The 67714-nt window shown below is 45.8% G+C and overlaps 1 protein-coding gene across 1 annotated transcript; it reads right to left on the bottom strand.

The window, feature by feature from the left end:
• Positions 1-32320: 32320 nt before the first annotated feature.
• Pfdn2 (prefoldin 2) lies at positions 32321-45978 on the bottom strand. The gene is made up of 3 exons (XM_037422656.2): positions 45793-45978; positions 44204-44327; positions 32321-32732 (listed from the first exon to the last, which is right to left on the bottom strand). The coding sequence occupies exons 1-3, from the start codon at positions 45951-45953 to the stop codon at positions 32538-32540; spliced, it is 480 nt and encodes a 159-aa protein (XP_037278553.2). The 5' UTR covers positions 45954-45978; the 3' UTR covers positions 32321-32537.
• Positions 45979-67714: the final 21736 nt, after the last annotated feature.

Genomic DNA, 67714 nt, shown 5'->3' on the forward strand with positions numbered 1-67714 from the left:
ACATTCAGAAACCCATTTGAGGTCGAAATTGCAGCGTTGGCCATCAGATAAGAGGTGGCAAGGGGGAGGGGTCGAGTTAGTACGTCGTTCCGCGAGCCGCAAGTTGCCGCCGTCTGGTACAGGCCACAGGCGTGCTCTGGATTCGCCATTACGGGAGGCCAAGTTTTATGGCAGCACCCCCCTCCACCCCTCACGTTTAGGTTGGTCGAGTTCGATAAAAAACAAGCTTTCCATTTAATGTAATCTAGTAAGGAACATGACGACGTTCTTTTCACAACGGCTTGCCATTAGTACACCTGCTTTCAGGAGGTTAAGGTGATAAGTAATTAAGCAGTTCTTGACCGAACGACGTATTATGGAAGCCAAGCTCTGTCAGCTGGATTCACGGCCGCTTACAGAAGAGAAGATCCTGGGACCTTGGCCGACGGCTTCCCATACGCGCAAAGCCACGAAAGCCCTCTTGTACTTTTTAAGGAACACCAAACTTCACGACCGCTGGTAAAAGAACTGTGCGAGGCCGTGCTGTGTAGTCTCGAGCTGACTATTTATGCTTCTCTTTCTTACTCCTCTTCTTTTCTGTCTCTTTCCGTTCTATTATTCTCCTTTTCCCCCACCCCAAGTGTAGGGTAGCCAACCGAGCCAAGCTTGGTTAACCTCCCTGCCTTTTCTCTCTATTTATCTCTCTCTCTCTCTCTTGAATGCAATAGGCAAAGTTCCTCGGGCATCACTATTGTCAAAAGCCTGCGTTGTATGGCAGGGCAATTCTAAGTGAGTAAAGGTGTAGGCCAACCTTAGTGCCCCCTTTTGATTATTATTATTATTATTATTATTATTATTATTATTATTATTATTATTATTATTATTATTATTATTATTATTATTATTATTATTATTATTATTATTATTATTATTATTATTATTATTATTATTATTATTACGAAGGGTTGTCCTCTTCGTGTGCACGCCAATGGCATAGACAAAGAACAGGGCGCCATGGATCCCTCCAGAGCGGCACAGAGCACACTGGCGATCGAGCCAACTACTATTGATGCACGTCTGTACAGTCGCGCTCAATGTGACTATGAACACGGGAGCACGCGTTCTAACGAGTTCAAAGATTGCGCATGGCTTCAACAAGCCTTTATTTGCGTTAGTGAACGCGTTTCTCTCACTTGGGGATGATCCCAAATGAGCAAATAATATCTACCTATTGAAATGAAAACAACCCGAAGCCATGCGCAGACTTCGAACTAGCGAGGCCAAGCGCTCCTATGTTGCAAGTGATATGGAGCGCACGTGTATACGTTTCTTTTTCGTCACTGCTATAGGGTCTGTTGTCGACCGCCAAAACCGAGTCGAGTCCCCAGACGTTAAATTCTATATACTGCCAGCGAAAACGTCTCTCTGGCAGCCTCGTGATCAAGGCACGGAGCCGTAATTGCTTGTGATAATGGACGGGGAAAGCCAAACGTTTTCCGTCGAGTGAAGGGCCTTGGATAGACGCCAACGCAGAGCGCCAGCCTCTTGCAAGTGAAAGCTCGCACTTGACCGCGGCGACACTCACGTTGCCGTATTTCACGTGACTCGTGCGAGAAGCTCGAAACAACGTCGGCAAGCTAATCTAGCAGTAGTAGCAGTAGTCAAAACGCCGTTAATGACACGCTTCCCACGCTTGCCTTCACGAATTGCGCATGATAGAGTGCATGCGGAGTTTTGTTGGCCCTGCAATAAACGAAAACGGCTGCCGATACGGTACGGATGCAGACAGGGAGAACTTCATTAATAGCATCCTGAGTAGCGCCACACGGGCCGTTCCCACGTGGAGGCGGTTAGGCCAACCTTAACGGCCAAAATCGCACGCTCTCAGGATAGCTCGAAGCTGATAAGGTTTGTTATCATGCTAGTCTTCATTATGGGTTCCCCCACAGTCGTCGCACTACATGGAACCGTACTGTGTAAAACAGGCTTTTTTTTCACGCTACTGGATATTTATGTTTACAACAACAACAACAACGACGACGACGACGACGACAACAACAACAACAACAACAACAACAACAACAACAACACTAATGGAGTCTGATGTGGAACGCTATTACAGCGCTAAAAGCGCTTTTTACATGTGCACACAATTAGCGATAGCACACGAGAACATGGGATTGGCTAAATTCGCAGCTATAGTCAACAAGAAATTAAAAAAAAAGTATTACGTGACAAATTGACGAAAAGAATATTTCGTTAAGCAAATAAGAGAAATCGACAAGAATAAATAAATTAGGGAGGTCCTGATCGCATGGGTAAATATGCCAGGTGGCACTACAATTAAGATCGAGTTTTCTGTTTGTCTATTTACGGGTGATGTTATATAAAATAAAGTACGTTTTCAAGTATAGCTTATAGTCTCTTTTCAAGACTTCATCTTGTTTTACAGCGATTCATACGTTTGATACACAGACATGTTTTCTCAAAGACACTACATTTTTAAAAACACTTTCGGAAGTGCACTTACACAAGCGTTTTCTCAAAGTGTAGTTTTTTTTAATGCTAATCCTCTCTTTAGTAATGTCTGTTTGTTTTCGTTTTATGTCTTCTTCACCACTTCCGCACTCTAACCACCAAAGAAAGAGTGCTATCGTGTGCCCGAATCCTCAACATCAGACGACTAAGAAAAAAAAATGAGTTCGTAAATTAGCTGTAGTTAAAAAAAAAGGCACAATGACACCGCATCAGGGCTAGATTGTTCTGATTAGAACTGCATTAGCACACGAAATCCTCTCCCACGATCATCTCGGGGCCTTCAACGCGATTACTTCCATCAGGAGAAATAAAGCAATGGCATGCTTCCATTCTCCTGCTTGAGAGTGCAACAAGCCCCACCGCGGTGGTCTAGTGGCTAAGGTACTCGGCTGCTGACCCGCAGGTCACGGGATCGAATCCCGGCTGCGGCGGCCGCATTTCCGATGGAGGCGGAAATGTTGTAGGCCCGTGTGCTCAGATTTGGGTGCACGTTAAAGAACCCCAGGCGGTCGAAATTTCCGGAGCCCTCCACAACGGCGTCTCTCGTAATCATATGGTGGTTTTGAGACGTTAAACCCCACATATCAATCAAATCAATCGATTAATCGCGAGTACAACAAAAACTCCATGTCCGACAGTGTACGAAAATTGTCTACTGTGGTTCTCCAAGTGTTCCACCGTGCACTCAGCGAACCACCGAGGACGATACGCAGTACCACACCTCGTTAAAGTATATGGGATTAGAAATAAAATAATAAAAACATGGCCATACACACACGATGGCGTACCACTCTGTTACAGACAGGCCAGTAGATCGCAGTGCAGCTACGTGAGCGTTTTTATACGGCCTTCTTCTACGACGTTAAGTCTGGACGACGGCGTAGGATTCTTTACTCTGACAGAGGTTGGGCGACTTCCTTGTTGACAGCATAACGAGGAGGTCTACTATGAGTGCTGTACTCCATGCGGTCATGCCAAACATCTCCAATCATTTCTTCACCGCCGCAGTGCTCACAGGCGTCCACATCGGCCATCGCAACGCGGAAAGCATACGCTTGGATAAACGCAACGCTAATCCGTAATCTTCACAGAACGGCAGTGTCAGCTCGGCGGAGTCTCGATGGAAGCCGAAGGCTTAACTTGATATCGATGGAGTGTAATCGCGCCTGCGTGAAACAAAAAAAAGAAATGTCGTAGGTTTATTGTGTGTTGCTTAGTGCGCTATTAGAGAAAACGCTACGGCTTCATATATCACCGTTCGAACTTTGCTTACAACTCGTTGAGAACGTGGCACGCTTGGGCGCGACATTGCGTACTGACCAGTACAGCATCTGACAAGCGTCGCGCACGTACACATAAACAAAGAGATTATCTTCCGATGGCGTATACGTGTGTTTGTTTCACTACACCGGGCCGCCCCATCGTTCCTTGCCAGGAGAGATCACTGAAATGGAACGAGAAAATGACGGCTGCTTGAAGGCAACGTCGCAGTATATCGAGGCAGTCGAGCGCGCAAACCGAATGAAACCTGCGCTGCACGCTTGTTCACGGGGAAGAATTGTCCGCGCGGACGCGAAGAAAGCTGCAGTTTCCTTTTTTTTTCCCTCGCTGCGTCCTTTCATGCACACGCAAGGATGCACGCAAGGTCACGCTGTGCCCGACTCATTTCTATGCAGCAAGGCAAAGGCTGAAGATGTAGTTTCCGAAATGGGTACTACCATCATATAAACGCTTTTCGAATTACGCTTAGCAGAGACGCAAGATAACAACTGAAGCCCGGGGCGCCATCCACGCTCGCCCGAAATCGGCGGAACTCGGAATCTTGCCGAGCTCTGGCACCACCCCCTTTTGAATGAGCCAACAAAGCGATCAGGGAAGTGCGATGGGGGCTAACTTCTGACTGGGAAGAGAGGTGTAACGATTGCGCAACGACCGTGAACAGGAAAGTTAACCAAGAGTGTGCCAGTTTAACTTTCGCGCTCAGTTAAGCAGCACGTCTCTCTTGACATTTATTATGTTCCATACCGTGAAGGTCACAAAGTGAGCACTAACTTATTTCGTGGAAACTTTTTTTTGAGGTTAAGAAAAAAACTATTGTCGCGCTATGTGAATGCCACTAGGCTTTTGTGATGATTGCAAGCGGCCACGCGAGAAGGTTCAGTCACACGATCACTACAAGGTAAACAAGATTAGTTAACCGGTTCACTTCAGTCGGCCCTTTCGAACATAAGCAGTTTCGGCTGCATTCAAAAATCTCTACAAAAGAAAGAGAGAGTCAACGCAAAAAGAGAGACAAGAAGTGAAGGAAAAATATTTATGTGCCAATTTTGTTATTGTATGGACGAGCTAACTCGGCTGATTATTTTGTTTCAATTAATAATATTTTGGAAGATACCACGCCATGTCTGAATCGGTTTCATGCGAAAAATCGGCAAGTAATTATTTGTGATGATTTTTTTTTGCTTTGAACCAAGCGCTACGAAGTAGATCGACGCGTTTTTTTACAAGTGTAGTAGTTCTGAGCACATCGCGAGCTTAGCAGGAACATCGATTACACTGGCGTTTAAAGGGTAACATATTGTTTGGCGTAGAGACAGTACTCGCGTTAGAGCACAGACGTCAGTATTATCAAAACGAAGTGCACTTTGCGGTGGAATGATGTGAATATCACACGTAACTACTGTTAGTGTATTACTCTGGAGCCGAGCAACGCTTGAATAGAAGTTGTTAAACCAAAAAAAATTTAATTTTAGTAAGCTACTGTAAAAGCGGAACCTACACTGGCCCCACAATTGATTTTATACGACACGACACCTGCATTATAGGAGTACATATGTAATGGTTATTGCTTTGTTATAACATTAAATGGCCAGCACTTCAACCACAAGTGAAGCTGCACCAAAAATTACGCCTTCACAAGGCCATTTTTGATTGATTGATTGATTGATATGTGGGGTTTAACGTCCCAAAACCACTATATGATTATGAGAGACGCCGTAGTGGAGGGCTCCGGAAATTTAGACCACCTGGGGTTCTTTAACGTGCACCCAAATCTGAGCACACGGGAGGCCATTTTTCAAAGCAGTTTCGGAACCTGAAGTGAATCTGTGGTAGAATGCCTCACTGCTGCCACGCAGAACGCTTGGGTTCAATTCCCGCTGACATCCTGATTTTTTTTGTTATATGCATTTGTCAGGTCAATGCTGGTGATATATGGTTTTGTTAACGTTCTCGCATTTGAATTCCCAGTTTTAGATGCGGAAGCATCTTATACTCGCGCCTTGTAGTGCGCCGTCCGCGCCGTCCGCGCCGTCCGCACCGCCTTAGTTGAGCTAATTCATTACGTCTGATACAATAATCACTCGTTCTCTGCTACTGCAATATTCACGCGTTCATCAAGTATAAGGTTATTTGTTGCACTTCAAAAGCATACATGTGTCCGAGTTAAAACGGTCAAAGTTTCACATTAAATGCACCAGGAAGGTAAAGTATTGGTACGGAAACCAGTAACACAAACATGAGCTTGTACGGTAAAGTTAGCTATTTAAAACCTACACGAGCGTCGGTGCACACTGAACCATGCCTGTGTATTCAGGCATGTGTCTAACTCTGTTACCAGCCACTAAACTGTTTTAGCGGGACGGCTCAGTGCTCTCCCATAGTTGAGTACGAAGTACTCAAAATCGTTCAACATATAGGATGCGGAAGCATCTTATACTCGCGCCTTGTAGTGCGCCGTCCGCACCGCTTCTCGAACATTCGACAGCTGACGCGCGCGCATGCGCCGTCGCGCCGTCGCCCACCATCTGTGCCGCGCGCGCTTCTCCTTCGAGAACATTCGACAGCTGACAGCGCATGCGCCGTCGCGCCGTCGCCATCTGTGCCGCGCGCGCGCTTCTCCTTCGAGAACATTCGACAGCTGACAGCGCATGCACCGTCGCGCTGTATATATACTCAAGGTCGGCGCTCGCTCGCTCAGTTGCCGCTCGTCCGTTGGTTCGTCGCAATAAATAAAACACCGCCCTTTCGCATACGTGCCGTACGTGTTCACTCATTTAACACCCCATTTCACAACCACGTTAACCAATTTAGCCATCGACCCAAGTAAGTCGCAATTTAACACCCGTTAACCAATTACATGCTTCCGCATCCTCCTCAGTGTTCCCCCGAGGGAAGCTGCGGGCAATTTTTCTTTGCTCTCGCAGCCTCCTGGATAGATACAAACTGTCAAGCACCTGTGACGCATACCTGCATGCAGTGGCCCTCGATGTACGGGAATGTGCCACACGTTTCTTACAAGAAAATGGTTTGATGACGTACGCGACGTCATTTGTTTCATGCCTTTCAGCGGTAATGGTGGGAAGAAGACAGCTATTGCAATGCAATGTCACGGGCCTTGGGCCCCGTTATGATCAATAACTTGATCAATAACTTAAGTGCCCAGAACCTTGCTCCTTAAAAATTGACCGGTACAGGTCTGACCCAGTAAACTTATGTGACAGATTTAGATTTTGCGCCCCCCCCCCCCCGAAGTAATTAATGAAGGCGCCCCCCTTGGCCAGCCTTCCCCCGACTCCATGCGCCCGCTTATGTTGAAGTGCTGCCCCGCCGCGGTGGTCTAAGGTACTCGGCTGCTGACCCACAGTTCGCGGGATCGAATCCCGGCTGCGGCGGCTGCACTTCCGATGGAGGCGGAAATGCTTTAAGCCCATGTGCTCAGATTTGGGTGCACGTTAAAGAACCCCAGGTGGTCGAAATTTCCGGAGCCCTCCGCTACGGCGTCTCTCATAATCACATGTTGGTTTTGAGACGTTAAACCCCTCACATCAATCAATCATCAATCAATATGTTGATGTGCAGCTGTTTGATATACATGTGAGAGAGAGAGATGGATATATTTCAATGAAGAGCTGGACATGTCTGCCTGCTTATATTCGCCGGACATGCTACTCCCGACACTGGGTGACGATTTGGATACATACGATGAGCACTTAGCACCCACAGCCACACGTATACTGCACTATATATTTACAAAGTTTCGTTCAGGCTCGTGGCCCGCAAGAAAGTCAACAGCGATTTCATGATGCGTAACACGCACGTGTTGCTTTTCCATGAGCCTAGAATATGCCGGTACTCCAAGTGGGGCTTTTTGCGTGAGCCTACTCAACCTCCTATCTGTCTTTCTAAGCGTGTCTCCATGGACACGGAGGTCACCTGCGAGTGGCCACCACGCCAAGCCAGAAAATGTTTAGGGCTCCTTTAATCCAGTGCCTAGTGGTTTGCTGCTTTTATACTCTGTGACGTTTAAAAATGGATTCTAGACGAAACTGTTTTCTGCCAACATACGAATAAATTTGGAATATATATAGGAATATATTGCACAATGTGAAACGCCTTCCTGTACCTTTCCTATTATAGTGGTTGAGATACTTTGAAAAATGCAATCTCATCTGTAAAAGACCATAACTCAGTTAAATATATGTGTACACGTTGGGCGCATCTCATAGAACCATGAATGTTGCATCCTGGTATTCGCGACTGACGAGCTTTAGTTTTGTCCAACTCGCCATTTCTTGATAGTAGGGCCGTTGGATCAGAATACGCTTAGTTCGGCCACTTACTATCTAAAGGTACAGCGGAGACGACGGTTGCAGCCGAGCAGGTGAAACCGAACAGACGCATATCGCCTCGCGAATTGCACGGCCACACCACGACGAGCAGTCACGGCCTGTTGCGCGTTCATACCACAACAGAACGCCCCATATTGCGAAAGGAAGCCGGCCGTAATAGGCGCGCGTCACGTCACCGGCGTTCCACGAAGCCGCCATCATAAAGCGGTCGTGGCGCAAGCGGCGTCGTACAGCTCGGACACGGCGCAGGCAGCGACAAACGTGATGCGAATAATTGCCGAGCCCCGTCGTATATCTATAGCAGATGTACTGCACAACGCAGTGCCCTGCATGCGGATCCTTGCTCCGAGCAGTGCACGGCGGAAAAGAACGCAGTGGGACGCCCGTGAAGTCGGCGCCATACTCAGATGATGCGTTTTCTTTCTGAGCCAGTCACGTCGATGCTTTCCGGCTTCTACGGCGAATAAGAAAAAGCAGCGGTAGATGGATTTGTTGTTCCCTTAGGAGAGAGTTAGGGCAGTTTCTCACTAGAGGTACCTCGCCTGACGGTAGTGCAGAGTGATTGTTTCTATTTTCTTCCTTTTTTTCCCTTTTATTTTCCTCTCTTCCTGTTTCGCGCTTGCTCCCTCTTCTTCAGTTTTATTACGTTATTTTCTCTGCGTTACGCAAAGTAAAGACAGCGAAAGCCATCACCAAGGCACTCGAAGAACAAGAGGAAGAACACTTCTTTACGGTGTGAACGCGCGCCCAACATGCAATATATGGCTACACTATACGTGGCTTGCCAGCGTTAGGTTACGTTCTGCCCGCTTTAAGTGACGACAACTGCATGCTATATCACAGCAAAGACCGCGCATGACAGGTGCCCCGGACTTGAAAGCCCACTCCACGGTTTCTTATGCAGCCGCCTGAGGCCACATATAGACTAGAGGATTATTCTTCACTTTTTTCTTCTTAATGTACAAATGCCCCCCTCCATCTCCCCTGCCGGAGCTTTCTGTACTTCACCATGGTCTTGCACTGCCTCCGTGACAGGCCCATTTGACAAGCCGAGAAGTCACGTGACGATGTCAGCGTGTGGCGTTACTTTACGTGACGTCGCAGTAACGTCTCAAATTATGACGATCTTTGACGACGTGGTGATGTCACATGGTAACGTTCTCACGTGATGATTTTTCGCACCACTCGTGTTGACGCTACTGATGCCGACGGTCTCTTTTCTCATGTGATGAGACTTAATTAAGGCTTCCGCCTTGAAAAACAATGAAACAGGCAACGTATTGGGTGTGGGTATGCGTATATTTTAAAGCTTTCAATTAAGAATCCAGTAGCATTCTGTTTGATTCGGTACTCGAATCGGGTGCGTAGCCAAAAATGTTTTTCCGGGAGCACCTTCTTGACTTTGGGAGGAGCACCCCCTTGAAATGGTCATCTTTTGCTCAATGCCAAGCCGAAAAAAATTTCGGTGGGGGTGGTGTGCCACCACCTGGCTATGCTCCTGGTGATGACGATGTGTGGGGTTTAACGACCCAAAACCACCATACGGTTATGAAAGACGCCGTGGTGGAGCGCTGCGGAAATTTCGACCAATTGGGGTTCTTTATCGTGCACCCAAATCTGAGCACACAGGCCTACATCATTTCCGCCTCCATCGAAAATCCAGCCGCCGCAGCCGGGATTGGATCCCGCCACCTGCGGGTTAGCAGCCGAGTACCTTAGCCACTCGACCACCACGGCGGGGTCTGGCTACACCACTGACTCGAATCAAATAGTGCTTATTAGAAATACCTAATATTTTACAAACTTTCGATTAATGAGACCCGACGGGTAAAAAAATGCTAAAGCAACGAAACATTCGAACAGCAAAGGATAATTTTTCCTGTTTTATTTATAGAATGACCAAGCCACGAGCAGTTCAAGCTTTCATATAAGACTTGCTGTCGCTACACGTATCACCGAACGAAGGCGTTTTTGCTCAAAACTCTAGTTTCGCCGAAGTTATTTTGTCCTCAAACTACCTGTCATCATCATGGGATTCATCGTAACGTTGATTCGTGAGACAGAGTTCAAATTTCTCCGTTTTCTATAAAAGCCGGTGACAGTGTACCGCCTTCGATAATGTAACTGCCAGATATCCACTGTTGTATAAAAGCGTGTATACAAGCTCCTTCGTTGTTTTTAAACGATGTGAATATATTTGTTTCAATTTAAAAGCTGTAAAATGGGGCCGTTTCGAACTTCGTTGTCTTGACGTTTGAAAATTATTCGAATAGTAGGCGATTCGGTTCTAAAATTCACTCGTAGCACACCTATAGCATTGGCAAAGGAATGAGGGAAGTTTGAAGCATTTCAGCATGTGTGTGCGTAAATGTGAGCACAACGGCGGGCATGAATGACATAGTGGTATGAAGTGCCGATTTTCAGCCCAACGTCACAAGTTCCATTCCCAGCATCCCACCTGATATGAAAGTTGAGAGCTCTCCTGGAACTCACAGTTGAGTGCACCTTAAAGTATACGCCAGGCAGTCCAACTTCTTCCAGAGTCCTCCGCTACTGCTGCTCGTATCGTTTCCTTATAACATTCCTTAAATATGCTAAAGCTACATCAGTGATTTTTGCAAAGGTAAGCGCATCTTTAAAGAAAAAGCACAAACCTTCACCCAGAATTCAAAATTGGCAGCACCAACACAACGGAGCCCGTGACACTTGAGTGCCCTGCATACCGTGATCGGAGGCAATCGTTTCAGCAAGAAACTAACAAACGGACATGATTTTTACGATCTTCAGACGTTGCCCAGCAGATGAGGTCCGCTGCTCTGCCCCTAAAAAATAGCGATGATTTGCAGAGTAACTATTTCATTATAAATGTCAAAAATTGACCTAATTGAAAAGCTTCGATGATGCACTATTTGATACAGGAAAGAATATTAATATTGCCTGACATCCTGGTTGCAAATATCAGTATCAGGTGCACTTGCGCGTAACATATTTGTTTATATACTTGTTGTTTCTTTTCTTATTATTTTCTTCCTTCTCCTGGAATATTTCAGTCCCATCCCAATACGGAGTAGCGTACTGTGTCACATTCTGCCGCCGGCATAAACTATATACGCAGACAGGAGGGACACGAGCAAGACGACATGGGCGACATGTCGCCACGCCAGTGCCATGGTTATATACACTCCAGCAATAAAAAACATCTTTCTCTATAAAAAAAAGCACCTTTCTCCCTGTCGCATGAATTATAGGCAAAGTTAAGAATTAATAAACGCATGCAACAAGCAAATATCCATGTGAGCGGAAAAGAAAGCACTGCTTAGCCAAACGACAACAACAAAAAGAAGCTCTCGCTTAGCTCGTCCTTTTGTCAATACTCTTCAAGCTGCCACGAAAGTGGTGCCTCCCATTTGTGCGTACACAGCTGAGCGCACGGCGACAAAACAAATAGCATGCCTAGCGCGCCAAGCAAAGCCTCGGAAAAAGCGAGCGCACAGCGAAGGACGGCCAATCAATGAATCTCTCTGTGCCACAGCGAGTGAAAAGGGGGGGGGGGGGCTCTCTCGGAAACGGCCGGAACGCACGCAAATCGGAAGATTCGCGAGACTGCTGCGAAAGACAAAACACAAAAGAACCAAATCATTGTTAACAGCACTGTCGCCAGACCATAGAAAATGGCGTACAAAAGGTTGCGTCGAAGTTGGTTGGTGGCGGCGGCATTAGAATGACAATAAAGGTATGTAGAAAGATGGGAGAAAATGAACAATTGAAAGCGCCTTCGCGAGCTTCCGACCGTTGGAACGGGACGGAAAAGAGTGGAGGTCTAATAGTTCGTGCTTGTATGTATGCATTTGTGTCGCAGATAAAAGAAGAATCAGGCTGCACTTGAGGCTACCGTTTCCGGGCGCCAGGTCTCGGTTCTGCGGCTGCCTCATAGTTCGACCTTGCTGAATAAATCGTTATGCACATGCTTCGTCGCAATGGACGTTTGTGGATTGCCGCATGGCAAATGACTGTGCCGGCTTTTCGACGAGCCATGGCGGATTGAAGAGTTGGAAAGAATTGCCCAATCTTTCCTTTTATCGTCTCGTTAGAGACCATGCAACGCCATGAATACCGGTTTTAGAGGAGCTATACGGTGTCCTGATGGGCGGGTCTGTCTGGCTAATACATAGTGCTTGAAATTCTGCCTGAAGAAATGTAGGAGTTCATAGGAGTAGAAGAAATGAGTTAATAGTAGGGGCGTGGAGGGCGTTGGACAAATAAGCAAGAAACAAAAGCGGTTTAGGTTGTGTTAACACGTACTTTAAGTCGTGCTAATACGGGAGTGGTGGAGGTGCTTATAGAACATCCGTCGTAAGTGTAAAGTTGGGTTTATCGTGGAGGTCACTGAGAGGATAAAGACGAGACAAACGAAATTTTCCAGGTACTGCGTGTGTAGAAACATGCAGTCACTAAATACGGAAGAAGGCCCTGTCCATGCGCGAATGGGATCGTGTCCACCAACCCCCTGACAGTGCACCTACATTAACACGAATAGAAGAGCAATAAAGCAGCTGTATCAATAAGTACAAGTTACATGAGCGTGAGAACAAAAGAACGCACACATCACCCAGGAAAATGCTGACTGGTCAGCCGATGCCATATCCAAACAAGATTGATAGATTGATTGATATGTGGGGTTTAACGTCCCAAAACCACTATATGATTATGAGAGACGCCGTAGTGGAGGGCTCCGGAAATTTAGACCACCTGGGGTTCTTTAACGTGCACCCAAATCTGAGCACACGGGCCTACAACATTTCCGCCTCCATCGGAAATGCAGCCGCCGCAGCCGGGATTCGAACCCGCGCCCTGCGGGTCAGCAGCCGAGTACCTTAGCCACTAGACCACCGCGGCGGGGCGTATCCAAACAAGATGTGTTGTGGAATGGGAAAATAGTGTATGTGACTAGGAAGAAGAGTGGCAGCAGGGACACTGAATCTAACTTGTCAGTTTCTACACAGCCCATATTCTGGACAAGAAAAGAAGTACCAAGAAAGAAAAAAAAATGAAAGAATATGTTTCCTTTTTTTTCCCAAAGGACTTGTTCCTTTCCTAGACACAACCGGATCCAACAGACGATTAGCCCAAAGAAGACCCAATGCATTATTTGTTGTTTTAACAATAGTGCTTTTATTATGACTTAAATCGAAAGTAAGCTAAGCTGTCGAAAAAGCACCCATTCCATCGGTGAAGTCCGAACCCACAATTTTCGAATTACGCGCCCGATGCTTTAAATATTACCCATTTTCTGTTTGTTAAAATAAAGAGTTAATTTAGCGTAAACTTGTCGTAGCTTAACGAACACGAGAACTTTAACGTTAAATTAGTTAGCTGTTTACCTTACTTCGGATAACATTATAATTCCCTGCTATCACGTTGACTGCTCCACCCTTGCCACAAAACTGTGTTTTTTTTTCCAGTGTTATAACCATCAAAGTGATTGATTCAATTCGATTCACGACCGTGAATTCACTTCTGTAGATCGATTTCAACGGCGTCGTTTTTTTTTTTATCAACTGTACATAAGCACGAAGACAAGCGTTTTTTTTTTTTTTACAAATAACGCTCGAGCTCTGAGCCGGAAAGTACATGCCATAGCAACGTGGTGAGTTCAGAGTATCAGTGGCGCTATGCAATGTACGAATCAATAAACACGTACAAAACCATACGCACATGAATAAATTTAATTACTCACGCAAATGCGACACAAGCGTTTAAATTAAGATGTTCGCTGTAGATGTATACTGTACATTGACCGCTACGTTTCTGTAAACTGTGTTTTCTCTATCTCTTCAATCTCTTATTGTGTCCCCTCTTTCTTTCGTATAAAGCAAACATCTTCGCTCCACTTCGTCATACGCACGACAGACCGATTCATATCGCTAGCGAGTAGCAGTCCCGCAATAAGCAGGCAAATAATAATTCACAGTGGCCGCCTTTCTCTTCACTCCGCCTTCGACTTTCCCGTCCTGCCTCGCTTCGTATCAGCTACTTCGTCAACGGAGAGGCACAGTGGGTACGCCGCTGTTCGAAGCGAGGCTATGGTACTTTGCGTTGATGGATAGCGCTGCGTTTGTAGGTCGCAGCACGCTCGGTCGGTTTGTGTCGCAAACAAAAGACACACTCGACTGCGACGTGTGGGGTGATGTATGGACTGCCGTCGCAGCACCGTTTCCATCAACCTTCGACGAGGTCTATAGCTGGCGCCGAACGGAAGGCCGCGACAAGGGATTTCGGTACATTCGCCCACTCGGCCACCGGCGAAGCAAATGGAAGCGAGTCCGGCCGCTGTACGGCGCAACGGTCGCGTCCACTCGCGCGTGTTTTGTCTGAAGTCGATCGTATAAGAGCCCTCTCCTCCCTCGAAATTCGGCAGACACACCGCAACTCGGTCAAACACATCCCGTGGTTTGCGGGGGACGCGAATACATTATGGCCGGAGAGTGCATAGCATCGATCCGCATAATCGTGAACACTTTTCTGGTTCATTCGAAAGGTAGCATGATCGTATGAAAAACAATGACGTCTGGGTGATACTATAACGAGGGGGCGCTAGCAAACCGAAGAAACAATAGCGGAAGGACGAGAGACTCTGACTTCAATGAATAAGTTTGACATCTCACAGCACCACGGCAGCTGCTGCTGAAGATGGCGGATCAGACTTAACTACCGAGAAAAACGTGAATGCATTAAAGTAACGGCATCAAAGTGAACGCGACCACAGTCGAAACTCTGCGCATGTGTAGGTAGCTCCCCTCAATGGAATATGACTGGGTTGGATAATGTGGAACATAAATCTAGCTGCGGTAGCTCAATGCAGAGGCCTAAAGGGGCACAAAAGAAAAAACAGATATTTTCGTATGTGTACATTGCTTTTTCACTGTACCAAAATCGCCATGCTCACCGTGAGGAGACGTTTGATGAGCGAGAAGGCGGGAAAAAAGAAAATGCGACTATCGACCGCATCTTGACGTTCCCTCACATTTCGACATCATGTCATAGACTTTGACGGCGTGTACTTGGACCTACGTCGTTCCTAAATGATAAAAATGAAGTAAATTGCCCTCGTAAAGGGCCAGAGGCTCAATACGAAGTTTCTGCAAATTTCGCAAGGCCGATTACGCCAAAATAGAAGAAATGCATTTAAGACCAGTACGTCACGCACGGAGACTTCGGTACGAAATTTTGGAATGATATACTGACTTCGATACTCTCCTCTGTTATTGAAGTTATGGGGAAAAATTAACGACATGACAGTTTTGAAGGTCAAATTGAGCGATAGAAACAAATTGAATTGTTTCGCTCTAGTGTCCATTTCCATGGAGCCACACTTTCGGTGCGATCGACGCGCACAGTCCGAGGTAACACGGCAAGTCAACGATGGAGTAGTCAAGCTAAGCGAGTGTGAAAATGTCGCTACGGGCTGGTCGACTGTCCAGTCAGTGAGTCAATTAGACAGTTGGTCTAAAAACTTTATTGAGGTCTTAAGGGGCCGATTCCGGTTAAGAAGGAGGCTCAGCTGCAAGCCATACCCACGTGGGGGAGGGCTGGGTGAACCCCACCGCCAATCTGTGGGCCCTCTTGACAGCCCGAAGTTGTACGCCGTAGTCTGCGCTGGTTAGCGCTGATAACCATGCCTCAGATCAGTCGAGTGAGGCGTCATGCAGTGCCAAACTTTGCCAGAGCACGTGTGATAGTGCACACCGTCGCTACATGAAGTGAGGGCAGTTTGGTGAACATCCGCGGAGATGGGTACGATTACGTTTGCAGTATTCTGAGCGTGATGAACTGCAGCTTCGTGAGCCTCAAATTTGGCCGCGGGAAATTCTGCCCACCGAATTTGTAGTGCTTACAGAATTCACTAAATGTTAAGAGTGAGTCTCTGTGCCGCATCTACCCTTCGCCCCAGATTGTCGCAGGTCCGGCGTCCCGAACGCCGACGAGTTGACCCATGCCCGAGCCCTACCCGCCAACGGTCTAGAGACCATAGATATGTGATAACTAGTGCATTGACAACCTTCATGCGGATCCCGTTTGGTGAAACGTTATTATGATTACGAGTGACAGAGCGCGGTCGTTTTGAAAGTTTGCTGCTCCGCCACCGCGCACGAGCACGTGTGGTGAAGCTTGATTGCGGTGGTGCGAAGGAAGGCACCTGATGCTGCCACCACAATGTTCCCGCGTTCCACTCACTCAGACACTCGCAAGAGCTGTCCGTGGAAGATAGCCTCAGTTTTAAAGCAGTCACATCATGGGCGAATCGAGGCTGCGCTCAGTGTGGTAGCTCAACGGCAAGAGTTTTTCTCAGCTTGCTAAACAAACGTGAAGCGCGCGCAAACGGAGTGCTCCGAGTGACGATGGTTGAAGCCACTGTGCCGTCGTTAGGAATTTGGCAGTGAGCAGTCCGCCTGATATTTGCAGATAAAAGTACATGGTCAACTATGCGAGCTATCGAACCTGCTGATGGCATACCATTCGTTTTCTTCAACACGCGCGAAGTCTGAGACACTTCAGCCCACAGGTCGCGGCAGATGATTACACCTGAACGGTTCTCCATTCTACAGCAGCGAAACTCGCATGGCGAAAATCGGGCGACACATGGGGCAGCTGAAGTAGGCGTGTTGCGTAAAGATCAGCGACAACTCGTGTCAATGTATTCTGACATCTTTTTTGTGTGCTTAAGGAGAGCTTTGCGCGTGTGGCGGTTCATCTGCTCGTAATCACCCCAACATACGCGAGCATAACTTGAAAACTTGACACGAAGTAATGAATGGACCGAAACAACTCCCTTAGCCGATTGCTACGATTAAGCGACCGTTTGTATGACTAAACCGAGGTACAAGCGCTTGTCTGCCATTTTTATAGCTCAATCAATCCTCATTAGTCGCGTCGAAAAAGATAATACATTGAAGGTAAATATACAGGAGGAGGTTCCAGAGTTGCAAACCGCACGTGGGGCCTCACACGTTAATACAATAGAAAAACTGATTTAATTGATTGATATGTGGGGTTTAACGTCCCAACAATAGAAAAACTAAAAATACGAACAAGTAAAAAGAAGAGCGTGTTTTTTTAAGTGCTGCAAGTAACAACAGCATTACTAAATGTTTAGATTAGCACATGTATTGAACAAACCATTTATCAGTTTTCAGTAATAGTATTTATTTATTTATTTATTTATTTATTTATTTATTGTACCGTTAGGGCCCGAGGGCATTACAGAGGGGAGTGGAGATATACATAACGGAAGCAATGTAAAACAGCAAGAAGAAAAAAAACTCACAGCAGATAAGTAAGTGAAATAAAGTAGGCATAAATGACAACAATTCGATAAGGAAAAAGGTATACTAACAATAATAAGCCTATATATACACACATATGTACTACATATATACAAACATATATATATATATACACAAACATTTAGAGAAGATTACTAGTTTTACGAAACATATTATTACCAGTTGTATAAGCGATATCACGGGGAAGATCTTTCCAACTGACACAAGTTCTGGGTATGAATGAGTCATGAAAACAACATTTGTTGTGACATGATGGAACTCCAACTTTATTGCGGTGATCAATTCGAGCTGATATGTATGATGACCTTGTTAATAATTCCTGTTTCAGATAGCTGTAAACATGTTTTTTAGTGAAAGAGGCCCGCGAGGTTTTCATTCGTATTCGGCCAGCCGGTCAGCGCTGCAGCAGCACACACCAGCCGCCCTGGCGTCGCCTGCAACGACATATAGCGCTGACGACGCGACGAACGTAAGAGCGGCGGTGCGCAGGGCTTTGTCCCCGGTGGCCGGGAGATTAATTCGCGCAATCTTGGTTTCTTCTTCGGACACCGAAGCGTGTGGCTGCGTCGCCCCGCGACCCCCGCAATGAAGGGCGGCTATAAGGGATCGCCGCACTTCATGTCTCTGGATTACGAGGCGAGCTGCGTCGACGCATTCGTCTGAGTTATCGCGCGCCAGGACGTCAGATCGGAGCGGCGCTGCCCCGAGCACGTAAACAGAAGCGACGGAGTGGCGTGCCGTATAGGATGTCATTATGCGTGCAACAAAAAAGCGTACGAATGGACGAGCGCACTTAGAAAACCAAAGAGGCGAATAATCATGGTCTTGCATTGCAGCTCCAAACGGCATGCACATTTTATTTATTTATTTATTTATTTATTTATTTATTTATTTATTTATTTATTTATTTATTAAGGCTGATGAGAGCAGTTCATATGACGCTTTTGTACGTTTCTGCCCTGAACTTGATACGCAAATGGTGACAGTTATGAGGGACATTTGTTGCAAGCGATTCTTTAGAAAAATTCAAGCAAGTCTTCTGAGCATTCTCGCCCATGAAACCGGCTGCCATGCTCCCTTTCAGGTTTCCTTAAAAGTATCATAATCTCGTATTGCGTGTTTTTTTTTTCTCTCTAACTCAAACACATTAGGGCAGTGAAACAAGATAAAGAAATGTTAGTTGATGTTGTACGGGACGCACGCAGTATCTAACGGGAGCGAGAACTACGACGTGAAAGTCAAGATTGATACTGTGTTCAAAGACGAAGCCTCAGAGAACCAAGTCAATGACAGAGGAGCAGGGACCTGCCCGGACATGTAATAACTCTGCAATGCAATACGGCTCAAGAACTAAATGTGTATGGTATCTGTCAAAAGTTTAGAAGCCACTACGTGTGACGGGCACGTCATCCGGTACATGCCCACGAAGGCGCACAAACATGGAACTTTTGCAGCCCGATTGTTCTGAAACTTTCAAGAAGCATTCTTCTGGACGAAAAAGGCACTATTACAATCAATCAATCAATCAATCAATCAATCATATAGTATTTTAGGAATTGAGGTATGCGGAAGTATGTCCCAGCAGCTTTATTGTAAAAACTGACCCGGCGCCTCTTTTGCGCCGTCAACCGGTAAAATTGCCTTGACAGCGACAGTAGCAAACAAAACAGTGCGATTAAAAAAAAGAGAGAGAATAAAGTTAGTTGAAAGGCAGGAATGTTAACCACAAGAAAATGTCCGGTTTCCTACCCTGCACAAATACTATAGGTTGTTATAAGATGAAAACATTAACAAAAGAATACACGAACACATATCAAATTATCGACCGTAACTACGACATAACAAAAACTAGGAAAACAAAAAAATGGCCCAAAAGGCTTTAATAACTACCGAACCTTCTTTTATCAATAAACCCGTAGAACCTTGATTCTTGGGCAAACCGCAACATTGGAAGAAGCAAAGCGATGCTATTTCAGCAATCAGGGGGAAACGTATTTCTAGATGCGAAGAAACTTAGAGCGGGGTTCAATCCGGTGTGTGGCGTGGCTATGGTGGCTAGAATTGGGAGGTGACGCCAACGGGAGCTCGGAGCCGCTCCTTCGTTTCGAGCAGCGCGGCGGTGGCGCTGTCGGCGGAATGGTGATGCTAGTTACGCGCGCGCGCCTTGAGCGCGCGGACCTTTCAAAGATGCTGTTGCTGAAGCATGATTCAGATAAATTGGCGATTCAGATAACTCACTGTGACGATGGCTGATAGAACGCCATTTCAAGCATTAAAAGAAATTGGCTGCCGCTGCAAGACTTCTGTGACGTTGAATCTGCGCAAATTAAAGCTTTCGTTCGCATATTAAAGCTTTCGTTCGCACCTTCACCCTCTCTCGCCTAGCGACGCCGACAGCGTCTGCTAGCCTACGCTCGCTCCCTGTTTCCCTCCTCTAGGCGTCCCTCCCCTCCGCGGCGTTTACACAACCATTGCGCATGCGCGTCCCCACCCCTTCTCTCCCTCCTCTCCTACGCTTTCCCCTCCTTTTCCTCGCAACGCGGACGCAGGGAGCGTCTGCTAACGAGTTTCTCGACTGAAAAAAAAAAGAAATGACTGCTCGCGCTGCCCAACCGTTCACTGGCCTTCTTCGTATATACAGCCACTAGAGCTGACCTTCAATGTAGTGCAGGTGGGAGATTTTGCTTGCGCGTTGCTGAAGAACGAAAATTCGCAGCGTGCTCGTTAACTAAAAGTGGACTCCGAGTCACTGTGTCCAATCGGATTTCTCTGTTTCTCGTTGTCCATTAGCAGCAGTTAGCATGTTCTAGTAAAAAAACACCCGTCTATCACTGCGTGCTTTGCGCCTCCCGGGGTTTCTATCCTGCGCAACAGCGCCAACGTTAACGCCACCACCAGTGTAAGCGTTAGCGCCCACTGCTTCGCATCTGCACATGGTTCCTTTTAGCGGGAGATGGTGTAACTTTATTTCACTTAAACGCGTCACTGTCATGGTCTCGAGTGACAGAGAGAGGGAATATTTAATTTGATTGATATGTGGGATTTAACGTCCCAAAACTACCATACGATTATGAGAGACGCCGTAGTGGAGGGGCTCCGGAAATTTAGACCACCTAGGGTTGTTTAACGTGCACCCAAATTTGAGCACACGGGCCTACAACATTTCCGCCTCCATCGGAAATGCAGCCGCCGCAGCCGGGATTCAATCCCGCGACCTGCGGGTCAACAGCCGAGTGCCTTTGCCACTAGACCACAGCGGCAGGGCCGAGAGGGAAGATTTGTTCGCTTCAACAAATGTTTCAGGCCTCTTTATCAAAGTTCAGGAGGGCGCGACAGCGAAGCGTATACGCACAAGATCACTAGTCACGACCAGACGAGTCACAGGGCTTTCTCCTTGCCATATAAAAATCTCGCGAGGCCCTAGGTCATGACATTTAGGCCTCTGCTGACAAAGTCATATCCCACATTCTTTATCTCCAGCATGCACGCGGAGGTCTCGCCTATATGTATGTCCTGACTGTAGGGCTGTTAGCGACTTTAGCCACATGCTTTCGTCGTGCCCCTTTTTTACAGCACCGCACGGACCACAGATTGGCGGAGGAAGAATTTCGCTTTTTCAAGAGCCACGACTGGTCTGACCAACTCCGGGCTGTCCAGAAGGCCCACGATGCGGCGGCGAGGCTCAGCCTTCTTGTCTCAACGTGGGAGCGGCCCACTGTCTTGCCCCTATAAAACAGGAGGAAAATTATTCTGGACCAGAATCTATCTATCTATCTATCTATCTATCTATCTATCTATCTATCTATCTATCTATCTATCTATCTATCTATCTATTTATCTATCTATCTATCTATCTATCTATCTATCTATCTATCTATCTATCTATCTATCTATCTATCTATCTATCTATCTATCTATCTATCTATCTATCTATCTATCTATCTATCTATCTATCTATCTATCTATCTATCTATCTATCTATCTATCTATCTATCTATCTATCTATCTATCTATCTATCTATCTATCTATCTATCTATCTATCTATCTATCTAAAGTAAGTTTCTCATCTTAGCACACTACAACCGAAAGCTGGCTTCTCCGTTTTTCTTGTACTACTGCTAAGAAGCCTATCGTGCAGGGGCACGTGAAAAAGAAATACGTACCTCTGTTTCGACCTCACCGTTTTAAAGTGTTTCAAAATACGAACACAGACAAATAGTACTCTAATGTTTTTTTTTATCGATCGCCACTAGTATACCTCTGATCAGCAGGTGAAACACAAGTCCGGGTACACGAAACATGCACGGGTGAGATGAAGGTGGGCATCACAAGTTCCCGGATGACAGTGCAAACTTGCGCCTGTTTGAGCGGCAAAGATACAAAACACAAACGTCATGCACGGTGTAATTCATTCGATATGCCTGCGTCTTCTAAAGTGCGTTGTTACACTCAAGCTTAGTTCGTGTTCCACACACGTTCCCGCGTGCGCGTTCTACACCGACACCGGCATCCGTCCACGCGTTCGCATCGGCTGCAACTAATGCTGAGACAACACAACACCGATGTTGTCGTTAGAACTGCACGTTCTCATTAACACCATGGACTTGAGCTCGCTTCAGTGGTACGACTATACCAACCACGTCAGCAAGAGTCACACAAAAGCAGTCGTGGAACTCTTCTCAAACTGTCACGTACTTAAAGGGACACCAATGGGAAACAATGACTCGGTTTACGGTGATAAACAGCTGTCTGAGAAATATAATGCCACAAGTTTCACTAATAAGTTCATTGTTACGGGAGGAAATCAAGACTACCGTTTCGCCTCCACCGGAGCGTGACAGCCACGGAGGGGATCGAACCCGTGACTTTTAGGTCAGCAGCCGAGCACCTTAAACCGCTACACTAAACCGCGGCGGACTGGCTGTTTATTTAACAAGTGTATTTGAGGAGACCTTGAAACCTACGTGCGGCGGAGCTTCTTTTCTAAGACGATAGTTGTCCCCGTAGCGCTGCTATAGGCGAACGCAATAACTAAAAAAAAAATGGCAGCATATCCCCGGAGTGAATGATGGAGAGTGGGGCGAAGCATTGATCCGTCCATTCGTTCTTGCTTCCGTCCGTCCATGCGTGCGTCTGTGTGACCGTCCATACGTCCATCCGCCCGTCCGTGCATGCTCCTGTTCGTGCGTCCGTCCCTGCGTTCGGCCATGCATCCGCCATGCATCTGTCTGTGTGTCCGTTCGTCCATCTATTCAACACTCCAAGTACCACCATCTCGCATCTTTTCATCATATATTCCTCATATAGAAGCACCACCATCCAGCGGACATTCCAAGGACTAAACGAGAGGTGGCACACGCACACTTTCTTACGGCTTGCGCTTCGGGTCTACTTCCCACCTTTAACCACCTCGAGTTCATGGCATATACTAGTTCACTGCATTCATGGCACTGCGGCTCAACGCTCGCTAAACCTTTCTAAAACTAAGGAGGTTACACCCAGCGAGTATAACGTAGCAACCCTTTCTCGTCAGATAGTGCTCAATGTACAAGCCAATGGCTGCTAATGGGGATTGCAGCGTGCGCGTTAACTAAAAGCCGAATGCTCCTGTCTCTCATTCTCCGTTAGCTGCCATTGGCATGTACATTAAGCACTATTTTTTATTGTTCAACAACGCAAAGAAGAAATCTATCACCGGCTCCACCATGAAGGTCAAAATGTTATACTTGTTGCACACTACAACGGCTACGAGGGACGAACGGGTGCCGCTATAAAAAGCTTCGCCCCTAAAAAAAAAAAAAACGATAGCATGCATGTAGAGTCACCCAAACCTTTGAATAGCATGCGCGAGCGGCCTTTTTTTTTTTTGCTTCTTCGTATGACTAAATTTAATTCCAGAAAGGGTGAAGGCAAGCACGTGCTGACAAAGAGATCATTTTTTTGTTGTTCAAATTAAATCGATCCTGCAGCAATGACACAGGAAAGTCACCGCTACGCACGCTAGTTAATGATTTGCGCGCCTGTACGATGACAGATTCACATGCAGTACAGCAGTATAAATGCTTACACAACACCATAGTTCACAGAATATAAATTGTCTTCAATAAACAGAAATGTCAGCAGAGGATAACTTCCTAGGTCCATCCGAGTGCGCCAATTGTACATTGCAAGTTCAGATGACGGCGACCATTCTCCAGGAATGACTGAAACTTTCCCGCCAAAAGGCATTGGACAGGATTTGGGCGGATCGTGTATTATCATAAACTGAATTTACACTAGAAAGTAATGCATTCATTACAATTAATAGTTGTTAGTAATAAATATTCAGACTATAGCAGTAAATAAACAATTGAAATAAAACATTTAAATGAAAGAAAATTCTAGATACAGCTGCAACTCATAACATCCTCATATTCTCTCTTCAGTGTCACCGTCTAAAAAGTGCAAATCTCCCTCACGTGTGCCGATTCCCTGTACACGCGGGAACGAATCACCACCACACGATACCATACTTGAAATGGCATACCATTCCAAACAACGCCTAATACAGCTGACACAACGTAATGCCGGCACTATCAGTGAAGACCGTATACACTCACGCGTTGTATTGGCTATAGTCGCCCCAGCGGGCGAGCTTTCGTGTCTAAGAGGCCATAAAGGCAGGTCTGGAGGCCATGCATACAGCTAGGAGGCCATACAAGCAGGTCTGGCGTTACTCTCGTTGCCAGTCCTCACAAGTCCGTGTGGTTGTCTCACTTCCTTACCTGCAGCAAGCATGAAAGAGCCATTTAATTCGAAGAGAAATGCCACTCAGGCCTGCTCATGTGCATTCAAACGGGTGAAGTGGTGAAGTGATCAGTTTTTGTTGCATGTGCTTTGAAAAATGTAACCCAAATACCCAGATCACCAGCTTTGCCCGTCCTAAATTACAGACGGTCAAGGACGTGGTTTGCCCAGCCGGCAAAATATATTAGCAAACGTGGAAACAATGTCCAACTCCCAGACTCGGCGGCGTTTTTTTTTTTGACACAACAGACGTGTGATTCACGTAGTATTTACATACACGTTTAGACTAACCATTTATAAACACACGTAGCACACACTTCTTGTTTTTGCCGCGTGTCCACCACCAGATTCGGCGGCGTCATGTTGACTGGGTGTTGTTACACATTGCGCGCCTACAATACTGCACGGAAAAAGGAAAGAAAGAGGAGCACGTTGATGGGTGACTGCGAAAACTTTAATGGCAACTGGAGATTTGAGTAGGGGGTGCCTTCACACGAGCACACGCAAAACATTTATCATATAACAGGGTCATACGTCCCAACACTATTGTATGCTTATGTGGAAAGCCGTAGTGGAGTGCTGCGGAAATCTAAATGCACAGGCCTCAGGCATTCCGCCTTCAGGGTTGCCATTTGGTCAACTTAAAAGGGAGCCAGATTTCAAGCTAAAAGGAGCTTAAGTCGCCACGCCATTCAATGTCATCATCGAATTTGCAGCAAAATAGAAGAGAAGCAATATTATGAGTGCAGCTTTCTTTACTGTACAATAATTACCACCTTTTCAACAAGCAAGTTCTTAGAAACAAGAGCATTCGCAGTTGTTTTTTTTTTTTCACACTCTCGTGTTCAAGCCAGAGATAACTTGGAATAAATTAGGATAAAATGAAGGCAAGTGAACATAGCTTATGTAAAATAGATACAGTTCTTGCCAGATACAGAGACGAAAAAAACACCAGAGCAGGTAAGCGTGGCACTCCACCACTTCGTCATTATGAATTTGCTGAGCTTCTTAACTTTTTTTTTCCCGACAAAACCAATCGCGGAGCTCTTTTTTCCACTCAACGACAATATATGAAATCTTGAAAGACATTTAAAAAGTCAACTGGCCATGCTTTGTTCGATCTTACGTGGAAACACGAACTTACACTTGAAATTCGCTTGCCGATGGAGTGAACGAGTCTTTCTTCACAGCATACACCATACCACTCTTGATTGATATGTGGGGTTTAACGTTCCAAAACCACCATATGATTGTGAGAGACGCCGTAGTGTAGGGCTCCGGAAATTTCGACCACCTGGGGTTCTTTAACGTGCGCCCAAATCGGAGCACACGGGCTTACAGCATTTCCGCCTCCATCGGCAATGCAGCCACCATACCACTCTTGGCAGATCACCTCTCCAAAAAAAGATCTTTTTTTATTTTTTTTCTCGGCGTTCCCCATCCCACTCTTGAAAGAGGGATGCTCCGAGAAGAGTTGTTGGTGACCCGGGAAGCCTTACCAATGCCCAGGGCCGGGTGCCGAGGCCGGTAGTCCGGCACAATTGCGCCTTCGCGGATGAGCTTTCATTAGCGACAACGCCAAGCTCCCTGCCGGGCCCCATCGTTTGTCTCACTGAGTGGCTGAGCCGTCCAGCGGGAAATCGCCAGTGAACTTCCCGTCTGGAGGCTATACCATTACCCAGCCTTGTATCGAGCGCCATCGACGAGATCATAAATTTTTTGCCGCGGCCTGCTTCCAGAGGCAGCACCCTTTCAAGCGCGCTCGAGTGAGTGGTGACTTAAAGCCCGAGCTCGAAAAAAAAAAAAAAAAAACAGGCAGCGGACAGGTTAAGTCTCGTCGAGGCTTGGTCTCACTAACGGCAGAAGTTCAAGAAGCCTACAGCCAACACAAATTTATTTAGTTGTTTATTTATTACGATATCCTGACAATTATAATTATTGGCCCACCCAACTTTTAGGCACATATTTTTTTTTTTCACAGCTATAGTACAACGCAACTGACAGTTATTTTCCTGCTACGTGTATACGAATGTTTATGACTTTTATCCCACTCTTATTGTTGTTATATTGCAACCTATATAGGCGTTCCACAGTCAGGTGATTTAGCATCGTCCACTAAACTTTTATACGCCGACAAGACAACCACGTAGCGTCCATTCAAGCACAAATGTCAGCTTGATTTGATTGATTTGAAGTATTCCCGTATTACATTGCCAATTATGCAATTTTCGTCCAACCACAACAGTAGCCGAGTTTTTTTTTTTTCGGGGGAGGGTTCAACGACAATTTTATTTAGTTTATTTGGTGACCCAAGCAGCCCCCTCCCTCCCCCAATGTTGCACCCTGGCAAAGGTTTTCTTTATGTTCGTTCATGTCCATCCGTACGTTCGTATGTGTCGCTGTATATAGCCAAATTCACAATAAAAATACTTGAAAATAGTACTCTATTTTATGGTGTCCCCAAAATTTACACATTTTGAGGCGAGTCCGATTTCAAGCAATATGCGATAACTGTAACTTGTCAATTGTATTTATTTAGCGGTCTGCACGCGCAGATTTGACGTATCGCTCGGGACTTGAATGTAACGAGCACGCAGGAAATTCGAGCCGGTTCGGAGACAAAATAAGCCCCAAATGGCACAAACGCCTTCAAGCACCGCCGGAGAAACTTCTTTTTAAAGAAAGATTTGTACAGATGGGTTAACATCCCTCACCCTATCTAGTGTCGGAGAAACGTGCGGTAGCAGAGCTTGCCCAACGCAGAGCCACATTTACCTCTAGCTCCGCGGGCATCTTCCGCCATCTATCGGCATTTCAACGATGCTCGCTCGCCCTCAGAGACCAGCTGCTGGGATAGCCTATACGATTTGCATCACGCTTAACGGGGCCCTCACAATAACATATAGTAAGTCCCAGCGGATATACTTAACCCACTCAAACACGCTCACATTCATACACGCATACACTGGAGAAGCGTCCTTGCCGAGTGAATGCGTGTGCGCGTGTTCTTCATTATGACGGCTTACTACCGGCTAAAGCTCTAATAGGTGTGGCTCAGGGGGGGGGGAGCACTCACCCCCCCCCCCCAAAAAAAAACTTATTTTCGCATGACGTAAATACGCAATACACGCGCACACATACACACTACATAAATGGCTCAACTCACCGGCCCCTTTCCCTTCTCTTAGATTAAAAAAAAAAAAACGCCTACACATAGAGGGCCTTCGAATTCGTTTCAACCACTTGGGGTCCTTGGGTTTTTTTTTAAGTACACGGGCGTTCTTGCATTCCGCCCCCATCTATACATGGCAGCCGGGGTCGGGAATCGAAAAAGCGGCCTCATGCTGAACAGTGCAACATAGCGAACATATGTGGCGGGTATACCATCCTACAGCCTGAGCATTCAGCGGCATACCCGGCAACTCTAATTCGAACATGTGTGACCACATTTCTCCAGGGACTCCAATAGACTGCGCAATAGATGGTAGAATCACACTTGCCAGTAGCAAGCATGTCAAGTTCTGTTTATTTCGATTTTAAACAATTTCTGCATTATCCTTATGGCTCCTTTTACATGAGCACGTTGCGGTGGATCATGTAAATATATGCACGTCTGCATGGATAGAGCTACTTGTTTACTAATGCCTTGGAATATTATCCTGATACGACGTGGGCTGAACAAAAAATAAAAAAAAAATTCTGGCATATGTCGCTTCAGTCTGCGATAGTTCAAAGCAGTGCATTCCTCCTTGCACATGTGCGAACAGATTGCACCAAGATATATTCACAGGAAACAAGATGTGCAATGCCAAACCACTTCTAAGCATTGCACAAACATGTTGACTTTTAATTTGGGGGCAGTGAATCACCACAATCACCAGTGCACATCAATCTGGTTTGCCTTGATGAGAATGCCAGCAGCACCAACAGAAAGCTGTTCAAAGCATTCTTCCAGACCCAGTGTCTTTTCTTGTCTGGGTTGCCCCCAACTTGCCCAACAACTTGCCACTTGCCCAACAAGCCACCAACCAACTTGCCCAACAAGCCAGCCTAATGCAATTTGGTTTCCATTTTACATCATGAAGTTTATAACCAAGAACAGATATGCAATTACATTGCGCCAATGCTATATTTTGGCTTCAATGAACCTTTTCACCCTTAAAAGAAAAATTTCCTTTTGCATAAATATGCAGTCCTTGCTATACAACTTTTTTTCTCCAACCATGTTCATTTTATTTTTATTATACTCATTTGGCTGATATTTATGTAATGTACTGCGTAAGTACTGCGGCTGCGTACTACATGAGTTATGATGTGAGAAAGCAGTGTTCTTAGTGCACCTGGCAGATTTAGGACCCAGTCAAATGGCTAAATAGCTCGAGCCCTATTTTGTAGATAATATATACTTTGAAAGAAAGTTATTCGTGGCTGACAGCACGATTTTATTGTGGAGCTAGCTCGCTCTAAGAGATGGTTATTATATGCAAAAAAAAATTTAGCAGATAGTAATCTTGTTATACTTACACAGAAATTGGCAGGAGAAAATCGTCAACGAGCGTTGCACAACAGAAACTCAACGTCAACAACATTCCATCAGTGCTGTGAAAATGCATGAAGCATGTTTAATGCAGCATTTGTTTCAGGGAGGACATGAGTCTTAAAGCTCTTATTTGCTGTTTTTTAACCAAATTTGAAAAGAGTTTCCAAGCTTATTTAGTTTTGTCTCTCGATGCTGAATATGTATTTTTTTTCTGTGGTTTCATTACTAACTTGAGTTTTTCATCCTGATTTTCAATAGTTATGTTTTCCATGAGTTTATTATTCCATTATATAATTAAGAACAAAATATATTTTCTCACTATAACAGACAAATAACCACCTGACAAAGATATACTAATTACTTATCCATCAATAGAAGAAAGCTCAAGGCTCCCAACAAATGTAGCACTTTTATGATTGCATAATTATTTCTAACTTCATAGTTCATCAAACTCCATTGTTTAGAACATGGCCATGCAGTGGTTGATCAAAAAGGCAAACTTTTAAAAAAACTTTAAGCCAAAATAATCAAAAATTGTTATGTTGTGTGCTCTGAACCTTGAGCTTCATGCTGCAAAAAGGTTTTTTGTTCTATCTGTGGATAGCCGCTGATATCTACCATGAAATGTTAAGGAAACACCACACTCCTTTTTTAAGGGGATCAGAAATAAGCACCAATGCAAGCTCCAGCCTCCATGCACCCCTTCTCTCTAGTGGACACTTCTTTTTGAAGATGCGCATTGCTAGTGTAAAAAATTAGGGAACATTAAAGCTTTGCCTTTGAGAGTTGAACGCGATAGCGATGTCCTTTCCCTAGCACGTAGTTCAAACACTTGATGCATGAAACCTCTTCGAACTTGCCATGCACCCACTACGTGGCCTTAAGGGAATAGGCACAGTTGAGTATGTGCCTTTTGTAGTGTATGATGGGCTTTAAATAATGATAATCACATGTTCCGACGCTCGAAGGCACTGGGCGCTTGTTTCATGAATATACGACGCTTGTGTTTGTAAAGCATGAAAGTTACTTTCACTGCATTTTCAAGCAGAGGAAGCTAGCTTCATTTCTCTGTAATCACAAGCATAGGCGTGGCTGTGTAGCAGAGCATCCACACGCCGCGCGAACAACCTGGGTTCGATCCTCAACCTCAGACCCAAACGACTCGGGTTTGATCCCCGCCCTCTCCTAAGATTTTTTTACTACTCGTTTTATTTGAATAGATCTCGATTTTTCAGTCATGCATAAGATGATAATTTTTCGCTCCCAAACAACAACGCCGACATCTTTGCGAAACGAGCTCTTTAATGCTATCACTTAAGAAAGCACAAAATGAGTACACTGAATGTATATGTATTGTTGTTTATAAAGTGCTTTATAAATAAAGCATTTCTTTAGGATCATGGATGGCCGGTTTTTATTTTTAGAGGCTCTACCAACCCCATATTGATTTTCCGTCCAAGACCGAGCAAGCACCCCTTTCCCAAATCTGTTCGGACTATCCTTCACCGTAGGGGGGGGGGGGGGGAGGGATGAGTAAGTCTTCATTTTGCAATGAACAACTTGATTCGTGTGCAAAATTAGGATATTGAGAAAATCAAGAAAGCAAACAAATGTGTGCACATACACACTTCCAAAACATTAGTTGGTTTCAATTAGTAGACCCTCAAGGCAGTAAAATGCAAGCGTGGCATCATTGAATATGCTGTTGTAGCGTCAACACAGGGTGGAAAATCAGGTGTCCCTCATGTTCTTAAATTTACATTACAGTTGGAATATTAATATAAGAAACTCGAAACTCAACAGATAAGAAAAGCAATATTAGATGTAGATTTGCGAAATGCTATCTTTGAAAACAAATTTTTTTATGAATTCCTTGGTCTAAAGAAGAGAACCTTAGGGGGAGATGCAATTCTAAAAATGTTTCGTGAATCTGTAGGCTAGCGAAATCAAACTTTTTGCTCCATATACAAGCTTTCATGCTGATTTCAAATATATAATTAGTTTTGTAGTAAGTTGCACTGTCTTCGTTTTGTGCCATGACAGTGTAAAATATAGTTCGTTTTGGATAGACTATTTATGCAATTAAAATTTTATCATTCTGAGCCATCAATGATTCATATGCCTCCTCATTAACTGTAAAATGCAAATAACTATTGAGAAAGTGCGTATAAGATTTTAATGGGCGAGAAAAATAGTAATGTGAGAATTCCTAGAATGCTGAGCCCAAACTAACTGCTGGCTTTAATCTTGTAATAATTATACAGGGAATATCAAGTTATAAAAGAGAAACTTGCACCATTCACATGTTGAGGAATATCAGAGCAAAATTTCATCCTGATCCGACTATCAGAAGTATGAAAAACATGATCTCTAATCTCATGAAGTTGCCCAAAAATGGATCTTGAGAAAAATGCATTTCGAAGGTATAAGTTGCACCTTATCTATGGGGCAAAGATATGTTTTTAAAGTGATTTCTGCCATCATGAGAGCTTAGCAATCATTGATACTTCGAGTATGTGGCTTTAGTGAACTCCTCGTGTGAAATGCAATGGCAAGCAGCCAGGTGACGATTTCCCGGGTACTTTAAGCAATGAGCTCTTTTCAGTTTTTGGTAGGCACCTCATGCGCTTAAAAAGCGATTTTAACCTATTCGAGTTTAATTAAAATCTTGTGTTTCTTTCTTGTTGTGAAGGTAGAGAAATTAAACTTGTGAAAACAAATAAACACAAAAATACCTAAGTTTGGAAAAATCTTGATTTTTTCGACTACAATCTTCTGTTAAAGGGATCGACAACTGGTCATGATGTGTCATTTGATTCTGAAGGAAGTTAAAAAGGATGTGATATATAGTGACAAACTCAAGCATTTTTTTCACGAGCTAAGCAGAATTTATATTTTAAAATCATGTTTAAAAGCAACAAAAGCCCGTCATGTCGTGCAGCCTAGCAAAAGAAACTTGAAGCTTGATTACAGAGCCGATCACTTGGCTATGCGTAGTCAAGTAGTCTAATACTGCCATGTGCGCCATATTTGGTCAAAATATATACTATTGATATTATTGCCCAGGCACGCTGTATTTTGTGCTGCTCCGAGGTAAAAGCAGCTGCATGATGAGAAGTGGCGCTGCCTTTGCATGTCGGGGCACGTGTGAGGTAAACCACTGTGCACAAACATGAACCACTCTCACGTTCACCATTTGCAGCATGCGTTGTAACATTTAGATTGCGACTTCGTATTTCCTGCAAATAAAAAATTATGATTACAAACCACGCTAAAACTCTGTCATTAGACACTCTAACTAGTAAGCTTTCCGTTGGTTGGTTGGTTGCAAAACTTTGCAATAAAGAAAACAGTTACCATAAAATTCGTGGTCGGTCCCTTTTAAGTAAACAAGTGCAACTGGAACTTAGCAGAAAGATGTGGTCAAGTGCCTTGGGTGATGATAGAAACTGCAGTTACAAAGTGACCATGGCACCAACTTAGAATGTCACGAACAGCTTAATTCAAAAATTCATATAAATATTTTATTTTTATAAAAAAAAAATGGGGTCTGAGGGGCATCAAGGTCAGAAACGCAAATACATTATCATGCGGCTCCTTGTTAAAGCTTCAGTGTCCTTTGTAAAAAACATGCAAAGCAGCTGTGGTAATAAAACTGGAAGCATGAAGCTGCGACCTAATCATTTAAATGAAAAAAAAAAAACAGCAAACTGACTTCGTCAGACTAACACTCCTGTTGCAGGTTGTGACGCTGGCTTCTCACTTTCTCCCCCACTGCTTCCTGCAGTATGCTGGGACTTGGAGGCTGTATTAGAAGAGACCCTAATCTGGATGTTGTGCTTCTCCCGATACTCGTTCACCTCCTGGCCCTTCTCTACAATCTTCTCATTTAACGCCTCCACTGATTTTGCAATCTGTAAAACAAAAAAGACAGCTTTCAGATGCGCTCTCAAGTACAACGTAGCACACAGCAACAACAACACTAGCAGAGACAACTTGGCTACTGTAATTGGCAAGTACTGCAGACTGGGTAAGTTGGCCCAATGTAATGTCATCCAGCTATAACATCGGTCAGTTTGAATATTGAGGTACTATTGACAACTAGGCTACTGTAACGTAGCAGTATTATCAGGGGTGTGAGCATGTCTGTCTATTTGATGAACTTTGCACACACATATACATGCTTGCTCGCACACACACACGCATACATGAGCAGGGTTCTCCTAGGAAATTTATTAGGACGTTGACATTTTGAGAATGGGTATTATGAAGGGGGATATTATGTTTAGGAACTTCAAACTCCCTGTTCTCAACCCACATCCAAATTTCACTTAGAGTCACGCATTTCTAGCATGTTTGATTCTTGCAGAAAATGGAAGCAGGGGTGCTTGTGGTGTAGTTCTGGCCATGGAGTTGGGTATCTTTTGAAACCATAAAACTACCTATTTAGACTAGTATTTACAGAACAAGTGGTGGAAGAACCGAGCGTTGGGCGAGTTGCGCAAAATGCCATCCACAAGTGGTGGGAGGCGTGACTCACTGGAGTTGCGTGTGCTGCACAATAACTATTTGTTCATTCCTACGGTGTGCATTTCGAAGGCGTCAATCAAGCACCGAACGGCACTTTTGGGTATAACTGCGTGTATACGTACAAACAGTAGAACCGTCATACATTTTATAAGGGACCATAAGAAGTGAACATGAGAGCCAGGAAACATGAAAAACAAAACAATATTTTGTGTTAAAAAATTTTGTTAAAATGATTACAGTTTAAGAGCCACGCAATGATGCCTGGTGTATTAATCCATACCTGAGAAGCACGAAAAAAATCCTGATCACCTGCAGTGCCATATCTGGTGTCACTACGGCCAACATCTGTGTGCCCAGTGCATTGCGCTGGCAGCGCCTACTTCTCGGTGTTGGCACGAATTTTTTACGCCACAACCAGTGATCACTTTTGATGATAGCCTTGCAAGACTGTCAAAGGATAAGAGGTCTCAAAGCTGTAATGTTGTACTGTTGGCATAGTGTCAGTTTGCCGTGGCGTGGTAGATGGTAGAATGTCTTGCAAAAGTGAAAGTGATTGATTGATTGATTTGTGGGGTTTAACGTCCCAAAACCACCATTTGATTATGAGAGACGCCGTAGTGGAGGGCTCCGGAAATTTTGACCACCTGGGGTTCTTTAACGTGCACCCAAATCTGAGTACACGGGCCTACAACATTTCCGCCTCCATCGGAAATGCAGCCGCCGCAGCCGGGAATCGAACCCGCATCCTCCGGGTCAGCAGCCGAGTACCTTAGCCACTAGACCACCGCGGCGGGGTCAAAAGTGAAAGTGCTCCCATCAAAGATCTTAGGAGAAAATAACCCCTGCTCTGCCAACTCCTAAACTTGCGTAACTGGTGCATGCACTAGCTCACCCAACTATGATAGAGTAAATCAATAAGATTGCAGCAAGATGGTGAGTTGGGTCAGTTGGTTTACGTTTATGCTTGAAAATCTTCGTTAAGTACAAAAGTAGTAGACAGGGCAGTGCTTCCCGCCTAGATCTTCTTGTCTATGTTTTCCAGTGCACTTAAAAAAATCTTGATGGATAGATCCACGGAGCTCACAGAAATTTTCTTAAAATACCCGATTCTTTTGTCCCGGGCAGTCGTAGATGTGAAAGAACTAAACATATGCAACACGACCAGTGCGACGTGCCTGACTGCAAACTATACTAATTCAACTGACCAATAACGATGCCGATGAGTTCACACTAACACGGCAGTGAGAATGGAGAACTCCTGTCTCAAAGGAATCACTTTTGCAAATCGTCAAAACAAGTTTAAAGCCAATTACGTCACAGACCCATGACTGCAATAGGAATCTCTAAAGCTACGCTTTTGGCCGCATTCAATGAAAGCACGTTAAGGCAGTGATGTTCCGTGCAGGAAAGTTTCCCATTTTCGGGGAATTTTCGCCAGTCATTTTGGCCAAAGGTGAAAAGAGAATCTTTGTGATATTGCAGGGAATTTCAGGAATAGTTAAATTCTCCTACGACAACCAATAACTAGGGGCCACAGTGCACTTTCACCTGCTCTAGTCTGCTCTGGCGCATGCACCATGCAAGCATAGCCTCTGAGATTTGTTTCTGATATTTACACAGATCGAATTCTAGTTCACTATTCGTGTTAGACTTGAAGCCTACAATGTGTAGTGTACTCACAGTATACGAATTAATAAGGTCATGCTTTTGGTGGCAGTGGAGGGGCTAGTCATGATTTCCAATGTCGCCAGTACCTGAGACACGTGTAGTTATAGAAGGTGTGAGCGTGGCAGGGGGTGGAAAATAGTACTGTTGTGTAGAGAAATATGCTAAGAATTTTGTGAACGCTTGCAGGGAAAAATCCTTGAAACAGGGAATTTTCATGGCTCTGAATGGGAATTCCTCGGCGTAGTACGGAACATCACTGCGTTAAGGGTTTTATTTATTTATTCACATAACCTTACAGGTTCCCGTAGGAACAATGAGTAAGGGGGGCGAGAAAAGAAAACAAAATATAACAGAAGCAATAGAGTGCAAAAACATTAATGTGGTAATATAACCTAATGTATAGAGAAAGGGCATGCAAAAACAATGAAGTTACAATGGTGGTGTCTAATACAAAGTTGAATAAATGGCAAGTACTCAAAATAAATGGTGCCAAACATGAGCACGAGGAACTAAGTCAGAACACATTTGCAGATATGTACAGGTATATAGAGCTATATTTTTATGGAAAGTAGTGCCGGTATACTTGGTTGCGGAAGTGTGTATGGTCAGTGATTGAAGCTGTTGTGTTAGGAAGATCATTCCATAGTGTAACGGCTGGAGGCAGTGCTGATAAGTTACATGATTGGGTGCAGCCGTAAATGCGTTTGAAACTTCACTGATTCTTTAGTCGATTTGACATGCGCATGAGCGTTGCTTGCAACACTCATGTGTTGCATGTGTTGCAATCTTATGATAAAGCCAAGGTGCACAAAAAGTCAACATGGCCACTCTTTTCTGTAGTCACTCGAGTGGCTTCCAGTACTTGCACCGATAGGATCCCTATACATTAGATCCTACCGGTAGAAAGAGTTGTAACAACTGGAAAAACTCAGTAGTGAAAAACTTAGCAGTGAGGTTTCACTGTACAAAGTTTTACACATACCTACAGCCAAATAATTTTTTTAAAGTGGTTAACCACAAGCAAACGAAAGCAATGACATGTGGTTAGCTATAATGTGGTGTTTCTTCATCATCATTATCATCATCCTCACTACGTCCACTGCAGGACAAAGGCCTCTCCCATGTTCCGCCAGTTAACCCGGTCCTGTGCTTGCTGCTGCCAATTTATACCCGCAAACTTCTTAATCTCATCTGCCCACCTAACCTTCTGTCTCCCCCTAACCCGCTTCCCTTCTCTGGGAATCCAGTTAGTTACCCTTAATGACCAGCAGTTATCCTGTCTACGCGCTACATGCCCGGCCCATGTCCATTTCCTCTTCTTTATTTCAACTATGATATCCTTAACCCCCGTTTGTCCCCTAATCCACTCTGCTCTCTTCTTGTCTCTTAAGGTTACACCTACCATTTTTCTTTCCAATGCTCGCTGCGTCGTCCTCAATTTAAGCTGAACCCTCTTTGTAAGTCTCCAGGTTTCTGCTTCGTAGCTAAGTACCGGCAAGATACAGCTGTTATATACCTTCCCCTTGAGGGATAGCGGCAATCTACCTGTCATAATTTGAGAGTGCTTGCCGAATGTGCTCCACCCCATTCTTATTCTTCTAGTTACTTCAATCTCGTGGTTAGGCTCTGCGGTTATTAGCTGCCCTAAGTAGACATAGTCTTTTACAACTTCAAGTGCACTATTACCTATCTCGAAGCGCTGCTCCTTTCCGAGGTTGTTGTACATTACTTTCGTTTTCTGCAGATTAATTTTAAGACCCACCTTTCTGCTCTCCTTGTCTAACTCCGTAATCATGAGTTGCAATTCGTCCCGAGTTACTCAGCAATGCAATGTCATCAGCGAAGCGCAGGTTACTAAGGTATTCTCCATTAACTCTTATCCCTAACTGTTCCCAGTCTAGGCTTCTGAAAACCTCCTGTAAGCACACGGTAAATTACATTGGGGAGATTGTGTCCCCCTGCCTTAAACCCTTCTTGATTGGCATTCTGTTGCTTTCTTTATGAAGCACTATGGTAGCAGTTCATCCCCTGTAGATTTCTTCCAGAATGTTTATATATACTTCATCTACGCCCTGATTCCGCAGTGTCTGCATGACGGCTGATATTTCTACTGAATCAAACGCCTTCTCGTAATCTATGAAGGCTATGTATAGTGGTTGCTTATACTCTGAGCATTTCTCTATTACCTGATTGATAGTATGAATGTGGTCAATTGTTGAGTAGCCCGTTCGAAATCCTGCTTGTTTCTTTGGCTGATTGAATTCTAATGTTTTCTTTACTCTGTTAGCAATTACCTTTGTAAATAGCTTGTTTGATTGATTGATATGTGGGGTTTAACGTCCCAAAACCACTTCATGATTATGAGAGACGCCGTAGTGGAGGGCTCCGGAAATTTCGACCGCCTGGGGTTCTAAATAGCTTGTATACTACAGAGAGCAAGCTGATCGGCCTGTAATTCTTCAAGTCCTTGTCATCTCCTTTCTTATGTATTAAGATGATGCTAGCGTTCTTCCAAGACTCTGGTACCCTTCCCGTCAGGAGACACCTCGTAAACAGGGTGGCTAGTTTTTTTAACACAATCTGTCCTCCATCTTTCAGCAGATCTGATGTTACCTGATCCTCACCAGCAGCTTTGCCTCTTCGCATGCTCTCCAAAGCTTTTCTGTCTTCTATAATTACTGGTGGGGTGTCATCTGGGTTACTGCTAGTTCTTATAGTATTAAAGTCGTGGTTGTCCCGGCTACTGTACAGATCTCCGTAAAACTCCTCTGCTATTTTAACTATCCTATCCATATTGGTAGTTATTTTGCCTTCTTTGTCCCTTAGTGCATAGATCCGACTTTTGCCTATCCCAAGTTTCCTCTTCACTGCTTTGACGCTTCCTCCGTTTTTCAGAGCGTGTTCCATTCTCTCCATATTATACCTTCTTACATCGCATACTTTACGTCTATTAATCAACTTCGAAAGCTCTGCCAGTTCTATTTTGTCTGTTGTACTTGACACTTTCATGATTTGACGCTTCTTAATTAGGTTCTTTGTTTCCTGGGAAAGCTTGCCAGTGTCCTGTCTAACTACCCTGCCTCCAACTTCCACTGCACACTCCGTAATGATACCCGTCAGATTATCATTCATTGTATCTACGCTAAGGTTGGTTTCCTCACTAAGAGCCGAGTACCTGTTGTGCAGCGACACTCTGAATTCCTGTACTTTCCCTCTCAGTGCTAGCTCATTGATTGGCTTCTTGCGTATCATTTTCTGTCGTTCCTTCTTCAAGTCTAGGCGAATTCGAGACCGTACCATTCTATGATCACTGCATCGCACCTTGCCAACCACTTCCACATCCTGCACGATTCCTGGGTGTGCAGTCATTATAAAGTCTATTTCGTTCTTATTTTCGCCATTAGGGCTCCACCATGTCCACTTGCGGTTTTCTCGTTTTCGGTAAGAGGTATTCAAAATCCGCAAATTATTGCGTTCTGCGAATTCTACTAGTAGCTCTCCTCTGGCGTTTCTAGTGCCGATGCCATAATCTCCTACTGCCTGGTCTCCAGCCTGCTTCTTCCCTACCTTTGCATTAAAGTCGCCCATCACTATAGTATACTGTGTTTTTACCTCACTCATTGCCGATTCCACGTCTTCATAGAAGCTTTCAACTGAAGCGTCATCATGGCTAGATGTAGGCGCGTAAGCCTGTACTACTTTCATCTTGTATCTTTTAGTCAGTTTAATTACAATACCTACTACGCTTTCATTAATGCTATAGTATTCCTCTATGTTGCCAGCTATGTTTCTGTGAATTAGGAACCCCACTCCCAGTTCTCTTCTGTCTACCAAGCCCCGATAGCAAAGGACGTGCCCATTCTGTAGCACAGTATAGGCCTCATCTGTCCTCCTAACCTCACTGAGCCCTATTATATCCCATTTAACACCCTCTAGCTCCACGAATAGTACAGCTAGACTTCCCTCACTAGATAAGGTTCTAGCGTTAAACGTTGCCAAGTTCAGGTTCCAATGGCGGCCTGAAGTCCAGATTTTTGCACCCTCTGCTGCGTTGCAGATCTGACCGCCGCCATGGTCAGTTGCTTCGCAGCTGCTGGGGACTGAGGGCCGTGAGTTATTTGACGTATGCATGTGGGAGGTAGTGGCCAGATACTGCACCAGGGTGGCCAATCCTTCTCTGGTGAGGGAGTGCGTTCCCGGCGGTGGTTACCGGTGACGCCTCACCACAGGCCTCTTAATGCAGTTCCATCAACACGCGGATTTTTTTTTTTCCGGTTGGGAACTGCGCGGCACGGGGATTTGAGCCCCGGACCTCTTGCATGCGAGGCGGATGCTCTAACCACTACGCCATCGCCACCACTACGCCATGTTTCTTTAGGTACTTTTATATTGAGCTTGCTTAATCAAGATCAATTGTACAATTTTTAATGTATTTCCATAATAATAATAATACCTGGAGTTTTCTGTACCGAAACCACAATATCATTATGAGCGACACCGTAGTGGAGGGCTCTGTAAATTTTGACCATCTGGAGTTCTTTAACATGCTCCGACATCGGAAAGCACACAAGCCTCAACTATTTCACCTCAACCAAAATGCGACTGCTGCTGCCGGGATCAAGCTCGCGACCTTCGAGTCAGCAGCAATTTTTTATATATTCCTTATAGGGCTTTACGGCCAAGTGCATTTCCTAATGTTGTAGGAGGCATTCTGAAACAACCTATCTGTTTTTTGTTTGTGTGTGTGTGTGTGGCAACGTAAATGTGATGCGAGGACTTTTTCGTATTTAAAGAAATCCCGCAAAATATGAAATAAAACCATGCTACTGTGCTAGTGCACTATCGTACCGCAGTGCTCTTAAATGTGCTTTGCGTGAAACATCTGGCGGCGCGTATCGCAGTGAAATGAGCAGCGGTGGCTTCCCAGTGTGTCAGCATTTTTGATGGCCATACATGGCAAGGAAGCGCCGTTGTCTATAATAAGCTATAGCCTGATGGTCCATGGGCTGGTTGTTATGTTTTCGATTCACTTCTCTCTTCGTACCTTAAGGGGACACTTTTTTTCCGACACACCATGTATAAAGGCGACACTGAGGCTCTTGACTGAACGCAGAGCATGGAGAAAGTATTTAAAGGGACACTAAAGTCAACTATTAAGTCGACGTTGATTGTTGAAATGGCGGTCCAGAAAGCTCGTAGTGTTACTTTTGTGCCAAGGAAGGGCATATTTTGAAATAAGATCACCTTTTAGTGGTCCGCGTTACCCGCCTCAAGAAGCAGACCGACCGGTCTTTCTCACGTCACTGTTACCATGCACAACGTTGCCCGGCTTCACTGCGCTCATAGCAGCAAACCGAAAGCAGTGAAAGCCACAGCAGCAAAAACGGCCATTGATCAATTTCGTTCCATTGGCTCAGATATTGCAGACGCTTTTGTTTCAACTGCGCCCTGCTAGATGGCACCACCTGTACCACACGAAAATTTAAATTTTGAACCACTCACGCCATTCCCCATAGTAACGTCCGGTGGTTCTTTTTTCCATGACTCAAACAGAAATGAACAAGCAGCATTTTATTGCGTCTCTTGATGCACGGAAAGTTCTTTATTTAGTGCAGTTAGATTAATTACTACTAAATAAATGTAGGCGGTCCGTCTGATGTCATCAGAATTATATTGAAAATGTCCTATGCTTGTGTTCTTGTGCATTTACCTTAATTTCTCGGTAAGTAGGGCACTGTTTGTTGATAATATTGTCATTTTAGGTGTTGTCATACATTGAGCTTTCACTCTGAGGTAAATTGTTATTTGACTTTAGTGTCCCTTTAAGGAGAGAAACTTCCAGGCTGCGGCCGCGCACGGAGATGATGCGATAGCGTCACATAGGAATACGGTTTACGCTGAAGCATAACAGATGACGCTTTCGCGCCCTTCGCAATTTCCAGGCTTTCTGTCTCACTATTGTTCTCAGTGCATTGTGCTTCTGTGCATTGGGCTGGCAGTGCCTACTTCTCGGTGTTGGCACGCATTTTTCACTCCGCAACAAAGGAGAGTGCTTTGTAAATATCGATCAATGTGTCAGGATGTGGTGGAAATGTGTTGTGCCTAACTTTAACAGTGGGCACGCATCCAGTAAAGAGAAGGTAATTGGGCACGAGGACATACAGTGGTGCCACCATGCGGAGGCATCCCTGTGACTTATGTGGCAGGATCGCTCCGCCGCCCTCTCCCCCGCAGCCACTTTCCTGCCTCCTATTTTCATTATTTTTTGTTGTACTTCACTTAACAAAATCAGTAAAATACTCCTGCAGCTTCTTCCCTGACTGTACGAAGAGCTAAATAACTGCTGTGGAAAAGTTTTACGCTTCTCGTAATGCCTGACTGCCAACGTCATCTGCTATGGCCACCTGAATGAAAACCACGGAGGCCGATCGCGCTGCCTCTGTAAAAGGTGGCAACTCATTCCGTGCCGAATTGAAGTAGTAAATAGGTATTAATGGTAAAGGAACTTATCTTTGGTGCAAAAAAATGCTTCCAACCACGCCACTTCATCCATTGTAGGTTTGCATCTAAAGAGGGTCGGCGGTGGTCATGACAAGCATGCACAAATTACATCTTTGTTTAGCACACATAGCCCTATGAAGCACAGCGAAAGTGAATTCCGCACTTTGTGGGGAGCAACACAGAATTATAACAGCCGCATGCAACCGCAATCTTTTTGTTATCATTGCGGAAAATGTGAGAATCACGCATGCGCATGCCTCATTCAGAGCTGTAACTTTTCTCTGTCACACGATCTTGATATTTATTGCGCAAAATTTCTATGGTGGCCTGCCAGCAGCTGTGACAGTGGCATCCCATACGTAGCGAACTGTGGCATGCCACCAGCAACTTTCCCTGCGACGCTTCACATTGTGTACTCTGCAGAAGACCGCACACCATAAGTCAGTGCAATACAACGCTGTTCCAAAATGAAAACACTGCAAAGTCGCGCCTAAAAACAACGCATCCAACCGCCAGCTTTCCTTCGCCAGAGCGAGGCGAGATCACGTGATCAAACCATACACGTCACAGCGATGGCAGCGCTAGCGCCTCCAGTGGTGGGCCTCGTGCCCAATTACCTTCAATAGAGAGAATTCTGTTTCTAGTGACCCAGTGAGGCTGGAAGCACCGGCTCGCGCCATACCAAGGAAAGATTGAGAGCCGACGCCTTACGACAACTTGTGAGAAGCACTTCTTGGACAGTGAGACAGGCAGTGCTATTGTGGCGAGACAAACATCCTGCACAAACTAAACGGCCAGCGTTATTACTTAATGCCATGGCTTCAACCTTTCTGCACTCCCCCGACAACACGTCGACCATTCGCAACAAAAAAAAAAAAGAAAAATGAACTGGACCTGAAAGGGAGAGCGAAAAGCATTCCAGGAAAGATACTTCAGTAGCTCAAGGTACAAACATGCCTGCTTCTTGTAAGGGTAAAGAAATTGAGAATATGTGTCCTGTAACTCCTCTTTAAATGAGTTCAATGCACTGAACTATGAAAAAACAAGCACTGGCATCCTCGAGGTCAGAAGGCATAATACAAAGCTCCGTGCTGGTAGTTCTTATTTTATGAGCATCTTTCTCAATTTTGTGGTGATAGACAACAATGACTATTCATTCATAAACAACGATGTCGACGCCGCCATTTCTGTGATATGAGCTCTTTAAATACTATCATGTTAAAATTTGGAGCTAGTGAGGGCACACAAAAAGAAATCCATTTGGACGTGAAGCGTGAACAGTGAATCGGCGCCGAATGGCTTTAAATCGACGAGCTTCGTCGATGAGCGCGACATGAATTTTTCCTTCTCCACGAGCGGACGATAGGGGGCATATCTGTGCTGTGCCCAATTTTTTTACTTTATTACGACACTCGTGCAAGTGCAGTTTCACCTTTTCAATAATGTTTTTGCTGCGTGCCCCTGGGCAACTCTCCTCCTAGAATTGACACAGCCTGGCATGAACTTTCAGAAAGAAATGGTGCTTTGGGGCAGGCTCAAGTGTATAGCAGAAAAAAATGCTATAGCTTAGGGTTGTTATTGGTGCTTTTGGAGCAGATGCATGTTCCTAACGACTCCTGAAATCTGCAGCATCACTTAAGCAACTAATAAATACTTATAATTATTAGTAAGTATGCCGTATGCTAGTATGCAGCTAGTATACAAGCAGTATAGTTGGCGTAAATCATGGGCAGGAAGGGGGGGGGGGGGGTCAAGAGAGCTCGGACTTTTCTGGTGTTCAGGCTAGAGAGGACACCCCTTGCAAGTGTCCCACTTGAGATTTCGCTTTAGCACGTGATATAATTGAACTAGCAGTTAAGCAGAAATCAACTTTCTAAAAAGGGTTTTTATCTTTTACTGCGTACCTGTGTTAATTGCCTTTCAGCTGTGTGAACTATGGAAATCGAAAAAAGGTGAAAAAGAAAGAGACTGAATAGAACAATGCGATTGCTCAAGCTTGGACCCCATGCTCGTTTTTTTTTTTAAATTTTATTTGAAAGCATGATTCAGTTCTTACATAAATAAAAATATAACCTATATTAAAAATACGAATTCGACACCATGGCCTCAATTTACCTCAATTTCTTTACCTGATATGTGTCACCCCTTGAGATTTTTTTAATTTATGCCATTGAGTAGCATACTAGGATGATAGTGTATACAGCTTGCTTTTGGTTTTGCTTAGGCTCACGGGATGGTCCCATGTTTCAACTTCATTCTTTTTAGTCTGCCAACACCATTTTTGGAGCATGTTTGGAGCAATTGGAGCAGCACTTCCATCACTGCATGTCTATGTTCCTTACTAGAATGCACACTGCAGCTTGAAACTGAACCAGTAACCCAGCATGAAACCAAACTCATGGTCAGCAACGAAATGGCACAGCCACTCATCTACTCAGCTGGGTCGTCACTGAACACAAAAAATGACAAACTTCACAATACAGCACTGATGCAGATTACGATGTGTGCGAATATTGAAATCTGTAAAAACGCAATTTTGGTCAAACTCACACAAACTTGTTTCTTATTGCTTTGATAGTATTCAGAACACAAAGGTCTCTGCATAAAGGCAAAGTGAAGTAGAAAAACAAAGAAAGAAGAAAAAAAGTGCACATTTTTTCAAGGACAACAGCAAAAAAAAACTTACGCTTTCCTTGTTTCGCTCCACAGCAGGAAGAATATCCTTGACTGTCCTTTCAACGAGCACTCCACCAACCATTCGGTAACAGCGTCGGTCACCCTCAACTTTCTGAAGCGCTTCTGCAACTAAGCTGCAAGGCAGATTTATCTCGTTTAATTTTCATGGTAACTGACAACACAGAAGTTAAGCCTGTCAACGGCCACTGGGCTCAACTGACAAAGAAGGCAATACCTATTACATCAAAGCCTTTATACACTTCATAGTACAGCATTTGCCCTAATATAGTCATTTAAAAGCAAAGATTTCAGAGCATCCTCCTGCAAAAGTGTGCTGTATGTTGTCCCCAGTGAGTAACCCATGATGCCAAAATAATTAAAGTGGTGAGGAATCCTTTCTGCTATCATAAGCACAAAACTCACCAAAGTGCTCTTGCAAGCAAAAGTGCAGCGAATGGCAGTGTTCTGCGCCATATTTCCTATTGGAGTGGTAAATTTCAAATGAAGTGAGAGCACTGGGGATAGAAATTCAATTTTGCAGCAGGTTATTAGCCAGTCACCAAGCCTCTGGTAACTCACATGGCGAAAGTTAAAATGTACTTTTTTCTTAGACATTTTTGCGAGTTCAAGACTGCCACAGAAGAGCTACAACTGATGACCTTGCCAGCCTGCATCCAGTCCGAACTGTAGTTTCTTTTATTTGTACTTCAATCGATACATAGTTTGGCAGCCCTTCCATCTGACAAGGCAAGTATTATTGTTAAATTTAATGAGAGTAGTAGCTGTGTAGAGTTAAATGTAGAGTCGCATACACCTAGACAACATTCAGTATCTTGAGCTTTACGCCTCAACACAAGCAATAAAAGGTCTCGCAGAATCCAACACACCATTGCGGATTCAGTTTCGAATACTGTCACGGGAAATTTTTCGACAGTGACGGGGAGCTTTACTATGTATTACGACGTTCTTGGGATACCTGGGCAGACGCTTATTAACAACACTGCCCATCAGAGAACATCTAAACTTGGTTCTTATCGATATGACTGGAAATGGACTTGACACACTGCCCTCGTAACTTGTATTTCGTTAACAACGCAGGCAGGCTTCAATACTTCATTATAATACGGTGTATCTTAAAGAGCTTTCATGTTCTTGAATCCATGCACAACACGGTAATGGTGACAATGCGTATGATTACAGGTGAACGTAATCTCTAGTTGGTTGAATAATTCAAACAGTTTCAGCTTGTCTACCAAACAACTTGAAAAAAATACACAACGAATAAAGCCGATGGCCACTCTCAATCTTTGAGGGTATAACATGCGAATAGAAATAGAAGCCACGTGATTCAACGGGCCAACTCTCGGTGTCGAGCAAGTCGTACCGACCGCCCACGCGCATCGAGTTACGTTTTCCTTACACGGGCAGAGGACCGAAGGTAGTAAACACATCGTAGCAAACATTGCTCCATTTGTGCATGTCAAGGGCTGGTTTCCAGCTGGTTTCAATGGTTTCCACAGACCGCTACAGTGCCGGCTCGCCAGACAAAAATGCAAGTAAACGAAAATTGAGCAATGCGGCATAAGGGCGATCGCTTACTTGTGCTCGTTAAGTTCCATTTCCAGTTCAATAAGTTTTGCTGTCAGGGAACGTTGTTCTTGCCGCAGCTGGTTAAAGCCGTCTACGACACCTTGTTCCAGGGCTAGACGCTTCATTTCGTCTTTTCTCAGCGCCGCTTTCTTGTCACTCTCAGCGGCCATGATTGAACTGCTGACAGGAGGAATGCAAAGTGAGCCGTAGTGGCTGCGGCAGCAGTAGTTTCGAAGCAAAAAACAACGGCATAAATCAAAAATAAAGTCATAGCTTGCTAAAGTACTAACGTAGTTAAATTTAGTTTTGATTTTTATATATTAATATACAATGATTCATGATATTCATTCAACACGTACCATATATATTTGTTGCATGGTCTTAGCCGCTTTAGCGTCAACGGAAGTGTAAAGCAGGCTTGAACGGAGGCTTTCTGGCTTGTCGGACGCCTCGGAGGCTGTATTCTGACTTTATGAATAAATACGAGAGGGCAGCGCAAGCGCATGAGTAAATTCCGTGCGTAAATTCTGTGTCGTTTTTTTTTTTTCTCCCGCTCCTACCCCCCTCCAGTTTCGTTAGCGCGCATTCTGATGTTATGAGGCAATTCGTGTTCTGAGGATCAGCAGTCAGGATTGGGAGACCGCAGTGCCGCTCGTCAGGACTTGCAGAGATGATGGCGACGATATTGCGCAGGGCAGTGAAGATGAAACGATGGGTCGGAGACCATGCAGTGGGGGAATGTGGCGTCGGCTCTAACAATGCCAGAGGGGAGTTATTAGTAGAGTTCGCAGAACGTAATAATTTACGGTTCTTGAATACCTTCTTCAGAGAACGGGCTAACCGTAAGCGGTCGTGGCGAAGTCGTAATTGTGAAACTAAATATGCAATAGACTTCATTCTGCGTGCACACCCAGGCATTGTAGCCCCGTCGCGGTGGTTTAGTGGCTAAGGTACTCCGCTGCTGATCCGCGGGTCGCGGGATTCGATCCTGGTTGCGGCGGCTGCAGTTTTGATGGAGGCGAGAATGCTATAGGCCCCTGTGCTCAGATTTGGGTGCACGTTGAAGAACCCTAGGTGTTCGAAATTTCCGGAGCCCTCCTCTACGACGTCTCTCTAATCATATGATGGTTTTGGGACGTTAAACCCCACATATCATCATCATCATCCCAGGCATTGCACAGGATGTAGAAGTAGTTAGTCAGATCCGATGCAGTGACCATATAATGATAAGAGCTCGTATTCACATAGATTAAAAAAAAAAAGGAAAGGCATAAACTGATACGAGAGAAGCCAATTAATGAACTAGTGATAATATGAAAAGTACAGGAATTCAGAGTTTCGCTGCAGTGTAGATTCGTGGCTCTAAACGAGGTAACCAACGTTAGCGTTGACACAATGAACATCAATCTTACCAGTATCGTCAAATAGTGTGCAATAGAACATGGAGGTAGAGTCACTAGAGTGGACACCGGCAAACTATCTCAGGAGACGAAAAATCTCTTTAAAAGACGACAAACCACGAGAGTCTCAAATGCAACCGACAATATAGACCTAGTGTAGCTTTCGAAGCTAATAAGCGCAAGTTATAGACGACATCAGAAGATATAACATGAAGAGAATTGAGCAGGCTGTAAAAAGCGGCAGATGCCTAAAGGCTGCGAAGGCAAGCTTGCGCATAGGCAAAACCTGCAGATGTATGCATTATGGGACAATCATACCTAACCCATATGAACAGGGTAGCTGAGGTGGCGGAGGAGTTCTACAGAGAGCTGCACAGAAGTCAAAAGAACCAGGATGGTATTGTGAGACGCTATATTAGACCAAAAGAATTCGACATCCTACCAGTAACTACAGGGGAAGTAAGGAAAGCCGTAGAAGTAATGCAATGAGGCAAAGCCGCTGATGAGAATAAAGTAACAACGGACGTCCTGAAATATGGCGGAGAAATTGTGTTAGAAAAATTAGCCACCTTATAAACAAAGTGTCTCTTGACGGGAAGGATACCAAAATCTTGGACGAACGCGAACATCATCTTAATCCATAAGAAAGGGGACGTCAATGACTTGAAAAAATACAGGCTGATCAGCTTATTCTCCGTTCTGTACAAACTATACTACAAAAATAATAGTCAATAGAATTAAGGCAATATTAGAGCTCAATCAACCAAAGGACCAAGTAGGATTTTGTACAGGCTACTCCACAAGACCATATTCATATTATCAATCAGGTAATAGAGAAATACGCGGAATACAACCAACCCCTCTACATAGCTTTCATGGATTACGGGAAGGCGTTTGTCACAGTCGAGACATCAGCAGTAATGCAGACACTACGGAGACAAGGCATCGACGAACCATACATAAACATGCTGGAAGAAATCTACAGTGGATCCACAGCCACTATAGTTCTCCATAAAGATAGCGACAGAATCCCAATAAAGAAGGGTGTACGGGATGGAGACAAGACCTTTCCAATGCTATTCACCGCGTGTTTACAGGAGATATTCAGGGCCTTATAGATTGGGTAGAGTTAGGGATAATAGTTAATGGAGAATATCTTAGTAACCTACGATTAGATGATGACATTGCCTTGATCAGTAACTCAGGGGACGAGTCACAGCTCATGATTACTGAACTGGACACGGAAAGCAGAAGGGTGGGTCTAAAAATTAATAGCCACAACACGAAAGTAATGTGCAACAGTCTCGACAAAAAAACAAACAAAAAAACAGGACTTTGCGATAGGTGGAGAGACGCTGGAAGTTGTAAAGTAATGTGTCTACTAAGAACAGGCAGTGATTAACTGTGGAGCCGCGCCATGTAAGTGAAATAACTAGAATAATAACGATGGAGTGGATCAGATTAGACAAGCACTCTCGAATCTCGAATGGTAACCTTCCACTAACCCTCGGAGGAACATATATAACGAGAAGGTTATATATGTAACAGCTGCATCTTGCCGGAACTTATCAACGAAGCAGAAACCCGAAGGCTTGCAAAGAGGGTTCAGCCTAAATTGACGACGATGCAGCGAGCGATGCAAAGGAAATTGAGAGGTGTAACCTTAAGAGACAAGAAGAGAGCAGAGTGGGTCAAGGAACAGACCAGGGTTAAGAATATCATAGTTCAAATCAAGAAGAAATGAACATGGGCCGGGAACGTAGCACGTAGGCAGGATAACCACTGGTCGTTAAGGGTAACTGACTAGATTAGCAGAGAAGGCACTGAACGCGCGAAGGGTAGACAGAAAGTTAGGTGAGCCGATGAGATTAAAAAATAGCAGCATATCCACGGAGTGAACGATGATGAGTGGGCTGAAGCGTCCTTCCGTCCATGTATCCGTCCGTCCATGCATGCGTCCGATCACGTTCGAGAATGCAGACGGCGCACAGGTAAAACCGACGAGACGCGAGCCAAGGATGTGGAGCGCAAGCGTCTTCAACGCACCCGCCACTCTACTTCGTCCATGCCCCAGCAACGATCCGCCATGTATACAGCGCTATCCAGGAGACTGAGAGAGGTACTCGTTCTCCGCGCATTCAGGCAAAGCGCTCGCAGCAGCCAATCGGACAGTAGCGGTACTTCAGAGAGTAGCAGGAGAGTAACACCATATAGGAAATTAGACAAAAAATGGTCATCAATTTCTTTTGCCTTCTTTTCTTTCTCGTCTCTTCTTCTCTCGGTTGCGCGTGACAAGTGACAAGGTTAGACTAAGGGGAGCTTGGCCCCTAAATGTTCGCAGGTATAAGATGGCAGCAGAAAGCACAAGACCAGGTTAATGACCGGGGTGCATGTGCGACTAGAATGGCTATAAGACTAGGATTGCGCGTGTTGGTACAGTTTCCAACATATTGTTTGAAGTTCAGCGCTCGGTGTCCTCTTTCGGGTCCCCTTCCTGTCAGTTGCGCTGATTTGCTAATAATGTTTGACCATAGGCTGGCGGCCTGAATAGGCTGCTGACATCGCACAAAGGCACCAAGAACATTGTTGTTTGGGAAAGGCCGCAAATGCGACATTTTCCCTTGCGTATTCGGTCATTCCAGCGACGTAGGCGGCGCCAGGTAGCCGTGCTCCGAAGCTGTCACACGGTGATAAAACAGCGACGCAGTTCGGTCTCTCAGTAGTCATAAAACAATTAACGCGTCTTAATGCTCTACGACGTTCACGTAAACGCTCTTGACATCACCGTCTCGTCCGCCACTTCTATACCTTCCGCTGCGCCGCCTATAGTAGCTGGAATGGTAGAGTGGAAGAAAAACGCGGGAAATTTAAATGTATAGTCAAAGCGTGGTAGTCTAATCATTCTTTTTAACGTAAAGAGGGCTTTCTTTTTCAAATGTAGCGTTCTATAACTTATGGTTGTTAAACAGCGTGCCCCCCGTGTACTTATTCAATGGTGCATTCCGTTCTTTTTTTCTCGCTGGCCACGAAGTGTGTATTCTTTACCACTCGGAACTCGCCCAACTTTGTACCTTGCTCCATTAATTATATACTTGTGAGATTATCAGTTAAGAAAGCGTTCTTACGGGATTAAAATTAAATGCTGCGCATAGAAGCATATGTAGCGCGAGCAGTAGCATCCTTCTCGAAACTTACTCAAGTATTCACATGACTTCATCCTGTGGGACATGAATTCAGCAATGGCTTGCCTGCCGGTGCAGTAGATAGCGTTCGAAAGAGTGAGAAAAAATGTAAAATAATTAACAAATATTAACAATTAGGTAACGAACAGTTTTCTTTGGGGACATCTTTTAATTTGCAAAGAAAGCAGTGATTATAAAAATATATAAACTGTTAGGGCAAACCCCATGCACCAAGAAAAAAAAATTAGCCCCAGATCTGCATGTTACACTGCAAATGTCGTCGAAAGACGATAGTCTTGCGATGTTCTGCGCGAGAAAATTGGTGACTTGTATTCTGGAAGCGCTGCGTTAGAGAGTCTCGATCTGTGCAGCGAAGGCGAACGAGCGCATTGAGGCACGTTAGGGTTACTGTATATGCTACCTTTAAGTAGCAGAGTTGCGCCACTGTTTTCCGGGCGCCGCTCGCTCCGCCTTCAGGAGCTCAGCGCCCCTATTCGCCGAGCGCCATCACGTGGTCATGGGTGGTTCATTTGCACTGCGGAGAAGCCAACGCTACGCGGATTCCGGGCAGATCAAGCGGGGTTGACAACGGCTGTTGTCATTTTCACCGCTCTCCTTCGATAATGTAGCCATGCTGCCTGTTCGTCACGAGAAATGCGGAAGCAAATGCTATATTTGTGTAAATGTACTACGTAGATCCCATGCGATTAGTCGCGGGTGCAGCGGGTGTTGCTATAGAAAGATTAGTGTTCAGTTGAAAGGAATAAACGCTTGGCCATTGTCGTCGGCAGAATTTTCTCTTGGGGGTGCAAACCCCTGTTGCATTGCGGCTTAGGGAGAGCGAGAGCACTGGTCTAGCTTAGGTGAGGGTAAGTGCTGTTGTGGCTTAAGGGAGGCAAGGGCCCCTTTTTCACTTCTCTGCTGACGCCCTTGCGCTTGGCTTTTTTTTTTTTACTCTTTCCACGGCACTGCAAAACTTGCTCTATCTGTATTAACCACAGATTCAGAAGTGAATACGCTATACATGCAGAGTTGGGCAGGGTGTGTCAGCTGCATACGTCCAAATTAGTCTGGCGGTCAAAAGGCCAAAAATAAAGGGAGGATTCAAACTAGAGCTATATGAATCGGCAAGGTGTTGCTGCTAGTGCGTGAATTCAATGCTGCTTTGTAACCTTAGGCGAAAAGAATGTTGGACACTACAGGGTTGTTGAACGATGATTCACATCAATTTTCGTGAGCCGCGATTGTAATACGATCGTAATACGAGATGCGCGCTTAACGCGGGCGTCACACGGCCATTCTCGATCGCTATTCAGCTCGGTTCAGTTGAAGACTACAAAGCTATAGCTGGTTAACTCACACAGTTAACGAATGAGCCCAACGAGATGAAAATACTCCATCTCTGGCTCGATAGCGATCAAGAGTGAAAAATAATTTTATCTATGTTAGTGAAAAAAAAACAGTCCAAAAAAAGCCGAATCTAATGTGTGGCCTACTATGAATATACATATTGTAGGCATTCATTAAGCACATCTACTATCTTTACACATATTCATCATCATGAGTGGTCACCATCTTCATCTGCTGTGGGGACTTGGCTTGTCTGAGTTCTGTGCCTTGGGCGTGGTCGCTTCATCGTGTCTTCTGGGCCTAATAAAGGTTGCCTTCACCGTTACATCACAATATATGTACAACTGTTTCAATGAGCTGACGCACGTTTTTTCATTACTACTTGCCAAAAACGTAAACATCAATCAAATCTTCCAGACATGGCCAGAAAAACCGAGTCTGTCTTGTACCTTTATAAAAAACAAGAAAGAAAATAAAAAAAATAAAGCAACGCTATAAGCGCGAGCGCTGCTCCTACGCGGGTGGTGAGTGGCTTTCCCGCAAGACATTTGAACCCGGATGGCGTACCTTGGCGCAACTCTGCTACCTAAAGGTAGCGTATACAGTAACTTTAAGGCACGTTAGACACGAGCACCATATGGCAGTTATCTTCGAAAACGAAAGAAGGCGTGCGCGCTTGCGGAGAAAGATTCGTGCCATTCTTGGAGGCGATAAGGTGTAGAACGCAAAGCGATGGACCGGTGCCACAACCGTGTCATTTTAGTAAAGCGTTGGTAACACTTCCCTTTTAGATGCGGAGCATCTAATACTCGAGGCTTGTAGTGCGGCGCCGTCCGCAAGCTTCCTCCTCCTTCTTCCACCATCTGTGCATCCCTTCCTCCTCTACACACCGCGCGCGCTTCACTCCTCCACCATCTGTGCACCCTTCCTCCTCTACACACCGCGTGCGCTTCTCCTCTTCACGAACATTCGCTAGCTGTATAATGTAGCGCGCATGCGCCGTCACGCTTCGAGAACATCGGCAGCTGACGCGCGCGCATGCGCCGTCGTGCTTTGAGAACATCGGCAGCTGACGCGCGCGCATGCGCCGTTGCACTTCTCCCCCTTCTCGAACATTTGACAGCTGACGCGCGCATGCACCGTCACCCACCATCTGTGCCGCGCGCGCTTCTCTTCTTCGAGAACATTCTACAATTCTCCTGATTCTCCAGTGGACGCGCATGCGCCGTCGCGCTTCGAGAACATTCAACAGCTGACAGTGCATGCGCCGTCGCGCTGTATATATACTCAAGGTCGGCGCTCGCTCGCTCAGTTGCCGCTCGTCGGTTGGTTTGTACGGCGCGTCGACGTCCAAGGTCGCGGTGAAATGAATTCCAACGAATCCACAAACACAATGATCGACGTCCCTTCGACCAGCGCCGCCCTTTCGCATACGTGTGTACGTGTTCACTCATTTAACACCCCCTCCTACAACCACGTTAACCAATTTAGCCATCGACCCAAGTAAGTCGCAATTTAACACCCCATTTGACAACCACGTTAACCAATTTAGCCATCGACCCAAGTAAGTCGCACTTTAACACCCCGTTAACCAATTATATGCTCCGCATCCTCCTCAGTGTTCCCCCGAGGGAAGCTGCGGGCAATTTTTTGAGCATCGCGTTGTGCTGTCAGCACAGCGTGTTTAACGCTACGGTCCTTAGAGTTACTTGTGTGTGCCTTCTCTAATACAAAGGCACACATACAAAACATCGTCGTGTTGTTGTGGTACCTCAGATATGCTCAATGATTGCTTTTTATTTGACAATCGCACAAGTATGAACGCTGAATCTTGAGCAATATTGGTAGGTGCTGCGGATTAGGTCAGTCATTTGAGGTATCGTTAAAGTCGGACAAACAGACAATTGTACAGGCAGACAGACGAAAATTTTTCCGTCGAAGGTCGCTAAGAAAGACTGTCGTCTTTGAAAAAATGCTCCCACTTCCCCAAAGAAAATTGTGAAGAATCGCGAATGCATTTATTGCGCCGAGAGAGGGTACCGTTGCCGTCAGACATTCGCCTTCACCGACTACCACAATCGCCTTGAGAGGCACTTAACCAGTGAACGGTTGAGAGTGACGAGCGAGCGAACGGGAGAGTAGGGCGCCAGCGTTCTCGGCTCGGCGTTGGCGTTTCACAGCGGGATCTCGAGCACACATTTCCTGGTGTTCTTGAGAGGCGCCCAGCCAACGAGAGGCCGCGAGTAAGGCGCGAGCGGACGGGAAGGTGCGAACGGCGAGAGAAGGAGCGGCGAAGCACTTCCTACTCTCTCCCACACTCTCTCGAGACACACACACCGGTTGCTAGGGGCGAGGATAAGCGCGCGCGCGCAGATGCTGCTATTAGAGAGGGAGTGAGACTGGAGAGATAACACCTACCAGCGCGCGGGCACCGCCGCGGACAACGCCGGATGCCTGACATAGCGCGACTAAGAAATGCATTCGTATTTCGTATTTAAAATAAATGACATACATGCTAGTACAATATAGCATTTTCACACTCAAAACAACAAAATGTCTGCACGCAATTCATCACTGCGCTCATCTTTACGCGATTGCATACTTCTCCGCTTTGATTTTTCTTGCCCAACTTTCATGTTATCTGTGCTGTCAGCCTCGTCACAAAGTCTACTTATCTTGTGCTGTGTGCAAAGTTGGCCACGACGCGGGACTGAGTTAGTATCCGAGCACGAGCATGCGAGTCGACAGCGGCGTCGATATCTTGCACTCCATTCCTGCTGCGAGTGTGCATGGCGATTGTGTGCGGTTATGCCGGAAATCAGAGAGGCAGTGCGCAGCGCAGTTAAAGATCACATCATTACTAACCTATTGGGTTCCGTTCTGCATGGCGCAACGCTGCGTTGAGGACGTATCGGTTATGTCTTCATGTATTTGCTTAAGTAATCGTAACGTCCGCCGTTATGTTTCACAACCACTTTTAAATGCGAAACATTTTCTTAGTCGCACGAGGCCGCGGATCCAGCGTCGGCGGCGTCGTCCACACCCTCACTGCGCATGCTCGCGTTTCGTACCAACTGTCGCTCCTATCTCCCTCTTTCGCCTCGCAAAGCCGACGCAGGCAGCGTCTGCTAGCAAAAAAAAAAAATGGCAGCATATCCATAAGGTGAATGATGGGCGAAGCATCTGTCCGTCCATTCGTTCTTGCTTCCGTCCGTCCATGCGTCCGCCTGTGTGACCACCCGTTCGTCCATCCACCCGTCCGTACGTCTGCACGTGCATCCATGCGTCCGTCCCTGCGTTCGTACATGCATCCGCCCCTACGTCCGTCGATGCGTCCATCCATCCATGCAGCCATTCGTGCGTCCGTCCATGCATCTGTCTGTGTGTCCGTTTGTCCATCTAGTAAACACTCCAAGTACCACCATCTCGCATCTTTTCATTATATATTCCGCATATAGAAGCACAGCCGTCCAGCGGACATTCCAAGGACTAAACGAGAGGTGGCACGTGCACGCACACTTTCTTACGACTTGCGCTTCTTGTCTACTTCCCACCTTTAACCACCTCGTGCTCATGGTATATACTAGTTTACTGTATTCATGACACTGCGGCCCAACGCTCACTAACCTTTCTAAAACCAAGGAGGTTACACCCAGCGAGTATAGCGTAGCGACCCTTTCTTGTCAGATAGTGCTCAATGTACATCCCAATGGCTGCTAATTGGGAATGAGAGACAGGAGAATACAGCTTTTAGTTAACGCGCACACTGCTAATTTTTTATTGTTCAACAACGCACAGGAGAAATCTCCCGCCAGCACCACCTTGCAGGTCAAAGCGTAAGACTGGTTACGCAATACGGCTACGACGAGGGACAAACGGGTGCCGCTTTAAGGAGCTTCGCCCCTAAAACTCACTGCTCGCGCTGCACAACCGTCCACTCGCCACTCCGTATATATATAGGCTCTGGATCGTGCACGCGTCCGGAACGTGGTTTGGAATTCAGTCAAAGGTGTCTTTTACTTGGCTTTCGCTTGACTTGACACTTTGCTTGACTCAAGTGGATGTGATGGAAGCAACAGTACCTTCAACCAGTTGTGGGGCACAACGACATCAGCGTCTCACCACTCGTTGAAGGCAATGCTTCTCTTTCATTCAATAGATAAGAATAAAAAAGACAAAATAACAATTCAGCATGCCCAAACCATACCCAATCACGTAGCATTAACGCGACACCCACCACTCTGCGACACATTTACTCGAGTTCCCCCCTTGGAAATATGTGGGCAGCTTTTTTGTCTATCCCGTAATTAGCGAAATGAAATATGTTCACGTCATCACAGAACTAATTGCATCTAGCAGTCAGGTTGTATTCGCGCATGTTCGCTCAGTTACAATTAATGCTTACTTGCGAAACTCTTATTCGGCCCATTCTTGAATATGGTTGTGTAGTCTGGAACCCCCATAAGAAATGTGACATCAAGAAACTAGAATTCGTTCAAAAAAGAGCTGTGCACTTTATATGCAAGAGCTATGACAGAGATTTTTCTCCAACGAATTTCCTTCACCAGCTAGGTCTCACTACAAATTCAAAGCATCGCCATGTTGAATGCCTAAAATTTCTGCACAATTTAATCAATCCTTCTTGCTTCGACTTCTTAGACCATATCTGAAATTTTCCAGAACTTTGTCTACAAAGAGTGACCATGCTCTTAACATTGCAACTTTTTTCCCCACACTGACATGTCAGCTTTTTCTCTTCAACTATAGAAGCCTGGAATATGCTACCCGGAACTGTTCGTTCTCTGCCACTTCAAGAATTTTGGAAGCCTTTTCATGAATGTTGGTTTGTTCTTGTTGTTTTTTTTCTTTTCACACTCCTGCAATATCCTCATCAAGGCTGCAATATGTAAAAATAAAAAAATAAGTAAACAGGGATGAGAAATTAGCGGTGTAAAGAAAGAGAGAATAAAATGAGAGAAAGTTTGGGAGGTCAACCAAAAATTGGGGCATCCAGTTTGCTACCCTGCTCTAAGGGGAGGGGAAGAAAGATGAGAAAAAAAGCGAAGAGAAAAAGTAGAAAAATAAAGAAGAGAGTGGGGTGCCATAGCATATTTAATTGGCCCCTACCACGAAAAAAGTTCAAAAAGGCAGACAGACCCTTGTCAGAACAGTCAGTGCTCAAATGCCGGCATGATCTGTCTTCGCACATAAAAAAAAAGTGGTGCAGTGTCGTGAGGAACCAATGGGAATAAAACGCTATCGCGATTACTGAAATATTCACTGAAACATGCAAAAATGCTGAACAACTGCTTGTATTTCGCATTAAAAAAAGGCGATATAGAGAAGAGGGAACAACATTGAATTTGTTGTAAAAAGTGATTCTTTTTGTCTTTCTGACAATAATGTTAACGCCGATTTTACTTGGTAGATCGTGGATGTATTGCCGAAGCAACGTTATGCGCCGGTGTGATATATAGTTGGTTACGGTGCACGGCTGCAGACCCAAAGGTCGCGTGTTGGATCCCAGTCGCAGCGGTCGCCTTTTGAAGGAGACGAAATGCTGCAGGCCCGTGTCAAACGTACCGCGGAGCCCACCCCTACGGCGTGCCTCATAATTATGGCGTGATTGTGAGACGCGGCACTGCGGCAAATACGTATAAGCGAGGTCAGATTATTCCCTGCTTGTCTGTGTCACGAGTACTGCAGAACATCTCAGATATTTCACGGCACGCCTCGCTTTAACTGCGCAGTCTTTCGTCGCTCACACGATGACTTTCCTATCGTACATGCAATACTCACTGATGAAGCAGTGAAAACAAGCCAGCACACACTTCTAGACTCTGTCGCGGAACAAGATGATGATGACACTCCACGTTAAAGGGTCGGCTGCAGTCCCTCCCACTGTTATCGCCAGCTTAGCGAGTTGTCTCTGGTAAATTATACATATGTGCCTTTTTCGTATCACTCCACACGGCGTTATTGACTGTATTACGCGAAGGTGAAAACCCCGCCGTGCTTACGTCATCGGTTTTTTTTTACGTGAGATATTTCACCGGCATGTGCTCGCTGTTCGAGCGTGGTTGGTAAAGCATGGCGAAACTTGAGTGATAACTAACATTAGTTTCCGCAGCGGAACTCGAAACGAGGAAGAAAAAGAAGTCAGACACGGACGCCGCTGCAATAAAAGTGCAGCCCGCAACCTCCTCACCTATTTCACGTCATGGAAATTTTTCGAAGTGCATAAAAAGTGGTTTTTTAGTCCGGACATAGGGAAACTTCGATAAGCGCCAGAATTGAATTGAATGTCGAAGAATTTTGCAAGACCTTTCGAACATGTGACAGCTTTTTCAAGCATTAATATAAAGTTGTGTTCTCATTCTAGTATTCACAAGTTTAACATTACAGACATGGCTCATCAGGCGATAATGAGTGGGTGGTAAAATCTGGGTGGGCGAGTAACAGCATGTTGCGTATTGCACAAACTTTCATCTTTTATGGCTATGTTATACCGGGGAGGATGAAGTTTACCGTACTTTTGCGCCATCTGTAAAGCTCATTACTCAGTGATAAGCAGTTTTCTTTCAAGACAGTATACAGGCCCACCACCATAAGGCAGTTGTACAGATGCGCACACACATCGGCTTTACTATAAGAAGGATGCCGCCTATTCTGCGCTGCTCAAAAATGGGAGCAACTTGTTTAATCTGGGTCGTCCTATATAAGAAGGCGTGAAGTGTCTTTTGTGAGGCCCGCAGGTCGTGGGATCGAATCCCGGCTGCAATGGCTGCATTGTCGATGGAGGAAAAATGCTGTAGGCCCGTGCGTTCAGATTTGGGTGCCCGTTAAAGAACCACAGGTGGTCAAAATTTCCGGAGCCCTCCATAATCATATGGTGGTTTTGGGACGTTAAACCCCACATATCATTCGATAGAGTGTCTTTTGTGAGACTTCATTGCCAAGCCCCTTCATTAAAGTATGGGCAACCTCAATAAATCTGACAAATTTTGCAGCGTAAAAGTCTTCTCAACACAGGTAACACAGGCATCTATAAGCCTGTCAAAATACGTGAGCCAATGCACACGCCATTCTTTTGTGCAACAGTTTCGCGTGAAAAAGGGTTTATTGGCGACTGTTCCGACGGTGGTCCTACGATGAAACACGATCGGACAAGAGCGACGGTCAAGCAGATGCCGGCGGTGATGGTCAGCACGAGCCGAGCGAGAGAAGCTCAGGACCCAGTACCCAAGCGGAGGCGACGTTGCTTGCCAACGATGCGTTTTCTTCTTCACAATTTTCCCCCGCCGAAAAAGAGCCATCCTGGCGGCCTAAGAGTCTGGAGGCAGAGGGCTATAATATGGCTTAAGGCGGGCGACGTGGACGATGTCACGTCCACGCCGGCGCATGTCGTCAGATAGGGAAAGTGGCTCAATGAGAAAATTCACCGGTGAGGTTTGCTCCAAAACGCGGTAAGGACCCTCGTACTTCGGGACTAGTTTTGAGGAAAGGCCGGGGGTTTGGTAAGGAACAGCCAGCCATACAAATGATCCCGGGGAATAGCTGTGGCTTCGTGAAGAGCCGGCGTTGTTTTCTTTCTGGCGCTGCTGTTCTTGTGACGTAAAGGTCCGTGCGAGTTCACGGCACTCTTCCGCTTTTCGGGCAGCTTCGGACACAGATGGGCATTCGGATGCGTCAGGACGGTATGGAAGGAGAGTGTCGATGGTGTGGGATGGTTCGCGTTCATAAAGGAGAAAGAAAGGTGAAAATCCAGTGGTGGACTGTGCCGCGGTGTTGTATGCGAACGTGATGAATGGAAGAATGCGATCCCAGTTAGTATGATCAGATGTCACATACATCGCGAGCATATCGCCGAGTGTGCGGTTAAATCTCTCCGTGAGCCCGTTAGTCTGCGGATGGTATGCCGTGGTCTTGCGATGAACAACATGGCATTCAGAAAGCAGAGCCGTGACGACTTCTGATAGGAAGGCTCGTCCTCGGTCACTTAGTAGTTCTCGAGGAGCACCATGTCGTAGTATGAATCGATGGAGGACGAAGGACGCTACGGCCCGCGCAGTGGCACTTGGAAGGGCGGCGGTCTCAGCGTAGCGTGTTAAATAATCCACAGCGACTATGATCCACCGATTTTCATCTGATGTTTTCGGTAGAGGGACATAGAGATCAATTCCGATTCGATCGAAAGGTTTGGCAGGGCACGGAAGCGGTTGAAGTGCACCGGACGAGTGAAAAGGCGGTGATTTGCGGCGTTGACAGTCAGGGCAGCCCATAACAAATTTTCAAACAAAATTATACATGCCGTGCCAGTAGAAGCGACGGCGAATGCGTTCGTAAGTTTTGAAAACTCCAGCATGGCCACATTGGGGATCGTCGTGAAAGGTGGTGCATATTTGTGATCGCAAGCTGCGGGGGACAACCAAGAGCCACTTACGACCTTCAGGGGCGTAGTTTCGTCGGTGTATCAGCCGATCACGAATGGCGAAATGAGCAGCTTGACGTCGGAGAGATCGTGATACCGCAGTGGTTGATGATCCAGAGAGACAGTCAAAAAGGGAAGCGATCCATGGGTCCTTGTGTTGTTCACTGGCAAACGAGTCGAGGTCGAGAGATGCGACGGAGTTGGTACCAGTAGTTCCGCAGGCCGAATCGGGAGGTAAAGGCGAACGGGACAGGGCGTCGGCGTCAGAATGCTTGCGTCCGCTGCGATAGATCACGCGAATATCGTACTCCTGGATTTGCGGTGCCCACCGAGCTAGGCGGCCAGAAGGATCTTTCAATGTGGCAGCCAACAAAATGCATGGTGGTCCGTTACCAGGTCGAATGGGCGACCGTACAAATAAGGGCGGAACTTGCGAAGCGCCCACACTAGCGCTAAGCACTCTTTTTCAGTGACGCTGTAATTGGCCTCAGCTTTAGTGAGCGTGCGACTCGCATAAGCGACGACGTATTCGGAGTAGCCCGGCTTGCGCTGGGCGAGGACAGCGCCAAGACCAACCCCGCTAGCGTCTGTATGAACTTCCGTTGCAGCTGTTGGGTCGAAATGCCGTAGAATGGGAGGAGATGTTAGCAGACTACGGAGCGTGGCGAACGCGACGTCGCAGTCAGGAGACCAGGATGAAAGGTCTGCGTCACCGCGTAGGAGGTTGGTCAGTGGTGACATGATCGACGCGAAATTCCGAACGAAGCGCCGGAAGTACGAGCATAGTCCGATGAAACTGCGTAATTCTTTCAGTGTAGTAGGTTTCGGGAACTCGGCGACTGCTCGCAGTTTTGCAGGGTCGGGTAGAACACCATGCTTGGACACGATGTACCCTAAGATGGACAGCTTTCGCGCAGCGAAGCGGCACTTTTTGAGGTTCAGTTGGAGCCCAGCGTTGGTTAAACACGTCAGAACCAGTTGGAGCCGAAGCAGATGTGTAGGAAAATCGGGAGAGAAAACGACAATGTCGTCGAGGTAGCATAGACACACAGACCACTTCAGTCCACGGAGTGTGTTGTCCATGAGTCGTTCAAACGTGGCAGGGGCATTACAAAGCCCAAATGGCATAACGTTAAATTCATACAGGCCATCTGGTGTAATGAACGCAGTTTTCTGGCGATCAGCTTCTGCCATAGGGACCTGCCAGTATCCAGATCGTAAGTCCAAGGAGGAGAAGAATTCGGCTCCTTAAAGGCTGTCAAGGGCGTCGTCAATGCGCGGTAATGGATAGACGTCTTTCCGCGTCACCTTGTTTAATCGCCGGTAGTCGACGCAAAATCGAATTGATCCATCCTTCTTTCGAACTAGAACGACAGGAGATGCCCAAGGACTGTGCGATGGTTGAATAACGCGACGACGTAGCATCTCTTCGACCTGGTCGTTGATGACGTGACGTTCTGCAGCAGAGACACGGTACGGTCTTTGACGCAATGGCTGGTGCGAACCGGTGCCAATGTAGTGGTGCACTGCCGAAGTACGACCCAATTGCGGCTGAGAAACGTCGAATGAATTCGCGAAGTGCTGGAGGAGATTAAGAAGCTCGGCGCGTTCTGAGCAGTTAAGGTGTCGGCGATGGAACTCGAGAAGGTGTCACTCGACGAGCATTCCAGTGGGGAAAGGGCATGAAGTTCGGTAGAGGCGCTACTGCACGATTCGTCTGGCATGTTAAGGAACAAAGAAGAATCAAGGTAATCCACTCGACCAAGACATTCGCCGGCAAGTAGCGTAAGCTGTGTAGAAAGGGGGTTGTGGACGAAAATATTGCTTCGGCCAGCAGTGACGTCAAGTGCAGCGAAAGGCAAAGAAACGGCTCTATGGCTCATGAGAATGTCGGAAGGTGTAAACATTACCGTAGCATCGTTATAGTCATCGCAGCAAACTGGGACAACAGGCTGGCGGAATTTCAGTGTCCTCACGCACGACAAGTTTTGGCGACCGCTCAAGGGTTTCGTGCAAGGGTTCGTCACACAGGTGCGAAAATTGAAGTTCAGCGCGTGCGCAGTCGATGATGGCATGATGATTTGACAGAAAGTCCCACCCGAGGATAACGTCATGCGAGCACACCGAAAGGACGATGAACTCGACAACGTACATAGAGCCTTGGATGAATATGCGGGCCGTACAGGTGCCGAGAGGTTGAACTGGTTGTGCGCTAGCTGTACGAAGCGATAGTCCAGAAAGTGGCGTGGTCACTTTGCGTAGGGAGCGGCAGAGCTGGGCGGCTATAACAGAAACGGCAGCACCTGTGTCGACGAGGGCAAAGGTAGAAATACCATCGACACATATGGCAACGACGTTAGCTGGTGAAGTGCGAGGACTTGAGCATTTCGACGACGGCGCAGTTCTTGCCTCTGGAACTGCGGCGTTCAGTTTTCCCGGTTGGAGGAAGCGGGTCTAGGACGCATTGGGGACAGTGATCGCCTGCGAGGAGATGGGGAGCGGGGAGAGTGAGTCTGAGGTGAGGGCTGGGGTGACCGAGACTCAGGAAGGTTAGTGTATCCATACTGCGGTGAGGGATAGGGAGCAGGTATGTGCATGGGCTGTGGGTCATACGGTAACGGCCGAGTAGCATCGTGGAGTGGTTGGAAGCGACGGCGACAATATCATGCCACGTGTCCTGGAGTACCGCAGGCGTAGCAGATCGGTCGATTGTCAGGAGTGCGCCAGGAATTGCTGACTCGTGGTGCGGCCCAAGGTGTCGAAAAAGGGGCGGAGTGGGTACCACCTGGGCATACGTAAGAGGCGCGGCCACGGGCTGCATAGCCGGCGCATGGGCAACAGGCATGGCCACAGGCTGCTGGTGGGCAGCGACGGGAACAGCCTGAGCTACCCCTTCGGCAATAACGTCGCGGAGTGGTGAGGGCAGACGAGAAGACGGCGGCTGCTGCGTGAAGGGAATCAACGACAGTTGCCGAGCTACTTCTTCACGCACAAATTCTTTAATCTCTTGCAGGGTTGTTGAGTGGTCGGCAAAGGAAGTGAGACTGGAGAGCGAGTCGGCGTGTGAGGAAAATGGCCGAGTCAGGGCGCGCTGCTTGCTCAACTCGTCGAAACTTTGACACAAAGTGACAAGTTCCGCAACAGTGGCAGGATTACGGGCAAGGAACAGCTGATATGCACCGTCATATATCCCTTTGAGGATGTGTTGAATCTTCTACGACTCGGGCATGGTGGTGTTCACACGGTTGCAAAGACCAATAATGTCTTCGATGTAGCTGGTGAAAGATTCCGTTGGCTTTTGTGCGCGAGTCCGCAAGCGTTGTTCGGCTCTGGACTTGCGGACAGCGGGTCGGCCAAAAACGTCAGCAAACAACGTTTTAAAGATGGACCACGTCGTAATGTCGTTTTTGTGGTTGTTATACCACATTTCGGCCACGTCAGTGAGGTAAAAGATGACGTTAGTCAATTTGTCCGCGTCATCCCACTTGTTGTCTGCGCTCACCAGTTCGTAGTTAGCGAACCAGTCTTCCACGTCGGTCTCATCAGCTCCGCTAAAGACCTTGGGCTCTCGCAAACGAAGAACGCCGGGGTTGCTGGGGGATGGAGTGGAAGAGCCAGGTTGCGCGTTGTTGGTAGCCATGATGGCAGGTAGCGTTCAGTTGCGCAGCTCCAGGTTTAGGCGACGGCGAATGGCAGCACCCAGGTTCAGGCGACGGGGAATGTCAGCACCTCCTCCAATTGAAAAAGGGCTTATTGGCGACTGTTCCGACGGTGGTCCTACGATGAAACACGATCGGGAAAGAGCAACGGTCAAGCAGATGCCGGCGATGATCAGCACGAGCCGAGCGAGCGAAGGGCAGGACCCAGTACCCAAGCGGAGGCGATGTTGCTTGCCAACGATGCGTTTTCTTCTTCACACACGGCTAAATTTCACAAGCATATAGAAGAAAGACAAAATCAAAGCATTTCCCAAAACTTTATCACTCGAACGTTCTGGAAGATTACACGCTCGGTATCATGAAATCACCGTGGGAACTTGAATGGTTAAGACGGTGGGTGTTGTGGCGCTGCCGAGCCCGATGCCGTACATGTAGTTCCCATTCCGGCAGAAGTGGCCTCATTCGTATGGACGAAAAATACAACAAAATGATTGGAAATAAAGTAAAATTGTATTTAGCAAACGCTTGTGTACATGACTGCAGGTTAATAACCTTCAGCTTGGTCAAAACCTTACAGCCCTCCATTACTACGTGCGCCATTAGGCCTCTGTAAGAAGTACTCAACCTCGTAAGAAGTATGCAACCTAATATTATGTGGCAGGAAGTCAGCAAATACTGCAGGCGATTTTAACTATTGTTATAGCAATATTAATGAACTTGCGTCCAAAATTTCAAATAGGCGCGGGTATGAGGTGGAAATACAAAAAAGTGGTGTGCGGATGAGATGAATCAGTTGTAACCTTGCGCAATATTTCCATTTGCTTCTGGCCGGTACCTCGTCATGTAGTTGCCAGTGTTCATTACTGTTCGCTTCCGCTTATTTGCGTTCTCTTGTTTGAATTGACTTTGGGGCAATATTGGTTTTCTGGCTGATATTATTACCTTTTCTCATAGAATAATCATGCGTATTTTATAACGTCCTTTTAGCATTGCGTATATCAAGAGCACGTGTCGAGAACTGCTCGGTATCTTCCCGATACGGTAAAGGTGGCTCTTCTCCTCTTTCCCGGTGAGCGAGCGAGAGCTATAGAGATACTTAGGCTGACGCACACTTACGACTCCTACATAAGGCAGCTATAGGCAGCAACAATAAAGTTATGTTAAGAATAGACATTCTTTATTCATATTAATTTTCTTGTGTTTCTTTGCTGACAAGTTCCAGGCCAATCACCGGTGGTGGGTATGAGCCATAATAGCTAATAATAACCATAAACAAGTTGATCAAGCTGACAAGCAACAAGCTGACAAGTTGATCAAGCAATACTCTATATGATGTCGTCAGTCTGACCTAATAATTCCCACTTGGGAGTCATGTTGCTTGAGCATCGAAAGGAGCACGCAGGCGGGGTTGATTGACACAATGCACCCCGATGTGGGTCGTTCTGTCGGCGGCGGGGGGGAAGCGCGCTTCCCCAGGGCGCGACGTGTGTGCATATAGCCGTGCGTTGGACGATGCGTCGGCTGCAGATTCCCAGGAATTAGTCACACCTGCGCAAACACACGCGCGGGGTTCTCCTATGCGACAATCCGATGGAAAAAAACCATCGGCCGCGAAAAAAAAACAAAGGGAGGCGATTTCGGGGCATAACCCACATATGCGCTCCACGTGCACGGAGGGTATTGACAAAAAACGCGGTGCCTCGATGGCACTTGGCTTCAAAGCGGTCTGAGTGCTGTACACTGTGAAGCAGCTTAAACTTATAGGCGTGCTTTATAAACTCCAAAAAGGCGCAGTTGGTCGCAATTACAATACTGATTACCACGCCATCTGACGATGGATCAATGAAATTTACCCGCATGCATGCACCTTCCCATATTGAACGCTAACTCACCAATACGCATCCCGAATGGCCTCTCACCCCACAAATCGATTCGTTTTGCTGATTTATGGCCTGTAGTGGCATTGACAAATGACTGTTCTTTTGGTGCTGAAACGGCTAATAGGTGTACATAGTGTGTCCTCTGCAAGCGCAGCTGATGGCCCACTAAGGTCTGTTTGAAGGGCGACTAAGGTCAATGCACTGACCTTCTAGAATTGACCAGTCAGTCAATGAATGCACTGACCTTAGCATTGACCAACCAGGTCAGAGCCGTCCGAGGCCCTTGGTGAAAAAGAAGTTCGGTACCTGGGTTCAGCGTTGCCATGTTAAAGTGATTGTTAGTTTGTTAAGGACTGTTGCGTATGTTTTTGGCAAGTAGGAAGGTGTGTTTTTTGTTTTGTCTGGGTTGTTACACACGTGTTGTTGTTCAATATGATTAGGCTTGCTTCATACCTTGTTTGCTTTGATGCGCAGACGCCTTTGGTTTTCCACGTGACCGGGTCGAATGCTGGATATATGTGCGTGTATCTTCCAATGAAGTTAAGTTGAGAGTTCAGCGCGGTGTCATCTGTTCCTCTGTCATGGTCTATATTTGTGCGCTGTTGTTACTTCGCAAGCATGAACCACCAACTAGCCCAACTTTCGCTATTATTGCAGGTCAGAGCCAGACCAACGCAGACGCGTCCCACTGATCTGGCGTGCGTTTATGACTTCCAGCGCTTCATGGGCAGGAACCTTGATAGCACGTTGAGGACATCGCGTGTAATGTGTATGAGTGGGGATAAGCCCACGTTTGCTTCTTTCTTTGCTGTTGTGTGAACGAAACACTGTTGGAACAAGTGTAAAAAAAGGAGTACACTGCGCCACGGAGACATGTGGTTTTTGGTAACTCTTTCTGTTTCAAAGCTGTCCAGATTGTTGCGAAGGCAATCGAAGCGTATTGCTGAATGAGATACGCTTAGAGTCGCAATATTTGCCAGATAACAAAGTTTCGCGTTACATTACGAACTAAATAAGGCTAAATGAGCCCAACTCTTTGTAGACGTGCAAATGTATACAAGACGAGGCTTTGTTTGCTACGAGACTGAAAATATGAGTTTGAAAGCTAAGCAGTATATCACATAATTGATTACCAAGATGCGACGCCTAATTGGGACGCAGTTGCTGTTGCTCCTCGCCACAGCTTTTAGAAAACGATTTCGGCACAAAAAATAAATTTGCTTTTCCCATATCTGAAGAGCAAGGTACTTTCTTGCTCTTCAAAAGAAATATTTCTCGATTACCAGTTATGTGAATAGGCACCAGTGTCGTTAGTTCAGTTACTCCGTCTTATATGTTTGCTGGCTGAAAACGGCCTCCTTCACCATAGAGTTACCCAATAATAACTATAGTGGCGACTCTGGCGCTACGATTGCTCAGCCACCATGGCAGTGATGATGGGTAGGATTTGCCCAATTTTCGTGCTTGCCGCTTCTGAACACACCTCCGGCTTTATTTATTGGTATCTTTTGGCCGTTTTTTTTTCGCATGAAAGAATGGATAGTTTGAATTTCATGAGCCGATTTGAATTCGTGGGTCTATAATGAATTGAAACAGCTGAACTTTCTCCCATCATGCGACGAAGCGGATGCAGGCCCAGCGTATAGCCAAACGGGGCCGAAAGAGCGAATACTAAAGATAAATTTAGTAGAATACTAAAGATTCTTTAGGATTCTTTACTATTGGTAAGTATGAATGCTAAAGAAGCTCTATTGGAGTAAGTATGAATACTAAAGATAAAGGGAGTTTTAGAATACCATTTGCAAGCGCTGCGGGCGTTGTGGGCGTAGCGGGCGCCATATTAGATTTAGAATAGCGTTTGCCCTGCGGCAAACCGCAACGCACGATCGCAGAGACATAGTAGCTTCGAAACCAGCACTTGCGCGTCACGTGCGGGCCGCGATCACCGCACGTAGTTTCGGATTTTCTGCGTGCGGTCCGCGAACGCGACTCGCGGTACGACGCATGCGCAGTGGCGGCGACCGCACCG

This window comes from Rhipicephalus microplus, chromosome 4 (assembly GCF_043290135.1).
Source record: "Rhipicephalus microplus isolate Deutch F79 chromosome 4, USDA_Rmic, whole genome shotgun sequence".
Classification (NCBI taxonomy): domain Eukaryota; kingdom Metazoa; phylum Arthropoda; class Arachnida; order Ixodida; family Ixodidae; genus Rhipicephalus; species Rhipicephalus microplus.

Bases quoted from the DNA above. Each gene is read 5' to 3' on its own strand.
- Pfdn2 (XM_037422656.2), bottom strand. From the start codon at position 45,953: ATGGCCGCTGAGAGTGACAAGAAAGCGGCGCTGAGAAAAGACGAAATG. The intron at 44,328-45,792 runs GTAAGCGATCGC...TCTGCCTTGCAG, and splicing joins ATGGAACTTAACGAGCACAA to CTTAGTTGCAGAAGCGCTTC. The intron at 32,733-44,203 runs GTAAGTTTTTTT...TTTGTTTTACAG, and splicing joins TGGAGCGAAACAAGGAAAGC to ATTGCAAAATCAGTGGAGGC.